The following is a 70,256-nucleotide window of genomic DNA, read 5'->3' on the forward strand; positions in this document are numbered from 1 at the left end:
CTTATGGAACGGCTGAAGGTTAACTTTCAACTGACAGATAAGACCCTAGACTGATGGCACTGCTAGGGGCTCGTATCTCGGTACAAGTCGTCGTAATTTCGATCCGGTTTGAATTAGATTGGGTGAAGGGTGAAGGGACCTCTCAAAGTAAGTTGATGTAATTGAATTCAGATTAAAAATTTATAGCTAACTAGTGGTAACTGCAACTTTGTGTAAATTACTAAATCGCCATATTAATTGTGATCAAAAATATAAATTTTGTTGCTACAAGTAGTAATAATAATAAACCAGAAAAATTCACACAGCATCATATAGTCCCAAGCTGAGCAGAGCTTGTGTTATGGATACTAGACAACTGACATAAATACTAAAGTATTTTTTTTGTAACAATAATACTTATGAATACAAATGTTTTTGTCCAATTTCATTAACCTTCCTCTTGAATCACTCTATTTATTACTGGAAACTGCATTAAACTCCGTTGCGTAATTTAAAAGATATAAGCTATCAGACAGTGGCGGCGACTATATTTTATACTATGTAAAGTGTACCATCACAGCTACTTCGAGAATAAAATAATGGATCTTCTCCATGCGTGCACGTGCGGGGCACGGTGGGGTAGTATTAAATGATGACATGTTTGAGAGGTAGAAAGGTCATAATCGTGTGTCATAGTCGCAGCCACTTCGAGAACAACATAATGGAGCACGCTCGCCAGCACTGGTGTTGTTCTATACGGAGTGTCTAGAGTGCACGTGCACGCGGTGGGGGTAGTGATGAATTAAGACATGTTTGAGAGCCCTGCACCATTTTGGGGGTAATGGTAAAAAAATATTATGTGTTTGAGAGATAGAAAGTTCCTAATCGGGTGATTCGTCGCAGCCATTTCGAGAACAACATAATGGATTTTCTCCAGGCCGTGCGCACGCCGGTGCCGGTGTTGTTCTACACAAATCGGTACATAGAGTGCGTGAGCAGGGCACGGTGGGGGTAGAGACAAACTAAGACATATTTGAGAACCCTTGGGGGTAAGTAATAAAAAATGATGACGTGCTTGTAACGTCGCAGCCACTTCGAGAACAACATAATGGAGAAGAGCGTGCGCACGCCGGCGCTGGTGCTGTTCTACACGGACTGGTGCCTGGAGTGCGTGCGCGGCGCGGCGGCGTGGCGGCGGCTGGTGGCGGCGCTGCGTCCGCTGGGGGCGACGCTGGCCACCGTGCACGCCGCGCACGAGGCGGGGCTGGCGCGCCGCCTGCGGCTGCCGGCCGTGCCGTGCCTCGCGCTCGTGCTCGACCGACACGTCTACCTCTACAGGGACGCGCTCACCTCGCTGCCCAAGATACTAGGTCAGATCTATATGTATTTTAATACTTACTAATGTTGTAAAAGCGAAGTAACTATTATATATGTGTATTTTTTAATTAATTATTTACATATTTTTGTTAATTGCGTATGAATCTATACATCTATACATGTAAATCAAATTGGAGTGTCTGTTTGTAATATTGAAATAACCATTTTTTACAATTTTTGTCTGACTGTTTGTTCCGGCTAATCTCTGAAATATTTGGACCGATTTTGACGGGACTTGAAATTCCACGCGGACAAAGTCGCGGGTACAGCTAGTATTGAAAACCAAACAAGATATTTTTACTAAACTCAAAAACCGGTCACAAGTTTATGCAAGCAACGAATATAATAAATAAATAATAACGTAATTGCTACGTTTTTTTTTATACCACGTAGGTGGCACACAAGCATACGGCCCATCTGATGGTAAACGGTTACCATCAGATGGGCCTGAAACATCAGGGGTGTGCGCCCGTGCGCGTTGCCGACTCTTAAGAAACCTTAATATACCCTAGGAAAATCCCATGCTATACCATCCCACCCATCCCCATGTCTCGTGAGAAAACCTCGGCAGGTAGTTAATTCCACAATCTAAGTGTAATTATAGTATAATAGTAATGTTATAATAATTAATATTCATTGTTACAGAATTCGTGCGATGGAAGTTCCCATACAAACTGGTACAGAATATAAACAATGGTAATGTGGAGTCATTTGTCACTGATTTTGAGGACAACAAGGTGAAGGCGCTGATATTCGAGGATCGGCAGACTATACGACTGCGGTACCTTATCACGGCATTCCACTATAGAGATAGAGTTGCTTTTGGGTAAGAAAATTCTGATGATTTATAGTCCCAAACTAAATAATATATTATAGTCACCAGACAAGTCAGGTATGGCCTATACATTAGAATAGAAAATCATTTATTCAAATAAACTTACATTGAAGCACTTTTGAATAGTCATTACATTTTTTTTTAATCTACCGCTCGTTCGGAAAGCTGTCTCATCACAAGAAGAACGAGCAAGAAACTTGCGTGTAGCCCTTTTACGTGTGTGAATACAAACCACCAATTACATTCTTTTATTTCATTACATTTTTTTATAAAGCTATACTAATATTATAAAGAGGAAATTTTGATTGTTTATGTTTGCATTCTATAGGCTTCCATAATTGGACTGATTTGAAAAATATAGTCATATATTTTTGTATGTCAAAATTTAGCTGACCCGCGTTACTTCGTCTGCTCTGCTCCTGTTAGTAGTAGTGCGAATATAGCTTATATCTATTCTCGATAAATGTGCTATCCAAGACGAAAACTATTTTCAGAAACGGAGTAATAGTACTGGAGATTACCTAGAATATTTAAGCTCATAAATTTTACCTCTTTTTTTCTACAATGGTGACAATCAAGCATAAGGTCCATCTGGTGGTAAATGGTTACCATAGCCTTTTGGCTGGTGGTCTGTTAGACCACTTTATAATATTAGTATACATAAAATTTCCTTGCTTTAAGTTCCATAGATAAGTTAAATTATTAATTCAGATAAAAATTCCTTGTTTTCAGTTTCGTTGATATGACAGCACGTGATACACAGAACGTCACCGCGCGGTATAAGGTGCAGCGGCAGGTGGACACAATGGTACTGCTGAAGGAAGACAGTGAGGAACCTGCAGCCACAGTCAGCACCACAGAAATTCCCACACAGACTCTGCATCAGCTGATCGAGGCAAACCAGATGTTGACGTTGCCTAGACTCTCCTCGCAGGTTTGTTAAAGATGTTTTACATATGTATAGTACTATTTACTTAATATTAATGATACATACTCCCCTCCCTGAATTAAAATCTGAAATATTCATTGATAAATATTTCTTATAACATAGAAAGTTGTCAAAATTATTTTTTGAAACATACATAACATATAGTGTTTAATAAATATATAAGGAATTAGTTATTGATAGAACTAAAATGTGAACACTCCATTCCCTCCTTGTCGCGCTCGTGCTCGTGTGGGTGGGACAACGGTGTCACATGGTGTCTATAGTATATAGTATAGTAGGTCTATAGTAGTAAAGCGGAGTGCTAATCTAGCAGCACACCACTTTACTTCCGATGGTCGCGGGTTCGATTCCTCGCACGGTGCAAACGTTTGTATTCATGAGTATGATTGTTTGAAAAATCTAAGTATTCTATTCTAGTTAAGACCCGGTTAATAATATAAATAATGTATACTAAATAAGTATAAAAAATACCTATGGTCCCTAAGCACAACATCTTTCGTTATATAGATACTGTTTATTGGCAAGGCTGTATTATTGTACACAGAGCATGCTGGACGCGGTGTGCCCTGTTGAATGGCGGGCGCCTCGGCGTCGTCTGTGCTGCGTGCTGGTGTGTACCACTGGTGCCGGTGCGGACGGTGCCGGTGCCTCCCGTGCTGAGCTACGGCGGCTGGCTCGAGCTGCGCCCGAGCGGCTGCACTACGCCTACGTGTACGCTCATAAGCAGCCCGGCTTCGTGCGCGCGCTCGCTAATGGATCCGGTTTGTATAAATTAAAGGATTTATTGTAACGCATAACAATAACAGTAACATTTGTAGGTCATAAACAACTGCATTAGTTTAAAATTTTCTGTATTGTATCTACTTGCGCCCAGCCTCAGACAAAATCATATAGATTTAGAGAAAAATGAATAAGTAATCTTTATAAAAAATAAAATCTACGGTGATAATTACAGTATATGATTATGAATACACTCACTATGAGTACTCACTTGTGTGTGTTTGTGTGCGTCTACATATTTCACACGACAGATTAAAAAAATATTACATTAGCGTAAATGGGCTTACCGTCAACCATTTGTTACGGTTTTGTAAACTATATACTAAATTGGTGACGCCACAGAATGTTCGAGATGTGTGAAAAAGAAAAAAGTAATACTGTTGTTCTATAACATACGATATCAATCCCCCGTTTATGGGGATCGAAATTACGACGGCTTGAGCCGAGGTTCGAGCTTCTATCGGTGCTTCAGACAAAAGTCGTATCCGTCAGGCAGGAGTTGATCTTCAGTCGCTCCTTCTGCGGAGTGCCGTCTGCACTCGCCCCCTATCATCCGGTGAAGCCGTAAAGGGTGAGCCACTCTTAACATTTAGGGGTATAAAAATTAATTGTAAACCTATTCTCAGACCTACTGAATATACATAGTGACACGAGAATTTTATATATCAGATTAGGCTACTTCCAATCGCAAATAGATATCATTTTATAGCTGTACAAGCCAACAAAAAGCAAAGGATATGTGGTTAATTAAAAGTAGTGAATAAATAATTTAATTTGCAGGCAGCGACGTGTCCGAGATGGAACATCGCATCGTGATAATCTGGCGGCGCGAGGCGACCCGCATACAGTACGAGTGGCTGAACGAGACCTGGCCGACCGGCGGCCGCCTCGACTACCAGCAGCGGCTCAACCACACCAAGGAGGCCCTCGACCGGCTCGTCCGGCGGCTGCTCAGGTCCACAGAGGTGCTCGCCTACGAGACTTACGTGCAGGTCAGTTTATTTTATACTTTATGACATATAAAATGCAACAGCGACCATTTTTAGGAATTTGATTTTTTCGAAATTTATGTGTACAGAATTTGCGAATAGAACATCGTTATTTTATGATTTATTTTGCTTGTCCTATAAAATATTCATGTTGAAATTTAGATCTTTGTTTGATTGTATGTAGTAAAAAAAAAGCGATCATTTTAGAAATGTAGAATTTGATTTTTCATTAGGACCAAACTGAATACATTGATAAAATTGTGTATCAATGTCTACTGCAAATAGAGTCGGGCAGGCAGCTCGGCTGATGTTTAAGCTAGGAAGTGTAGTACCGCGACAGAAACTGATGGATAAGAGCATGCTCTAAACACATGTATCAATGCGTCCATACGTGCAAAATAGCATATATCAATGTCGTTTGATTGCAAATAGTGTCAGGAGTAGCTCGACTGATGTATAATCTTGGAAAGTGTGGTAACCATACAGGAGCTGGTGGACGAGAGCGTGCGCGGGCCGGTGTGGGCGGCGCTGGGCCGCGCGGCCGAGTGGGCCGAGCGCGCGCTCGCAGCCCTCCGCGGACACCACGCGCTCTCCGCCATCTCCGCCGCCTCCGTGCTCGCCACCGTCGCGCTCGTGCTCGCCGCCGGCTACCTCATGGCGTACCTCATGTGAGTACTCCGCGGACACCACGCGCTCTCCGCCATCTCCGCCGCCTCCGTGCTCGCCACCGTCGCGCTCGTGCTCGCCGCCGGCTACCTCATGGCGTACCTCATGTGAGTACTCCGCGGACACCACGCGCTCTCCGCCATCTCCGCCGCCTCCGTGCTCGCCACCGTCGCGCTCGTGCTCGCCGCCGGCTACCTCATGGCGTACCTCATGTGAGTACTCCGCGGACACCACGCGCTCTCCGCCATCTCCGCCGCCTCCGTGCTCGCCACCGTCGCGCTCGTGCTCGCCGCCGGCTACCTCATGGCGTACCTCATGTGAGTACTCCGCGGACACCACGCGCTCTCCGCCATCTCCGCCGCCTCCGTGCTCGCCACCGTCGCGCTCGTGCTCGCCGCCGGCTACCTCATGGCGTACCTCATGTGAGTACTCCGCGGACACCACGCGCTCTCCGCCATCTCCGCCGCCTCCGTGCTCGCCACCGTCGCGCTCGTGCTCGCCGCCGGCTACCTCATGGCGTACCTCATGTGAGTACTCCGCGGACACCACGCGCTCTCCGCCATCTCCGCCGCCTCCGTGCTCGCCACCGTCGCGCTCGTGCTCGCCGCCGGCTACCTCATGGCGTACCTCATGTGAGTACTCCGCGGACACCACGCGCTCTCCGCCATCTCCGCCGCCTCCGTGCTCGCCACCGTCGCGCTCGTGCTCGCCGCCGGCTACCTCATGGCGTACCTCATGTGAGTACTCCGCGGACACCACGCGCTCTCCGCCATCTCCGCCGCCTCCGTGCTCGCCACCGTCGCGCTCGTGCTCGCCGCCGGCTACCTCATGGCGTACCTCATGTGAGTACTCCGCGGACACCACGCGCTCTCCGCCATCTCCGCCGCCTCCGTGCTCGCCACCGTCGCGCTCGTGCTCGCCGCCGGCTACCTCATGGCGTACCTCATGTGAGTACTCCGCGGACACCACGCGCTCTCCGCCATCTCCGCCGCCTCCGTGCTCGCCACCGTCGCGCTCGTGCTCGCCGCCGGCTACCTCATGGCGTACCTCATGTGAGTACTCCGCGGACACCACGCGCTCTCCGCCATCTCCGCCGCCTCCGTGCTCGCCACCGTCGCGCTCGTGCTCGCCGCCGGCTACCTCATGGCGTACCTCATGTGAGTACTCCGCGGACACCACGCGCTCTCCGCCATCTCCGCCGCCTCCGTGCTCGCCACCGTCGCGCTCGTGCTCGCCGCCGGCTACCTCATGGCGTACCTCATGTGAGTACTCCGCGGACACCACGCGCTCTCCGCCATCTCCGCCGCCTCCGTGCTCGCCACCGTCGCGCTCGTGCTCGCCGCCGGCTACCTCATGGCGTACCTCATGTGAGTACTCCGCGGACACCACGCGCTCTCCGCCATCTCCGCCGCCTCCGTGCTCGCCACCGTCGCGCTCGTGCTCGCCGCCGGCTACCTCATGGCGTACCTCATGTGAGTACTCCGCGGACACCACGCGCTCTCCGCCATCTCCGCCGCCTCCGTGCTCGCCACCGTCGCGCTCGTGCTCGCCGCCGGCTACCTCATGGCGTACCTCATGTGAGTACTCCGCGGACACCACGCGCTCTCCGCCATCTCCGCCGCCTCCGTGCTCGCCACCGTCGCGCTCGTGCTCGCCGCCGGCTACCTCATGGCGTACCTCATGTGAGTACTCCGCGGACACCACGCGCTCTCCGCCATCTCCGCCGCCTCCGTGCTCGCCACCGTCGCGCTCGTGCTCGCCGCCGGCTACCTCATGGCGTACCTCATGTGAGTACTCCGCGGACACCACGCGCTCTCCGCCATCTCCGCCGCCTCCGTGCTCGCCACCGTCGCGCTCGTGCTCGCCGCCGGCTACCTCATGGCGTACCTCATGTGAGTACTCCGCGGACACCACGCGCTCTCCGCCATCTCCGCCGCCTCCGTGCTCGCCACCGTCGCGCTCGTGCTCGCCGCCGGCTACCTCATGGCGTACCTCATGTGAGTACTCCGCGGACACCACGCGCTCTCCGCCATCTCCGCCGCCTCCGTGCTCGCCACCGTCGCGCTCGTGCTCGCCGCCGGCTACCTCATGGCGTACCTCATGTGAGTACTCCGCGGACACCACGCGCTCTCCGCCATCTCCGCCGCCTCCGTGCTCGCCACCGTCGCGCTCGTGCTCGCCGCCGGCTACCTCATGGCGTACCTCATGTGAGTACTCCGCGGACACCACGCGCTCTCCGCCATCTCCGCCGCCTCCGTGCTCGCCACCGTCGCGCTCGTGCTCGCCGCCGGCTACCTCATGGCGTACCTCATGTGAGTACTCCGCGGACACCACGCGCTCTCCGCCATCTCCGCCGCCTCCGTGCTCGCCACCGTCGCGCTCGTGCTCGCCGCCGGCTACCTCATGGCGTACCTCATGTGAGTACTCCGCGGACACCACGCGCTCTCCGCCATCTCCGCCGCCTCCGTGCTCGCCACCGTCGCGCTCGTGCTCGCCGCCGGCTACCTCATGGCGTACCTCATGTGAGTACTCCGCGGACACCACGCGCTCTCCGCCATCTCCGCCGCCTCCGTGCTCGCCACCGTCGCGCTCGTGCTCGCCGCCGGCTACCTCATGGCGTACCTCATGTGAGTACTCCGCGGACACCACGCGCTCTCCGCCATCTCCGCCGCCTCCGTGCTCGCCACCGTCGCGCTCGTGCTCGCCGCCGGCTACCTCATGGCGTACCTCATGTGAGTACTCCGCGGACACCACGCGCTCTCCGCCATCTCCGCCGCCTCCGTGCTCGCCACCGTCGCGCTCGTGCTCGCCGCCGGCTACCTCATGGCGTACCTCATGTGAGTACTCCGCGGACACCACGCGCTCTCCGCCATCTCCGCCGCCTCCGTGCTCGCCACCGTCGCGCTCGTGCTCGCCGCCGGCTACCTCATGGCGTACCTCATGTGAGTACTCCGCGGACACCACGCGCTCTCCGCCATCTCCGCCGCCTCCGTGCTCGCCACCGTCGCGCTCGTGCTCGCCGCCGGCTACCTCATGGCGTACCTCATGTGAGTACTCCGCGGACACCACGCGCTCTCCGCCATCTCCGCCGCCTCCGTGCTCGCCACCGTCGCGCTCGTGCTCGCCGCCGGCTACCTCATGGCGTACCTCATGTGAGTACTCCGCGGACACCACGCGCTCTCCGCCATCTCCGCCGCCTCCGTGCTCGCCACCGTCGCGCTCGTGCTCGCCGCCGGCTACCTCATGGCGTACCTCATGTGAGTACTCCGCGGACACCACGCGCTCTCCGCCATCTCCGCCGCCTCCGTGCTCGCCACCGTCGCGCTCGTGCTCGCCGCCGGCTACCTCATGGCGTACCTCATGTGAGTACTCCGCGGACACCACGCGCTCTCCGCCATCTCCGCCGCCTCCGTGCTCGCCACCGTCGCGCTCGTGCTCGCCGCCGGCTACCTCATGGCGTACCTCATGTGAGTACTCCGCGGACACCACGCGCTCTCCGCCATCTCCGCCGCCTCCGTGCTCGCCACCGTCGCGCTCGTGCTCGCCGCCGGCTACCTCATGGCGTACCTCATGTGAGTACTCCGCGGACACCACGCGCTCTCCGCCATCTCCGCCACCGTCGCGCTCGTGCTCACCGCCGGCTACCTCATGTGAGTGCGGTGCGAACCTCACATCTCTTACGCTTAGTACATAATATGAACGTCTATAAATCATCCCTTTTAACATCATGTCCTATATAGGTAGGATTTTTTCAGCGGAAGGGTTTTTTTAAAGCCGATTCTATTCCTGCACAATAAGAACATTTATATTTGCGAGTGTGGTCTTCAATAAATTTTATTGGTGTATTTATAAGTGCAGTATAGTAAATGTTGAGTTGTTAATAAAGAAAATCCATAAATTCAAAAACTTATCAGCATTAAGAAAACATGACAATACAACTTTAAGAAAACATGGATACATTGAGAAAATATATTTTTTCTGAATATCTAATATTTTTTAATCAACAGACGAGTAGAAGAAGAGTCTGTGCAACGTCAAAAAGATGAAAGGAAGAAGCAAAACGGAAACGCGAAGAAAAATAACAACGAGCCGCAGTCAGAGCTGCGGCTGCACGAATTGCGCGCTGAGAAATATAACGGACTTGTTAGGTATGTATATGTTGTAGCGATATATCTTAATAAAAATCAAAGTAATTTCTATTCAGATAAACATAATATGTTTTCAGAACTTTTACATAGAAAAAATTACATGATGTATTTGTTTAATTCACCATAGGTTACTGAAGCCCGGTTGCCGTACGATCGTACTCCTCGTGGATATGCAGAGTCGAGTGCAGCTGCTCTCGAAATTCCATAAAATTGTGTGGCCTTATCGCAAGTGAGTTCTTTTATATTAATACATAAATGGTCCTGTACATATATTATCTGTAGACCCTGCTATGATAGTATATATTTAAATATCATTAAAACTGTTAATAAGCGATTCCGACCAAAGACAAAATTTTATATAAATTACTTTTAATTCAAAGTAAATGACGACATTACAGTTCAAAATAATTGTAAAAGCAGCTATGTATGGATTGTAAAGGTTGTTGTTGTATGAGTTGTTGTGTAGGAACAAGACACTGGTGTTCGCGTACCTGGTGGCGGAGCGCAACGTGGGCTGGTTCCAGCGCGTGCTGCAGCTGTCGCTGGGTGGCGGCGAGCTGCGGGTCAACGCGCGCAACGCCGTCGGCACAGTACTAGCGCTCAACCCGCACCGCAAGTACTTCTGTATCTACCACGCCAAGCACCCGGAGTGTGCTAAACCGCACAAGGTATCAATATTCATTCACATTACATATATATGTATGCAATGTTACTAATATAATATCTGGTACAATATCGATTATAAAATAAATATGTTATTAGCGCATGTCGCGCATGCGGCGGTCGCTGGGCGGCGCGGCGGCCGACCCGGAGGCGGGCGCCTTCATCGGGTTCACCACCGACCCCGACTCCTCCTCCGGGGACGACGCGCCCGACCCGCCCGTGCTGCTACAAGGTACGGACCCACCCTCCGACGACAGTGCCGACACCGACCCCGACTCCTCCTCCGGGGACGACGCGCCCGACCCGCCCGTGCTGCTACAAGGTACGGACCCACCCTCCGACGACAGTGCCGACACCGACCCCGACTCCTCCTCCGGGGACGACGCGCCCGACCCGCCCGTGCTGCTACAAGGTACGGACCCACCCTCCGACGACAGTGCCGACACCGACCCCGACTCCTCCTCCGGGGACGACGCGCCCGACCCGCCCGTGCTGCTACAAGGTACGGACCCACCCTCCGACGACAGTGCCGACACCGACCCCGACTCCTCCTCCGGGGACGACGCGCCCGACCCGCCCGTGCTGCTACAAGGTACGGACCCACCCTCCGACGACAGTGCCGACACCGACCCCGACTCCTCCTCCGGGGACGACGCGCCCGACCCGCCTGTACTAATAAGCTATGTGCCCGTAATATTAGTTAAAAAATACACATACTTTCATTATCTTTTATCCCTTTCTCCAGGGGTTAATTTTGTTTAGACCTTACACTTTGCTTTTTTTAATATAAGTAACTCGATTTCCAGAGAATCTGTTGGACGGATTGGAGAACTGGCTGGACAGACTGTTCGAAGGCAGTACGCATAGATACTACATCAACTACTGGCCAGACATGACCACCAAGTGAATCCGACAATTAGCATTTTGGTTCTTCCGCGACCGTCAAGGTGAGAACATTTAGGTTTCCTTTCGAGTTTGCGTTTAATTGATTCCGAGTACGAATATGAACAAATGAAGGATTGTTTACAATTGTACACATTGTATAAACGAGATATGTTCAATGATAATATTGTTTACGAGATCCTGATATTACGATGCTGGTACAAACGACTATTATATCGGGAGCTCTTTAATATTTTCATGGTAAATATCCCGTATTGTATAATGTGTATAAATGAAGGATTGTTTACAATTGTACACATCGTATAAACGAGATATTTAGTATGATAACATCATTTAAGAGGTTCGACACTCAAAAAAAGGCTGTTATATTGGGAGTTCTTATGTAATATTATCATGGTAAATAACCCGTTATATAAGATGTGTATAAAGGAAGGATTATTTACATTTTTATAAACGGAATAGTTGGTATTATCATATTATTTACGAGGTCCCGATATTTCGATGCTGGTACAACCGACTTTTATATCGAAGCTCTTAATTAATATTATGACAGTAAATATTCCGTTTTGTATAATGAGTACAAATGAAGGATTATTTTACTGTAAGGGTAAACGCTAGTGCTCTGAGATGTACCGTGGATAATCCAGGGTTACACGTAAAGGGTGTACCAAGCTGATTTCTGGTGATAACAATGTTACCAAAGAATCAAAGTGGAATATGTATGATGAAGGAATGGAATGTTATTAAATTAAGTTGTTTAACTGCGATTTTTTAATTTACCCTTTAAAATTACGCAGCATATAACGGGCGCGAACTCTTTCACTAAAACATGTCAGTTTGTCACGCCAGGCCGTAATGTTTGTTTTTATTCATATTATTTTAATTATACTTTAAATAAATGAAAGCTCTGTTCAGTTTGTCTGTATATACAGCACAAAAGAAAATACAAAAACATTTTAACTGTACGTCCCATCCGTTCAAGGATGTATTCACGTGTACGAGCGTGTCCCGTTTTGTTTACGTTGGACGTACTTTTACGTACCGCTCAAAACGTTAATAGGTTTACATTAATAGAATATCTGCGGTCTTGTGATTATTTTAATATTTTTAAAAATGAAAGGGTATACCAATTATTTTCCACTTTGTTTCTTGTTGTAAGTGGTACAGTTTATATTTAAATTGAACGATTAATGTGGGGTCGTCTGAACACTACTAGAGGTGCAATTAGGGACCACGGGAACCCCACTACTCCGGCTTCTTCTCTGGGGCGACAATAGTGTCGCTGGTACAGATACCTCGTAGGGTTGGTTCTTTCTTCAGCTTGGTGTAACCTTGACAACTAGCCCTGTAGATGGCGCTAGTGATGCGACATCGTTTTCCAATGTTTCTTTATACTTTCTTAAGACTATATCTTAGCCAATTTTTAACTAGTTAATCACAAAAGTGGATTGTAAAATATTTATTTAGATTAATAATATTTCGATTTTTCTAAGTAGTTTTGAATTTTTAATCGCTTGTTTTTATTACATTATGTGTGTAAGAATGTTAGGTAGCATTTGAATGTGTACATACCGAAACATAACAATTATCGATATCTGTCAATTTTCAAAATCGAATAATTTATTGCAAATTATTATATAAATTTTTCCGTATTTTCAATATTTTGTATATTGCAATTGTTTAATAATATTCTTAAATTTATAAATAAAAAAAGAACTCATATAAATTAATATTCTAGTCGTACAGATTATGTAAACGGTATATTTACCGGGATATTATTGTTTATGGGCTCCCAATCTTACGTTAGTAAACATTTATTTTATTTACCTATAGAGGTTTTAAAACATTATTTTTAAAGAACACTTAGAAGTGATCTTTTATTGCAATATGTTATATTGTTATTGACAATTGATAGATAATACATATATTGTTATACTTTGTTATGTACGCTCTTAAATGTTTTTATTTTTTTATATTATTACTGCTAAAGTACTAGTGTTTAGCCTCAAGCGATTATACTGCCCAGTCGTTCTAAGATTTTCGACCACAGTTTTTGTGTGATAGCCTTATTAGTCTTCATTGTATGTTTATCTACAAGGGATATGTTAGGATAAATTATGGTGAAATGAGAAACCACTTTCAGTATACCAGTGGTTTTCTCAACACAACTGTCAAATTTTGACGTATTTCATTTTTAAAAATGAAAATAAGCAGTTTTAAATTCAGCCAGATTTATTTGAATTTCGACCTCGATTATTCGATTATAACGTCAGAGTTTCTATAGGAAACTTACATATTTAAAACAGGTTCTATATTTTTAAAAACATTTTTGTGTTCAAATGAAGAATGAAAAATAAAAAAAATTAGGTCACACAATTTTTATTCTTTTTTTTTTTTAATATCTGAATTGAAATATACGTTGCTAACTGCTAATATGTGATTTAATAAAACACAATATAAATTTTGTGACTAGAACATTTTTATTTTGGATGTCAGTCTTATTTTAGATTGACACATTTTTTTAATACGTCAAATTTGACAGTTTTATTGTTTTACTTTGTATGCCAATATATTGTAGTGGCTAATTTATGGTTATCTTAGGATCCCCGTAGACTACAGACTTTGCACCGGCCGATAGTTTAATTAAACTATTCAATATATATATATGGAAGTATGTACGTATATTACAACGATTTGTCTGTATATTTATGTGGTCATATAAATGACAGAAAGTCTGTAGTCTGCGTGTACGTGTTATAAGTATATCGGATTCGGTATATCATAATTTATAATTCATAGTGATATAATAAAGTCTAAATAATCCAAATTATAAGTACCTATAGCTAGTCACTAGATTAAAAATGGAGTGTTTTTTAACTATTTCACTAAAAAAATAATTAAATCACAGCTCAATATGATTAAAATGTAACACTGTTATTATATGGTGTAAATTTGTTAACTGTCATATTACAATAAGGGTGACCTCATACGTACTTCAGTGCAAAAAGCGGAATGTTGAGAGCTATGAAACTATTTTAACAATGATAAAATGAACAGTCAACACATTATAAACCAATTCCCGTAATTAAATTAGGATGTATTACAATTGTACAACAATCCGTAGTTAATTCTACGTATTAATTATAATATTAAATATTGCATTAGTCATTAAATTTACGCTTAGTTTAGCCGTATTCACACTTACAAGTTTTTCAACCGATTTAAGTACAAAGAATGTGAACAACTTATGATAAATTTATCGCTTACCGTATCGTAATTTTTACATAATAATTTACCTTAAATTTTACCTATGTAATTAATTTGTAAGTGTGAATACTGGCTAAAAATTAAATAAATTAGAAACAGATAAATTTAAACTAATAAATTAGCTGTATAATAAGTAATTTGTTACCACGAATATCACAATAATAGGTATAATGACTATAGTAAGGCAGTATTACGTCACAGCACCTCATAGATGTAACGATACGGATGCAATTGTGTATTGTGACAGGCGTAAGCAACTGTCGCTTATGCCTCTCTGAAAATTACTGTGACTAAAATTTATAATATAATTAATATGAAACAGAATGCCTGTCACAGTATATCTATTTGTAAAATTGTCAAGTTATAGGGTTTTTTGAAATATATCGCTTATCACTATATCATGTTATGCCGCATTTACACATTCGCATGTATCAAAGACACAAACAATACTTTTGTTAGCCCCAAAACTACAAACAATACCTTTGTTAGACTCAAAATAACGCAAACAATACCTTTGTTAGGCCCAAAATATCACAAACAATACCTTTGTTAGGCCCAAAATATTACAAACAATACCTTTGTTAGACCCAAAGTAACACAAATAATAGCTTTGTTAGACCCAAAATGATTAGTGTCGAATTAAAAGTCAAGCGGACTAATTAACAGACATGGTAAAGATATATTGATACCAATAAACCTAAAAATGAATTCAAATGAATTCAATTTTTTTCTTATTTCTTCAAAAGCCTTTACTGAACTTTGATAGCTAAATTTGACTGGATATGTGTCGAGGGGCTGTCATGTTTTTTATAAATATGAATTTGTTAACCCGCCTGTTCTAATGGTATATGTTTAGAGGGACGCGGACTTGACATTCTTTTGTTTATGGATGATAATGGAATGGTGCACCCGGTTGCTCTAACCGTTCTCGCAGGCGCTACACCAGTGGAGGATAATAAAATGAACATGAAGTCAGGTCACTTTGCTCATATTGGCAAATCGCGATTTACCCTGATGTTTTCCAAGAGAACCACATTACATTACCACACACAACCTACATTGCTAACAATAGGGTTATCTATTTACAGTCCCCTTTCCGCTGTGGTCAGGACATTGGATAATAAAACTAATTAACACACTTGTGTTTGTGAAATTTCATGTGGCTCGCTAATGTGTACATGCGGTTTTAGAAACTAAGAAGGAGTAACACTTTTAGTATTGTCAGTGCCTATAGCCTATAACAATTCCAATAACACCTCTATATCAATATTACTTAATGTAAACTAGTTAAATATATTTAAAGTCGTATTGTGTACTTTTATAATGCGAATTTAATGAAATGCTAATTTTATTAGAGTAATAATACGTTTCATTAAGTAACTCAAGATGTAAAGAAAGATGTGCTTAATGGAATTAAGTTTTACAGCTTTCATAGTAAATTATTGGATTCCTTAGTAAATAAACAGCTCATTTGTACAAAATTGGCTGTTAGTCATAAATTTTAATGATTAGTTCCTATGTATTACTAATCTTTAGTAAAATAATCTAGCACTTGGGTAAAAGTGATTGAATACATTGACCAAAAATTATAGTCTTTTTTATTCAGTTATTTATTGGTTCAGTCGATATACAAATGTTAGGTTCTATTAATCACTGTTTAGTTTAGATAATACTGACGCAAGATATCAGATTATATGCTAAATGCATACCCTATGCTTTACATCTTGTGTACTTATATATATAGGTAAATTAAATTTGATCACTAAATTATTTTAGACTGTGAGTTTAATCCATGACAAAGGATATTTAATAAAGTTTGTAATTAAAATTAAAAACACCTCAATAAATTAGATTTCACATTTGAAAGTAGGTTGGGTTAAGAGTTGAATTTAAGACTGCAGTAAATTCAGTATTAGACCAGCACTCTTTAACAACTGCTACTAAAATTGACAAGCAACACTTATAGCGTGATTGTTAATTAAAATATTTGGGTAATGAACACCAGTTTCCTAATGCAAATCTTAGAATTTTATGTAGAGAAATTTTGTATTGTTATAGAAATTTTTATCGCAGTAAGACACGCATCGTATGGGCTTTTTAATATACACCTATTTTAAGTATTGTAATAATTTAAGAATTTAATATGGAACCACAAAATCTACTGCATTAAGCAAATTAAAAAATACTCTATTCAAACTGGGGCATATTAAATACATAATAACACCGATATACACATAATCAAATAAAGGACAAAACCAAGGAGTTTGTTAATTAAATGAAAAACTATCTTTAAAAAAGTGAACCAAATTTTGAACCTATATTATTATCACTTTTGTATAAAGACTCTTCTAATTTATGTCCACAATAAAGTTACAAAGTGCAACTGTGTCTCTCGAACCATGATTGGTGAAATTTCCGATCAAAATTGGTGGCAGCCATTTAAAATAAAAAAAAAATTGCAAAAGCATATACAAAGAGATGCTAACACCACAATAAGTTTTGGTCTATTATTTTATACTTAGGTATTGTTTCTATGGTGAAAACTTTTAAACTTCATTGCATTCGCGTCTACATATGTGTTTAATCTACCCAAGGTTTAGATACTTCTTGGTTTGCCTCTGAGTTTAAAAATAATAACCAATGCAAGTTCTACTCGCCTATAATGTTACGATCTAAAAGAATTGCGTCCTTATAACAAAAGGCACTTTCAAATTAAATCTCATAAACAAAGCATGTTGGAGATTGCCAATCCATTTGCTAAAAGTGTTTTAAATGGCCAAATTATATTGTAAAAAAACGACGTTAATAGTTATAACAAAATCTAGCGTGTTTCTAATTCTATTATTTAGGGATATAGAACTTTATTATTTAAATGCATACATAGCTGATTGTTTAATTTTTTATTAATTGAATTGATTGATATTGTAATATGATGTAATTATTAGATTCAACTGCCTTTTTTTATCTATTATTTTTTTTACTATTTATAATATTTTAAGATATTTATGCCTTAAGATAATATGTAGTAGCCATGCAATGTGTTTTTAATTCGCGAAATCTCAAAGCACTTCAGAAGTTATATGAATATTTGTATAATAATTACTAAGTCGGGTTTATTATGCTAGTCGATTTGTTTACCAAATATTATTTATAAAGTAACTAATTAAGTAGTTATCTGCGATAGTTAATATTTTCGTTACTGGTTATCCTAATTTGTATTATAGTCACAATTGTTATAATATACTTACCCAAACATTGTTACCAATATATTGCTAGATTATTTCGTTTTTATTGTCTAAAAATTGGAACAAATAATATTTTGTTGTTGGTTGTTTAAGTGCAAGAAGTTTCTCCTAATGATACAGTTACAGTCACTATGGGTGTCTAAGTCGCTCTCTTTCGCCAAACCGATTATTACATGCTAGTTTCAGATTAATAATTAATTACTTAATCCATTAAGTAATTAATCAATCAATCGATTAATAATTAATTAATATCTCTCTCTAAGTTAATTAATAATTTAATTTTGTATTGTTTGTTTTAATATTATGCCAGAGACTAGTGTTTATTTGTTATAGGTAGAAACATTTTGCACTAAACTACTATTTTCTATTTGTATGTATGTGAAAAGTGTAAACTGCATTTCTAAAGAGAATTGTTTAATTATTAAAAGACAAATTTTGTATAAATATTATGTATTATGTACTGTGAATGTGAATATTGTATTGTTTGTTTAATGGAGGAATATTTCAGTATATAGTTTATACGGAAACGGGATTTCAGATGCTTAGAAATGGCTCATATTATTTCTGCAATATGCCATCGTTTCAATATTTAACTACAAAATATATTATCTAACTGACTAGAAACTGGTAGTAAGGGCGGGGATAAGGTAATTAGAAATTATAGTCATCATGGTTTATCTGACTTACAGTCAGATTTATATTGCAGGTTTATATTATGCCTACGAATGGCAACAATGTTGCAGAAAAATATGACTCATTTGTATGAGAGAAGTATGTATATAGTCATATTCAATATCGTGTCACATGAAGGCAGTTATCTGGAGGAGTCCTCCATTTTATTTTATAAATGTGATTTTTAACCTGTGTTGCCATGTTTTATAGTCTAAAAATCGCCATGTGTGGTGTCTATATATGGGTTGTTGGCAAAGCTTTTGACTATTCTATTCAAACTAATTTAATTTATTTAAAATTATTAAGAAACTAAATCTATCCTTTCTCTTAATTCCATTATTAAATATTGTTCTTCAAAGATTATGGATTTTATATTTCAATCCTCTATTCCTAAAAACGGTTTTAATAGAGTCTCCATTTTTTTATCTTGTATGTATAATTTGTAGTGTAAAATAAATGCTTATAAATCTATAAATGATTTCCCAACAATTGAACAAATAAAAGTATTTATTAGATAATCATTAAATAATAATCATTTGTACATGAACAAAATTACAATATTTTTAACTAATTGCCTACTGTATTCAACAGCCGCCAGAAACGCGATTCCAACTGCACATGATTTTTGTAACTTGTGAATTCCCTTATCTGAAACAATAAAATGGAATTATAACATGTTGCAAATATAAAGTATGTTTGCGTCATCTTTATATAAAAAACATCTATTCAAAAGAGCAACACACAAGTTCTTGCTCATTCTTCTTGTGATGAATCTGCGTTTCGAATGAGTGGTGGAATAAAAAATATGACTATTCAAAAGTGTTTGTATTGAGTTTATTTGAATAAAGATTATTTATATTTCTATATATAGGTGTTATAAAACATATTAAGCTGAGAAATCTTCAAATGAAGTTATCTAACCTGAAATATTGTTAAGTAAAATTAAGTAATTTCTCACTCTTCAGTTTTTTATGTTGCCAGTACAAATATTTTTCTATCTGCTATATTGGATTTACTCACTTACATTTGGCCAGTTGTGGATAGATTAAGTAATATGTTCAAATATTGACAGTTGATTATGGCAACAGTCACTATTACTTTTTACAGTCAAGGTAAAATATACCTTATATTTGACTAAGGTAGTTAAAAGTCTTGTGTATAGGTCCTTCAGTCTCACTTATTTCAGCCAGCAAGCAGCTTGCTTCATAAGATGTTTTGGTTGTAGTGTGATTAGGCAGTGAAATTAAAGGATAAGAGGCAGTAATCAGGATCATCCTATTGGCATAAACGGACCTGGGTGCTTTTGCCACCTTTAATTAAGTATTCTTTAAATGTATTTTCTTTTATGTAATATTATTGGCAGCAATAAATTATTCTTATTCTTCGTCCTATGAAATGGTGTTGTGGTATCTTAGGAGTCACATAATAATGCAATGTCCATAACACTTCATGTACATATATAGGCTCACCTGTATTCTAAATAATAACATAGGACTTACCATCAGGTGACCTGTCAAAATGACAAAAAATCCATTCTTTCCAAGTACATAAATAAAAGCAGATTAATAATGTTACAACAATTACCTGATTATAGTAGACCCTTATCGTTGATATCAATACTATGCAGTATTATTTTTCTTTGGATTTAGTTCATATTCACAGTTGGCGTATGCAAGCCCTATACCCACACCCAAGCCAGCTATTATGGGCCATCTCCGCCTGCCAAGGAACAGTACTGATGTCAATGTTCCTAATAACACTCCACCACCTGAAAGTTTATCAAGTAAGTGTGAACTGACTATATTCAAATCGAATTAATGTTATAAAGGGGCATTAAAAAATATTCATTTTAGGGATCTGTGGAACCAATCATGTGGTATGCCTGGCCACCCCGTGGCACATTCTTCATTTTTCTCAATTACTGCATCTGCCACAGAAGAGACGGCTATTTCATTAACATTTTGTAACTTTGTAAACAGAAATAGTAAAGTTTATAATATTATTTTCTTTCGAAACAGATGAATGGAATTAAACAGAATAATGCACATAAACATAGATGAAGATATATTTATAGTAATTATGACTACACATACATGTGCCAAATAATATCTAGCATATAAGGTCAGTAGTCTATGATCAGATTCCTGTGAGATGATGTTTAATAATCATTAAAGAGGAATTATTCCGCCAAACTTCGAATAAACTCAGACATAAGAATGAAAGGAAATGAAATGAACTTTGTTAAAGTAAAATGTTGAGTCCTTACCGGTTTTTACAATTCCATCAGTGAGACACATGTCCAGTTTAGCGGAATACTCGTCTTCAACATCTTTCTTTCCTTTGGTCATTTTAAATTATTTCTTTATAAATAACGAGGTCGTTGAAAATCACACTAGTATAATAATTCGTATTGAAATGCAGTCGCAATCAGTATTTATATTTATTATTAAATGTGTGCAGCAGTTTTGCAGACACTTTTACATAATTCGGTAATGAAAAAAGTGAAAAATTATTTTATCTTGATACTGACAACAATGTCATGTTTGACATTGACATTCTCTTTTTTATCTGCTACCGGCTCTGGAAGAAACAGTTACAAAAAAAATATCAATGAGTCTCATGTATTACAGTTAAATTTTGCTCAATCTCAGACTTGTAAAAAGTTACCTTCTAAACCAGTTAAAAACATTATTTTTTTTGGTTCGTTTTTTCCCTTTTTAGAGAAAGGCAAAAGGACTCAGCCCATACAGCCGTAAAAAACCTTATTTTTAAATTACACTCTTGTGAAAAAATGAATACGTCAATTTGACATTGTCACCGTTATTATATCTGAATATCTGTGCTGTTATTTTTGATTAGGTAATTTTTGTTTTGATATATTATGTACAGAGAATTTATATAAATTCAAAACTGTCTTACATAAAAATGTAATTCTGTTCAACCATAAAAAAATGTTACCTTCTATTCGTATACCGATATGCAATAGGCATAAGTATATTATTTCATTATTAAGCCAATCACGTTCAGTATCCGATTCAAAAGTTGTACAGCCACCAAATCCGACAAATATCTCCAATGACATGGTTGGACCGCCAGACCCTGTCTCGAATTTACGGAGGATTATATTTAAGCAACCTCAGAATGAGAGCGCCTTAGAACAACGATATAGGCAAATGAGGGCAGAAGTGCAAGAATGGAATCAAGACTTTTGGACTCGACACAATACTAGGTTTTTTCAGGTAGTATACACATACCTTCACGACTGTTATCACAGACTGGGTAGCCAGAGGTATTATCAAATGTAATAGTTGTGCTGTATGTAACAATTGACACCTACATTTCATTCAGTATATCACATTAATTTGGTTTGATCATAGTGTTTCCCTCACAGTCTAATGTAAATTAACACATGAAGGTTTTTAGTTTTATTCAGTTTCAAATTTGAAAAAGACAGTATTTCAACAAAAATTGGGGTAGTAATATCTGGGCCAAACTATGTTATTTAATATTTCAGTTACAATTATTACCTACATGCCATGTTCTTTAACATGTTGAAGACTGCATTGAAAAATCTTATTTTTTACATTGGGACCGGCATTTTTATTGTATATTATTTTTTAAATATGTTTTTAGTGTACAATAATTAGAGGTAAACATTATTTAACCCCTACATTTATTTCAATTAAAGTGCCCATGGGTAATCACCTATGTGTAAAATTACCTTCAATGTAGTGTATAACATGTTAAAAGTTCTGTAAAAATATTTTTAATAAAGTGTACAGTATAGTGACAAAGCATAAGTGGTAAAAAATACTTTATATGAATAAATTATTAAAATAAAATAGCTATCAGATGTGAACCGAAATTTACAGAGTGGCTTTGTAGCAACTCTGAAAAAGTTTACAATGAAAGCTTCTATAATTGCTATATCCATTTATATCAACACCTGTTATGTACCATCATTGTTATGGCACTTATTAATTTGCTTAAATAACCATTTATTTCAGGAAAGAGAAGAATATCTTAAGAGAAATCTGCCCGAAGGCAAACAGAATTTGTCAGCAGACGAAATGAGTGTTTTCTACAAAGCATTCCTGGACAAGAATTGGCAATCACATATTACATACAATATAGAATGGTATAAAAAGAATATAAAGTTACTACAGCTAGCTATTCAAGTTAAACTTAGAAGAGTGTTTAGAATAAAAAATATTAAATAAATTGTTATGTCCTATTTGTTGTTTTTCATTCCTATAATTTACAACCAACCAGCGTTACCCGAGTTACATTGTCTTTTTTTCTGTAGATAAAAGCTTACATGATACAATATATTTTGTAGCTAATTAAAAAAAAATCAGCTGTTAAGTATTGATGACACAATAGATAGTTTCAAATTTACAATATTATAAAAACTTACATGAATAAATAAATTTTCAAGTCAAATTAAAAAAAAGTTTATAAAGTCAAGTCTTGAAAAGGTGACACAGCAGGTAGTGTCAAATACGAATATTGCATATATTACCTTGTAAAAAAAAAACAGCGCTCCTAAAATCGTTTTCTGCATCACATGGAGTAGGTGTACGAGAGTGACACATTCATCCTTTTTAATGTTTTCATAGACAGTATTAATTACTAGCAAAGACATAGATATAACATTTAAAAATATATTTTCTTATGCAAATGTCATACTGTACAGTTCTTGTAATTTACAAAATATGATTTGTATTTATTATAAATTAATGGTACATAATCCATGGGGACCTCGCTATAAATGTGTAGAGTTCGATAAACAATATTAGGAAATGTATATTGCTCTCAAATGGCTTATTGGCTTGTGTTCGGCCATGTGGATCATTATGTGTTGTATTGACATATACTTGATTAAGACTAAGGAAATTCAAGGGCCAGGTAAAACGATTCCTTTTATTTACATTATTAAAAAAAAGTGGCTATCATACAGAATAACGTCCGCTATAACTTGACTTTCATGAACGTTCGAAAGAAATACATTACTTGCCTGTGATTACCATTTCCCATTAAACACCCGCAATATTGGGGCAAAGGGATTTAATAGTAATGTGTGTTAAGATCTCTATTGTGTAGCGTTATGTATGATGTAATGTGTCGCTACATAATTTATTTGTTTATTGTAGTATCTAGGTAGTGAGTATACAGGTGTAATGATTGTGCTACTTACTGTACATTAGTAAGTAGCAACACCTCATCACAGCATACGTAACTTCATAACGGATTTGTTGATTGTGTAGATCCAGAGCCGTAAAACATATTAATTAAAAAAAATCATACATAACGCTACACTGGTGAGTTAATGACCAACGCGCTACAGAATAACAATATTATTTATGGTGACATTACATAAGTATTAATTGCGTGCCTGTCTTCTCGTAACTTACTGATATTTTATTGCTTTTAGATGCGAACCCTAAAACATTTGGAGTTGTCTTTAAAAATACCTCTATTCCGGTAGAACCACTAACACGTATTCATGTAGAAAATTTGAAGATTTCTAATGGCTATCGGCATCAAAGCATGGCCGTATTACATTACATAATGTTCTTAGCTGGTGCTTTTGCTGTTTGTTTATATAACAAGAAGAATGAAATCATTTCATACACGAAATATTTCGTCTACAAAATAAATGTGTATGCCCTACTAAAACGTTTAAAAAAGGCCGCCATTAACAGCAGGGTTGCTACTTCAAAATTTATACTTAGTGTAGGGGTAAATATTAAAGAAGTCGTAATAAAGTTAATTAGAGATGTACTGCTATTAAATATTAAAAGACGTGAATACCAGCAAAATATACATAATTTGTTACTACAAAAATTAAAAGAAGTAGGAGAAGAACGAAAGAATTTAGGACAATTATTAATAGCCGCGATTCATGAAAATAAGACCATAAGAGTACAATACCAGCTGGAGTCAATGGCCAAAAATAGACTTTTGCGACATATGGATGACACACAGAAAAAAATTAAGGAGAATAGATCTAGATATGTTAGTTTCCAACATTTATATTTAGTTACACATCAGGAGAATATTTTTTTAAAAGCCCGTTTAAGGAAGCTAACATTGGCAAAGGAAGAAGCAGAGAAAAACCTTTTAGGATTGATAAATGAAGTTTATAAAACAAAAAATACTAAACTTAGAAAATATTGTAGTCGTTTTATTGACCGAACCAACGACAACTTACTGAATTCAGATGTGAATGCAGAAATACAAAAATTTTTAGATAATCCTAAAAGATGTATTGCTGCAAATAACTCATATTGTCAATTGTTGACACAATCTAAATTTTCAATAAATTCTACGAACAGTTTTCCTACAGGCACTAGTCCCCACTTTACCGAAAACACAATACTACAGAAAGACAATAACTTGGATCACTTAGCCTCAGATGCACCAAGACTGAAAGGTCTCCCTGGAGAATATGTTTGGACTGTTAAAGATAAAGATGGTATAATAGAAAAATTATACGAATACGATTACGAGTCGGACTTTGATACTGGTGATACAATTCGAAGAATTAGACAATATTCAGTCTATTTTGACAAAGATTGCCTATTGGATTTTACAAAGTAAGTAGATAGACATAAAATAAGATTTACCGAAGTAGACGTTGTAAAAAGTGGTCTGCATAAGTACTTCAGTCTTACCCATGCTTTAACATCCCTATATATGCTGTAGTTAAAAGTATTTCTTTTAATATAGATAATAATCTTTTAATATAAAAATTATAGGACAAAATAAAATAGGCAGGTCTTAAAAATATATTATAGGCGTCACACTAGAATACGTGATGTCCGTAGTGCTGTTCATGAACGTAGGCGACATTACCACTTGCAGATCGGCATCATGTTCGCTATTTCAATTAGTTACATAAAAAAGATTGCTAATTATTTTTATATATTTTGAAATAGATATATATCTATCATCTTTTATAGTTCCAGAACAATTATTCGAGAAACGGCAGGTCCCGGACTACAAAGTGCACATTCGACTATGAATTACCCAAAGGCAAATGAAAGATTTTTAACTGGTTCTGAAATTTTTAAAACATTTTTACGAGATAATAATAATATTATTCCAACGTGAACATTAACGAAATTTCCATAGTTTTGTGAATACTTTTTTATTCATATTGAATTTGTGAAAAATAAAAAATTATGTATTACATTATTTTAAACCATATTCGTATTATTCTAGTTCAGTGGTAATTTATTAGTAACCTGGCAACATTATTAGAATAAACGAAATTTTCTTTTTATAAATATGTCGGTATCTTATAGGATGTTTACAAATTACTTATTGCAAAGTACTTTTAAAAAATAGCAGCACATCTTAATACGTATGAATTTGGTTGCACCTGATAAACTGATATTTTGTATTTTAAAGATTACATACTATTCACTGCAAACTACCCATATGTAATTTGTATTATTAACCGTACTACCTGCTTACTTGAAGCCGTTGTGTTGATGATAAGGTAAGAAACTGTAATTTTTTTATACCACTATGGTGGCAAACATGCGTTGATGGTAAACAGTTACTGTAGCCTATGAAAACTACTGTATATAATAAACTATTATATCTACTATATTTTTTTCGCTACTTTTTTCATGTGGTAGTTTATGTTCTTCGTTTATAATATTCCGTATGTAGGGTTACATTTAAGTTTCTATTAGCTATTACCATCAATGAACAGACAATTGGAACAATTTGAGTGTATAATTTATGAGTAATAATGGATGGACGTAATAAAATAAAAGAATAATTTCGTGGTATTTGAGATCATATAGCATCGCACCACTCCGTGCCCTATCAGTTCGCTACCACTATTGTGCGGTTACGTTCTAAAAACCCTAAAATAACCATAGAGAATGCGTTTTGGAAAGCGTAAAGGAAAAGGAACGCGTAAAGGAAAACTGTGATCGATATGATAGTGACAGATAAGGTGTTGCTACTATATAATTACCATTTTGCCTTACAGATTATTTTTCCCCATTAATAATACATATTACAATATGAATGAGTTGCAAGGAATAGATACAATAGGTATAAAGTGGAAATCTATAAAACAGAATGATCTTGATTTAGATTATGCTGTAGTGATGAGCAAAACGATCGCAACGACATTATTCAAAGAGTTAGAAGATTCAGTCGAATACTTTACTGGTGATTTGGCGAAGATAAAGTAAGAATATTAATATTATAATTGGTAACGTAAAGGAAATATATCAAGACTAGCTGTGCGACTTCGTCTACAAGGAATAGTGACCTTGATAAAACCAATCAAAATGAAGAAAAAACGATTTAATAATTTTAAAAAAAAAAAGTTTCATTGTAACAGTTTAAACAATAACGAATTTCCGTACGAACTTTCATCCCCTATTTTATTTTACTCCTTTCAGAGTAATTTTTTTACAAACTTTGAATGCTATATATATATTTATGGATATTCAATCGACAAGATAATTATTCAATCGTCTAAGTTTAAAAATGACGATACTTCCATACAACCTTTCATCTCCCATTTCAATCCCTTAAAACCCATTTTCGCATTAAAAATGGTTTTAATGCGAAAAAGGGTCATTATGTCCTTTCTCAGGGTCTTGACTATCTGTGTACCAAATTACATTTAAATCGGTTTAGTAGTTTTAACGTAAAAGCGCGACAGACAGACAGTGCTAATTTCACATTTATTATATTAGTAAGCATTTTCTGAAAAACCAAAAGTCGGTTATAATCTTAGTTATCATAAAATCGGTAGTTATTATATTGATAGCATAGAAAACCAATATAAAATTTTTAATCAAAAAAATATTTTGCGTATATTATGCGTATATTGTTTTTAAACCATTTACTATTTAGTAATCCACAAATTTCATCCAAAATGGTCCAGCCGTTTAGAAGTAATTTGGTGACAAACACACAGAAGAATCATACATATGTATGAGGGTACTGAGAGAAAAACCATTGAGAAAAGGACAGCATTTCGACATTTCTCTTGCCGTATTTTTTCTTTAATATTGGTATAAAGAACAGTGGTAGCATTATTATTTTATTATTTTGATTTAACGTTGAGATATATAATCCTAGTAACTACACAGTTGGATTAAATTAAACTTTTTATATTATAGGGTTTTTGGCAAAATTTATTCACTGCCACGACAACAAGTGGCATACGGTGATGTTGGTATCACTTATACATATTCAGGAGTCACAGTGCCTGCGTTACCCTGGCCCGAACCTGTATTGGCTTTGCGAGAATACATTCTAAAACTAAAGGGTATACGGTATAATTTTGTGCTGGTAAATAGGTATGTATTTACGCTTTTCAGATCATCATGAAATAATGTAATAGTTGCTACCTTTATTCAATTTAGTATTTTTTTTAGATATAAGAACGGTCTTGATCATATAGGAGAACACAGAGACAATGAGCACGAATTAGACGCTAATTGTCCTATTGCTTCTATATCTCTAGGACAAGAAAGAGATTTTGTTCTAAAACATAAAGACGCGAGGAAGACTGGAAAGGACAAGAAAGCAATACCACCAGGTTAGAATCTTTATTTTAAATCCTCATATTTGTTAATTGTGACAGAGTCGTCGATATTACGCAGTTTATAGAACATGTAACGTAGCAAACGTGCTTCATACGTGACGGTTTGTTTTGCTTTCGTATTCACGTTTTCTTCCTGAAATGGACTCTCGATAACAGTGCTCACACGTCTACCGTAAGTTTCACAGCCTTCAAGAAATTGCAGACAATCTTTTATAGTATTGTCTTTAACAACGATCAAGTGTTTGGCTAAATTTTCAAGGAATGATAGAAAACATCGTTTAGCGTAGAACCATGTATCAGTACCCAGACGTTTATTAAAAGGCTCCAAGGATTTAATCACTCTTGAAATACCAAATTCATAGTTCCCTTTAGCACAATATAAAGTGCCAATGACTAGATTTACAATACATAAATGATAGAATTTCTTCTGAGGATCTTCGAATATCTGTTGTTCTTCTTCTTTTTCTATTTTACGCATGATATCTTCAGCTTCTTCATTTTGTGAAGTCATTATGTAAGATACACATAAATTAGCTAACACAACTGCGCTTACATCTAAAATATTGTCATATTGTTTTTTTACAATCGGTTCATAAAAGCTAGCAGCTTCTTTGTATTTGTTTTCTTGCATAAATAAAACGTGTGCGACATTAAGACGCCAAACATCGGATTCGTTGCAAAATTCCACAGACTTACGGAATATCTTTTCTACTTGGCCATAATTTTCCATATCCCAGTATATTTTCGCTTGTGCCATAACCACTGGTATATATCGTTCTAATGCCTCTTCATATTCGACTACCGCTTTCTTAACCTGGTCATTGTCGCCTTGTGATCGACTTTCTTGAACAACTTTTGTAAGTTTTCGTAACTGTTCTGCATGCTTAGAAGCAATGTCCTCATATTTCTGGAATGCTTCTTCGGGCGATGTTTGACTTGTTATAATTGCATCCAAAAAGTCATACAAATACGGTGTCAAATATTTGTAAGTAAATTGAGCATTTTCAGCCAAAACATCTGCTGCTAAATCGAAATATTCAAATTTACAGTACAATAGTAAAAGATTTGCAAAGGTTTCAGGTGGGAATGGGTCTTGCTGTAATAGAAAATGAAGCTTTTCAAACCCATCAGTTGGTTTAATATCAATAGAAGTTAACGCTAAGTTGTGTAATGTAACAGCATCCAGCTCATGCTCGTGTCTTGGAGGCATATCATTTAGTGCTTCTCTTGAAGCCTCCATATTTTTGAGTTGATATTCTATCGCAGCTTTTAAATTAAACACTTCAGTAAGTGCAGTTTCATGCAGAGTTAAAGAGTTGCCAACTGATTTCACTTCTGATGTATCAGCCTGCATGCCTACAGCTAATTCTGGGTGATCTCGTATACCTCTTTCTATAACTAATGTTATATGTTTTAAAGCTTGTGGGTATTCTTTAAGTCTGTAATAACATAGCGCTACGTTATAATGAAGATGTGCGTTAAAACCTAATACATTTAAGCTCCGAGAGAACTTTTGTAAAGCTTCATCATACTGATTTTCTTTGAAAAGTAAACATCCAAGATTTATATCTTTATCTGGATCCTCTGCTGGATAAGAATCTACTAGTGATTTTGCGGAAATGGTGTCTTCTTCACCATATTTAATTGCGGATTGCAATTTAACGACTTTTCTTTCTAATTCTGGAGAGGAAATCTGCATTGTAACTTTATAGGCTTCGTCAAACATAGAAGCCTCATATAGAGCTTGAGCGAAATAAAGTTTATATTCTGACATGTCTGGATGCATTGCCGTCAGTTGTTCGTAGCAGTTGGCTGCTTCGACGAAGGCCTGTGTTCGGAAGTAGCAATACCCGAGAAGAGAGAGTCCAGCGCGATTCGGGGTAAAATTCATAGCGTCATTCAAAGCTTTGATTGCCTCGTCGTATCTCCCATCTTTTATCTGCAAAATATGTGAGTTTCAACATAGGAACCTTTGGGGAAATATTGTTTACTTAAAGTCCGTATGATAAGACGCCTTCAAGTCCTTTTGTTTACCGATTATCAGAATAGATTATTCATAGATATAATTTAATAAAACAAGTGGAACATAAAAGGACAAGTTGTTTCACGTATGCGGCATGTGTATGTTTTTTATGAGCGTTATCAACGTAATGTACGCATTGCGCTATTATAGAATTACTTGGATGTCCTTTCTTTTGTACTTTATATACGTTATCTAAATGTCTTAACGCTTTCAATTCTCTGAGTGTTAACTGTTTGAATCAGACACTGGGAATTCAATGAATTAATAATATAGAAATCCTATACTGACATGACCCGAGTACAAACTTATACATACATAAATAAAAATTGTTTAATTATTTGTTCTATATTAATTTTTATCGCTAATAGAATATTCCTTATATTAAATGAATCCCTTTTTCTAGGTATATTAATGTTCTACTTGTGTATCTGTTTATTGCAATGTCTTCTATGTATATAAAGTGATTCATAAATAGGTAACTTTATTTTACAAAACATATGAAGACCAGGCTCATTTTCTAGTTGAAGGGATTTCACGAATTTTTATGTCAGGAGTTTTTTTTTTATGTAATTATACGTGTTACATAAAGTTGTTAGAACAAAATTATATTAATAATTTTTTTAGACCACATTTTTTATATATTTGTAAAATTTTATACTTTATTATTCTCGATTACATAAAAATGTACTTATGATCTTTGGAACCAGGTATTTATTTATTTTAACTATATCTAGACAAGGAAGTATTAGTATCTCCGATAGAACCTGCATTGTTACATTGTCTTTACATAATCCGAGACAAGAAATATATCATATACAATAATTTTAATCTGTAGTCAACATGATTTCATGTCGTTAATCTTATCGCGTTTTCGTTACACGAATTGTGTCCGTGTCATACTTATTATTCAATATTGTTATTTATCGTACAACGGCGAATAAACGATGTGGATTTCGTTTATCGCTACAATTTTTGCTCTCGTTCTTATTCTGTTACTAGTTTCTACCCGCGACTTTGTCTTTATATCTCAAATTCTATTTACAAAATTTATAGTTCTTGAGTTAATAGAGTATTGTATTAAGAATATTAGTGTAAAATTCAGAATTGTAGTAAAACATTAACTATAATACAAATATGACTAACTGCCAATAAAAAATCAGAGACAAGCTCAGATTTATAATATTAGTACCGACTACTATAATGCACAATACATTACAGTAGTTGGTACTGTGTTTGTTATTATGAAAGTAACAATGATTTTTACATAGTATAAAATGAAATTGCTTCCGCTGTCTGTACGTTTAGATATTTTAAACAACTGAAACAACTCAACGGAATTGAATGTAGTCTTTAGCAAAAGATGGAGAGAATCAAGGTGTATATGTATAATACATGTACATCCGTGCGATACCGGGGTATCTAGTGAATATTAAACTACCCTAGTTTAATATTCACTAGTTACCCGCCCCAACACAGATCCAAGGGCACTAATTAGGTACTTATTCAATGGCATGTAGGGGGCAAGCATTTTGTTTTCTTTCTCTACCGCATTTTTCCGCGTAATGTTATTTGCAATTTTTTTGTATATTTCCGCATTGGACCAGTGATTGATTGATGTTTTTATTAATTGATGGCTTTAGCAAATCGCTTATCTCAGTCTGATTACTCATATATTAAGGAATACTATTTCAATTTAAAACGGTATAATTTAAAAACTAATATTTAAGTATACAAATGCTTAAGGTCTTTAACACTTCAACGTTTATGAGGAACAGTTATACTGATCCACCTGATTCCGATGAATTTCTGAAATACGTTTGGATCTTGTCGTGTTTCGTTATTTCATCTATATGTATTCGTATTCTACATGACTATCTAAGATGAGGGCAATCAATCAATATATCAATCAATCAATGGGGGAATTGTCAATTGTCGACTTCATGATCTTACAAAAAAGTTACCAGATTTTATTTTTACATATACATATGTACAACAGGTCTATCATTTCATCATAAAATTGTAAGTAGTTTCCAGAGAGGTGTGTTATTAATTGTGTACTTTGTGATGTTGGTACGTTTAGTCCCTAGGTCGGTAATAGGTCTTATGCTCATTGTATTTTGGGTATCTTGATAACTCTGGGTAAAACCATAAGAATAGTAAGGATTTTATTATTTTTACGATAAAGCGAAGTTATAATCTATAGATTGTCATAATTATGTGATAAATAATAAGAAATAGAACTAAAGCGGTATACGTCCAAATATTCTTACCATAGTGTAAATAGTTTTAGTATACTGGCCGTCTTTTATTTGTAAATAGTCCATATTGAAGCAGCAATATTAGTTTTGAATATATGGTTATTTCAATGTGTTCCACAACTCGTTGTCATGGCAACTTTGATTTTAAACTATGAAATAGTATGGCTGACTCATTGAATTCGTTTAAAAATAACACGGAAATTAATAACTGAATGTTTGTTTTCTTTGCAGTAAAAATTAGTCTCCAGCATGGCAGTATTTTACTTATGAACCCACCTACAAATGAAATTTGGTATCATTCTTTGCCAATACGAAAAAAATTGTTAGGACCAAGAATTAATCTCACTTTCAGAAAAATACTATTAGGATGACAGCTTTATATACATGTTCTAAATATAACGTTGATTGTTTTACTACTAAAAATGATAAGTATGTTACGCATAATAAAGTAATTAAACTGATTATCTAATTTTATTGTAAACTGCTAGATTCCAAAGCCAAAAGGAGAGCTCTCTTTCTTTAACATCAATCACTGTCAGTCACACATTTACTGCAGTCATTTCACTGTGTCAATCAATAATAATAAGATTGTCAAAATATTTTTTGTTATTGAGTAATTTATCCAATTCAATTTCGTCTAATTATAAAATTTATATTATAAAATACAGACGTATTAAATTAAGAAACTTGTTACGGTGAGTACTGGCGGTCTTAATTCTTTAGTATAATATTAAATGGAGTGTAAGAATGGTTGCATGAAAACTTTTTGTATTGACGTATATTCATAATGTTATCTGGGCCATTTAAGTACATTTTTCTGATAAGAAGCGCCTATATAACGATGAAAATCGTTGAACGACCACCGTTACATTTGTATTGCAATGAATGCTACTCTACAGTCGAAAATCCGTATAAATTGTGGCAACTTCTTGAGGAGATGGGCTGAGGGCAGTAACCTTGTTTTTGGGAGAATATACGAGTGCAGGGCTTTAAAATTAGTATAAACAGTGAGGGTAGTTGCTAGAGTTTAACTGTAATCTGTAACAATGTTGTACGGACCGAATTTGAAGCGATCCTATAAGTATATAATGTTTGCCTCCAAGATGCCTCTGCTGAGGTTCGAGCAGAGCGATTTGAAGTGCAAAAATGGCTGTGACTACTTCGGGAACCCGCAATGGCAGGGATACTGCTCCATGTGTCATAGAGAGCAAATGAGTCGACAACGGAGGGCAGGTATGATGTTTCATTTTATATTTACTATGTTACAGTGAATCTATTATATTGTTTTGGCTGAAGTTCTTTTAATTGCAATAATATATAAAACCTGTATAATTAACAGAATATTGTAAAACTGTAATTTAATTTATACTCTATTATTTTTTTTTAAAGCATTTAGTGAAGTAATACTAATAATAACCCTGGACAATTTACACTGCATTAAACTAAACAGAATATTTGCTAGAAATACTAAATAAATTATAGAAATATTTGAATAAAGAATATATATGTTTAATTTTTGCATTTGGGAAAGTTTGAATATAGAAATAAAAACAATTGTCTTGTGCCTTGATTAAATCTTGAATAAAGTACCTATTTAAAGGCGTAATAAAGTGTATATATTGATATATATATATATATATATATATATATAATTATAAGTATATATACATAATTATGATGGTGATATGTAAATATCATACCTATAATTAATTTTATACAACAGATTAGATAACTTTGATTTTAGAGAAGATCAAATAATGTTGCCATTATTATAACATATTCTGAATACAATATTGATGAACTATTTTATTTTTTGATTGCAATTAATAAACTAAAACAAAATAATAAACAGTTTTATTCTATAGAATGTGACAGATATGTATTTACATATGTGTATAGATATTTTTTAAATATTTAAAGATCTGTTGTGGCATCATCTAAATATTGCTTTAAGTACACTATTCAGATATGTAGTTGATGGCTGATAGAGCTTGGCTTCAAAAGTATCTAAGTATGGAAAAATTACAGATCGATTTTATATCTAAAGTAACAGAATAAGGAAGTGAAGACAAGGAAATAGATAATGTCTTAATATAGACTGTATAGTAATCTCTTATTTGGTGTTTGTCAGCGATGTTAAAATCAATTTTGTATATTTACTGGAATATTATAACAATTTACTTTTTTAGTTAGTAGTATAATAGTATACTAGCTGTCCCGGCAAACATTGTTTTGCCATATAAATTAATAATGCTATAAAAAATAGGGATTGGTGATTGAAGGGTGAAAATTTAGGGTTGTATGTATTTTTTAATGACACATAATAAAAAAATATAAATAATAAATTTTGCCCAAAAAATAATGTTAGGGGTGGACAACCCTTATCACTTTGGGGTATGAAAAATAGATAGTAGCCGATTCTCAGACCTACTGAATATGCATATAAAATTTCATAAAAATCAGTCAAGCCGTTTGGGAGGAGTATGGTAACTAACATTGTGACATGAGAATTATATGATTATATGTATAAGATAATATATGGTTGGTTAAAAATATATGTGCGATCATGGTTATTGATACTGCCCAGAGAACAGTTAAGGCCTGTGGGCCGAGCGCAGCGTGAATCATGGTTCACAGAAAGTGTTTTATTCATCATAACATTATTTTCAGCAAAAATAATAGAATCCATAAGGGTCATATTCAAATAGAACTCTTTTGCTTCCTTGACATTGCTTTACATTCACACACCATAATAATTGCACTCATTTTATTTTTTATTTCTAATATTACTGTTTGAATATTTTTTAATTTCTTTTTCATTGATCATTATGGAATTATGCACTCCCTTGCACTAATGGTATACACTGGCGAGGCATCAGTGAAGGATGGCAAGATGAGCGTGAGGTCAGGTCAATTAGTGTGATATATTCACTAGCATTTTGCCAAATTTAGTTTCCCTGAAACTAATTTTGGCAAAATGCTAGTCACTCTTGCCCGTTTCTAATAACCTATTATTTAATATTGTAGCTCTTATATTCTTGATCATCAGAGAAAGCAACATCAGCCACTCTACCAAAACCTGAGCAGAAAAAACCAGATCAGGGCTTGAAGCTGGCCGCACGCTCGTCATTCTCCAAATTCGAGGAAAAACGGCAGCGGCAGAGCGAGACGTTGAAGAAACACAATCTCCTTAAGTTTACAGTTTTCAAGAAAAGCAGCACAGGTAAACTTTGTGTATGCGATCAGATTAAAGAGTTATACTTTATTTAATTGGAAGAACAAACAAGTCTACTTGCTACAATAGTGGTGCCCTCAGACTAAAGTTATCCCTTAGGCAGGAGTTGGCCTTTAACCGCTGCAAGTCTTGCGGGTATGGAGTACTATCTGCCCTCGCTATCATTCTGTGAAGCTCTAAAGGTGAGCTGCTGCCAACAGCATAGAATAGTTTCAAAAAAACCTGTTAGAATATATTTCTTGATTAATAATAAACTACATTAACTGAAAAAGGAATGTTTCAAAAATTTTCAACATTTCCAGCTAATATGAAATAAATAATATAGGAACTTGAAAGTAGGAGTTACGGATTAGAGTGCCAAAACTTTATAAATACTCAGATAGTATAATTTAATTTCAGATACCACGAGCTTTCATGGTATACCTTAAATAGGATATAATAATAATATTAATAACCCTTGACAATTCCTACAGCGCCATCTAGCTCCAAACTAAGTATATTTTTGATGTTTAAACAGATGATCACGATCATACCCCAGAGAAGAGGCCGCCGGAGTTTAAAATACCGCCTATGGTCAAAGATGGTATGAAACAGGAGTTTCGCACACGTTTCCCCACACTACCCCCACAAGTGGACAGAGACGCGCGGGTGTTTGTCCACACTTTTATTATGGATGTTATCAAGTGCGCCAATGTGATGACTGTCGACGAATTGTCGGAGAGAGTGCAGAGGCAGTACCAGGTAAGCGAAAATTTTTCTTATTTTTTTAAATTTATAACCCTTGCACCAACATAGAAAGGACAAAATTAAAAAAAAAACAAAATATCTTTATTTAGGTCTATTACTCTCATGATATGTCAAATCTACCATCAGCTCGTAATGACTTCGAGAGATGAGAAGAATGACAAGAAACTCAGTTCGTATTCTTTTCAAATAAATGTTGGACGTGTTTACAATAATAGAGATTAATTTAAATTCAAATTTGGGAGAATAGAGTGACCACCAGCATATGCTATTGCAAAAGCAAATAGTCTAATCAGTGTTCGTAACCCGAACAGACCAGTCTCCACAAGCAACACCTATTCACGAGTATGACGTATGAGCCAGCCATCATTGCGCTCAACCATATTAGAGGGAGCATATTGATATTAACAAAAATAATTGTAAAAAATAAAACTATGCAATATCTTCCAGACAACCTTTGTAAAGAGAGTATTTACAAAAATTAGAGTAGGTCGTGCATAAAATTATAAACATTTTTTTTTGAACTCTAATGCTGTTGGCCGCAGCTGACCTTACATCTACACCGGACGATAGTGGGCGAGTGCAGATGGCACTCCAAACCCGCGGAAGGACTTATGGAGCGGCTGAAGGCCAACTCCTGCCTGACGGATACGACTTTAGTCTGAGGGCACCACTAGGGGTTCGAACGGTATAAACACTTATGTAAATAACATATATATCAGTGAACGTACTTAGATGTTTTCTCTTCCTATTTTAATGTCCTCGGTGGTGTAGCGGTTATAGGATTGCCTAAACAAACAGTCGCAGGTTCGATACCTCGCACGGTACAAACATTTGTATTTATGAGTATGATTGTTTGTATTGGTCTGGGTGTTTTTTATGTATATTATGTATGTATTAAAAAAATGTATCTAAGTATTTATATCATTTGTCTAGTTAGTACCTATATTATGTCATAACATAAGCTCTGTTTAGCTTGGAACTAGATGCCCCTGTGTAGATTGTTCATGGTTATAATAATTATTATTTTACTGTATTTTAAATGTATTGTCCGATAGCGTTTTATGAAACATATGGACACGTCGCAACACTTCGCCAGCGTGGATCCAGACATGAAGGAACAGCTTATGGATTTCGTTGAAAAACACGCCATGACTTATTTACACGAGTGAGTACTGAAAGATCTCTACTCATCTTTATTCAAATAAAGTTATTAAAAAAGACTTTCAAGCCTATGATTTTTAATAATAAAACATCAACAATGTTAATGTAACTATTATATATTTCATAACTATAACTGTTACGAAAGGACTGTATTAAACAGGTTTATAATGAGACACGTTCCTAGGTCAGGTAAAATATGTATTCAAAATCAAATTCAAAATATCTTTATTCATGTAGGTCTATTACAGACTCTTATGATATGTCAAATCTACCGTCAGTTCGGAATGATTTCGAGATGAGAAGAACTGACAAGAAACTCAGCTCGTTAGCAAAAACGAAAATAGCAGGAATATGGCATTAGAAAACAATCGGTATTTATATACCTGACGTTCTGTGTTTATACATAGAACGTCAAAATATAAAAATAAAAAATATATAAAAAAAAACTATCAAAAACGTTGCTTTCGGCAACAATATATATAATAGAAACGGTATATAGAAGCTGTACCAGCGGGCACCTACCAGATTTAGCTGGGCAGGGAGAGAAACACGAGCCGTAAAGGTGAGTGTTCTGGTAACGTCGTACGTCGGTAAAGGGCCCCCATAAAACTACACGTCCCGGGAACTGCTCGAAGTTTCCCTCTCTGAAACATGATGTACCCGAATAGTGAATGAACCAAACGTTCGCGGCTATATTGTGACTGACGACATTGGTAGTCTAGCGGTCTCGCACACCGCTTTACGTCCAATGGTCACGGGTTCGCTTCCTCGCACGTCACAAACATTTGTATTCATGAGTATGATTGTTTGTATCGGTCTTTTCTATCTATAATATGTATGTATTTACGAAAAAAAAAATCTATGTATTTATATCAGTTATCTAGTACCCATAACACAAGCTTTAGCTAGCTTAAATGGGACTAGATGGCGCTGTGTGAATTGTCCTCAGATTATTATTATTATTGTTATTTTTTTAATTTTTAGTCTGCCGTCCGTTGTGTTTTCGCCGATTGGCACTGATGACGAACGAGCGGATCGAGCGATGTCCGAACGGATACAGCAGCTGAGCTGGGTCGGGGAGAAGCATCTCGAGTGCAAGCTGGACAGGAACAGCGCCTCCTGTCGACAGCTGCTGTACAAGGCGATAAACGGTAAATTTTACTTGCTTTATTATGTTGTATGATTACAGTTATAATAGCAACGCGACCCGGCTTCGCAAGCGCCTAATATTTGTTAATGTATTTATTTCGATAAGGATAAATATCATGTTTATAGAAACCTTCAAGTAAATAATTTATCTTGCTGTCTAGGTGGTCTTGCCGTTTAGCATACCTTAACTTGCGATGGTCGCGGGTTTGATTCTTCGAACAGTACAATAATTTTATTCATGATTAGCTGTACTCGCGACTTTCTCCGCGTAACCGTTTACCATCAGATGGGCCGTTTGTATTTTTGCCAGCTACGTGGTATAATATAATAGAAAAAAGTAATAGTTTATTCAATTTCAATTTCAAAATATATTTATTCATGACCATGTACCATATACCTACTATTACAGACTTTTCTGATATGTCCGTCAGTTCGGAATGATTTTAAGATGAGAGGTACTGACAAGAAACTCAGGTCGTATTTTCAAATAAATGTTGTACATATTACAATAATACGGATTCATTTTAAATTCATATTTAGGAGAATAGTGATCACCAGCATATGCTATTTGAAAAGCAAAAAATCTAATCATTTATTTGGGACAAATAAATATTATTATTATTATTAAATATTTTATTTATATATGTATTTGGTTGTAGAACTTCTGGGTATGGACAGCGCGCCGTCACCCGGCGGTAAGCTGCGGCAGGTGCGGCGCTGCTGTCGCCACGTGCTCGCACTCTGCGCCCGCGACGGAGCCCCGGCCTCCGCTGACGACCTGCTGCCCGCACTCATATTTACGGTCAGCCCATCATACCTACCGCCGACCGATTTACAATAAATCATCCGCCAAGTTTAATGTAAGGTGGTTCAAGTTTAGAAATGGCTATTTCCAATTTTTTTTTATATATATTTAACTATCGAATCGTCCTGGCTTTTCACTTTTGATTTCTCGGCTTGTTCTATATCATAAAACGCGTGTATTACACATATGAAACTTTTTCTTGAATTACACTATTTATTGCTGAAAACTGCATTGATATCCGTTGCGTAATTTAAAAGATATAAGCGAACAGACAGCACTGACGACTTTGTTTTATACTATGTAATGATGGAAATTTGATAATTAAGAGATGGATTCCATGGGTTACTATATGGTAATTATTTACCATAAGGATATGGTAGTCTATATAGACTTCGACCTAACAAATTATAGGTATATATTTTCTATGTATATATTTTTTAATGGATGCTAATGGAATGTGGCACCTGCCTGCGCTAACGCTTTTCGCTGCCTGGGCACCAGTGTAGGAAGATAACATGAATATAATATTAGGACAGTTAGCCATCATGGCAAATTTACCAAGAATATATCACAATGGGAACCCCATGAAGGAATCTAATTTGGTACATTGCCAATCACGGAGTTAGCAGACCACATTACTAACAATTCCCTTACCCTCCTCTGTATAATTTATACCTTACAAAATATATATTAAGTATATCAGTTATCTAGTACCCATAACTCAAGCTCTACTTAGCATGGGACGAAATGGCGTTGTGTGATTTATTATTATTGTTAACAATTCTATGTCCTAAGGTGTTCTGTATACTAATTTCTTTTTATTTTATTATCCAGGTGCTAAAGGCTAATCCGCCTCGATTAGTAAGCAATATAAACTTCGTGACTCGGTTTTGCAACGCACAACGCCTGATGACTGGAGAGGGCGGTTACTACTTCACAAATTTGGTATGTAGCTGACAACATTATTACTAGTTCAAATAAATAGAATTGTAATATACTTCAATATATACTAATATTCATTCGTACATAATTTAAGAACCACACTCTTGGCGGTGGAGCTCTTGCTACTTTCCATGATCTTCCATCATCCTCTATAAATGTTGATACGACACGACTCCAGTTTTTTGCTACAATGCTAATATTTGTGAATTTGAATGTTCAAGCTAATCTGGTACTATTGATCCGATTTTGAAAATTCTACTAGTGTTATTTTAGTTTAAAGAAAATGCCGTGCGAAGCTTGGTCTTCCTTGTTTTCAACCACGTGCAAGCGGACCCCGTGCTGGCCATATTGGGGGAGGATAATAAATGTTAATTATGTGGACTAATACATTATGTATGCTAATAACACCATTACGTAGCGACGTACTATGTCAGGTCGACATCCACGCGTTGCCCCCTGGAAAATATGAGATCAGGTCGGTTAGCCCATCGTGACAAGTTCACCAGGAATTTATAATCGTCATAAATTCCTGGTGAACTTGTCACGATGGGCTCACTTATTTCTACTGGTGCCTGTACTGTATGCCTGACTGCACTGGTACAGCCAGCATAAACCGGTAGCGCAGATGGGAACACTTTAAAATACATTAAAAAGTGCTTATATTTAAGTTTATTTGAATAATTTTCTATTTGATAGAATTCAAATAAACTTAATTTTAGCAGTTTTTAATAGTGATAACAATTTTTTTAATCCACCGCTTAGTCGGATATCCATCCATTAAAAATGTGAATAAGAAAAATGTTTATTGTTATTATCTTTATAATCAGTGTTGCGCGATATCATTCATCGAGAACCTGACGGCCGAGTCCCTGAACATGGACAAGAAGGAATTCGATTGCTACATGGCGATGCCTGCCTCCATCGGGGGAAGTTCCTGGGTAAGTTCACATCATTTATTTATTTGAAACCAACAGCATACACAATACAAAATGATGTTCTTTTTACTACGGTGTAAGGGAAATGGGATTGTTAATAATGTGGACTGATGAACCCATTGCCAGTAATGTACTATATCAGGTTAACCTCCACGCGGTTCCCTCTGATAGATAGATATATCATTTATTTGAAAATTTCGGCACACATACTACTAAATAATAATACTTATAAAGATAAACCATAAATATTTAAATATAGCTCAGTGAGGTTTTTTCCCCATGGAACTCATGATATTTTCCTGGTGAATATGTCATGATGGGTCAACTGACCTGACCTCATGTTCCATTCCATTTTTTTAATTAATGATAATCGGTGGAAAGTGTTTGTTAGTGATGTGGATTGATGATCCCAGTGCTAGCAAGGTATCATGTCAGGTAGCCTCCACGCGGTTCCCCCTGGAAACCATCGTGACAAATTCGTAATAAATTCATCCTCCACTGGTGCCCCGCCAGCGTAAACCGTTAGCGCAGGCGGGTGCATCATTCCATTATCATCCACTAAAAAAAAAATATTATAATGGAATAATGCCCTCGCTTGCATGAGTTACACTGGCAGGGCACCAGTGGAGGATGATACAATGGGTATGAGGTTAGGTCACTTTACGACGAAATTGTCACGACGGTTTCTAGGTGGAACCGCGTGGTCAATCCGAGTTGGTACATTGCTAGCGAATGTGAATTAATTACTTAATTCACATTACTAGCAATCCCTATGCCCTCGCATCATTCCATTCTCATATATTAAAAAAAAATTATGATTGTGTGGTGGTGTCAGGCTGCGGCGCTGCTGCTGTGTGGGGCGGAGCGCGAGGAGGCGGAGCACCAGGCGGCGCTGCAGGCGGCGCACGAAGACCTTGAAGACATGCAGCGCCGCGCGGAACGCCTCGCAGTCGACTCGATCACGTTCGAGGTACACACCAACTTGCTGATCGTAAATTTAAAATATAAAACAATGCATACTATCTGATTACTTGCTGATCCAAACTATAGTTTAGAATTTTTATTTTAATTTCATACAAAAAGAAAAGCCTACATCAAGTCGCAAAACTGTTTTTACTTATATATACATATACACTCATATACATATGTGTCTATGTATGCGGTTTACTATTTACAGTATAAAAGATCTATACTTTCTGATTACTTGCTGATCCAGACTATAGTTTAGAAAAGCATTTTTAAATTTCACTAAAAAAGAAAAGCATACATCAAACCTCAAAACTGCTTTTACTTATAATTATATACATATACACTCATATACATATGTATCTGTCTATGTGATTTACTATTTACAGTTTACAGCTGGACATCCGATAGAGTTCTCTATGCGAGATAGTTCTTGATATCATAAACTCAACTCAAGATAATAAACCATCGGTTACTATTATAAAAAGATATTACAATGATATAAATGACAGCTTATAAAGTATCAGAAGATTATGCTGTCCTGATTACTTTAATTGGTTTTTATTTATAGAATAAGGCAAATTTTAATATACAGGAAATTCCTGTATGATTATACTCTCCTAGTATTTATTTTCTTTGGTTATTTTAACTTTAGGTTTATCGCGCTTCAATAAATACGTTTTTTTGGGTTATTTATCAATCAGACGATTTTATATGCGCAGGAACAAATATCGAAGAAAGTTCAAGACGTTCTCACCAAAACACCACTGGAAATAAAACCGCGCCGGGAGGTCCCACGCATAGGAAAATTAAAAGAAACGCCACTAACACCGCTCATAGATTTAGATACGAGCACGTTGGAAGACACCAGACCTATTCCAGAAACGGTTTCTGAAAACCGGCCAGTCAGTCAGACAAATGGCGAAAGTTTTCCACAGGACCATCAAATGGAAACACAAACACCCGCAAACTCTGTTCAAGCAACTGAAGATATAGAAAAGCTCAATATTTTAGGATTCGAAGTCATAGACAAATCGTCACCTTCTAAATCCCCACAACACCTAGACCAGCCATGGGATCTCAAGCAGACGAGTTCTCTGGAACTCCTTACACCATCACCACTAGGGTTCTCGCCGTTCGACTCCAGATCTATAGACGAACTGATGACACCAGACGAATTCGGGGCGGACCAGATGGCGCCGGGCTTGAGTAATATAAACTACGATATAGATCTGTCAGACCTGAGTGGCGACAACAGTATAGCCGAAGATGCCCCAAAACCAGAAGCCAAAGACCCTTTTAGTCCTGATGTGCTTAAAAAGCAAATGTTTGATCCTTTCGCCCCACAACCGGCTGCGCCTGAATCTCTAAACACCATATTAGACAAGTTCGACGAATTCAGCTTAACATATAGAGCTAATCAAACGCTAGATCCATTTGAAATAGTTCATAGAGGAGTTGACCCTTTCAGCCCTCCAGGTCCAAGTCTGCCACAGACTAGCAGTAGAGACCCGTTCAGTCCAGTACAAAAAGAATCCACTTCACTGTTAGACGATAATGAGTCCCCCACAGCAGCGTCTTTGTTACCATCTCCTCTACAACCTCAAAGTAGTGAGAAGCCGTCATAATGTGAGCGTGAGTTTAGTTAATTGTTGACATTTGTTATAACCAAAGTTAATTTTGGTCGGTGCTGATAATTTACAAAATGAAATTCTATTTAGAGATGGCACGTTTGACCCATAGCTAGATGGTATACAGCCAGTGTTAAAATGCAAAATACAGTGAATTGAGTGGTATAAGGTGAAGGATTTTTTCCCAGTTACATATAAGGACGATATATTATTTACAAGTGTTAGATTGTCTATTAAAAATCATGTTAATTCAAGTTATTTCCATTTGCCAGTTGCGTATAGAAATCATATATTTGTAACGATGTTGTTTTATAATGTACAGTCTGACATAATGCATGTCGAATTGAAAATACTTTATTATTAGTTTGGAATATAATTGTTTGAAACTCAAATATTACGGAAATGCAATTAAATTGTATATATATGTACTGTTTTAAATTTGACGGTGTCATTATTTTTACATACAATTAGAAAAAATCACGAGATCTTACCACGTTCCCGATATTTCGGCGGTGTTTCAACGGCCATGATTACGGGTAAACTGTGAAGAGCAGCGGGTAGATGGTAAATTAATTATTTTATGGGCAGACATAATGATCCCTTGATTTTTCCTAATTGTATATCTGAAATAAACTTAATTTTATCTGTCTGATGTCACAAACAGATAAAAGCTATGGTATAGAAATGCCAATGGAATTTTGATTTGATTGTATTACCAGTTTCTGTCTGTAGACAGAGTTAAACAGTCATTGCTATGTGTTTTATTACTTTTATCATTATAGAATTCATAATGAATTAATGATATAAGTAATAAAAGAAAATGATAAAATATATAGATAAATGATAAACATGACCTTAGTCAATAGGAAATGTCGAATCAATTCTGTGATAGGTGTCAAGTCATAAGTGCAAAATAGGCGAATTTTAAGGGTAAAGTAAGACCTCATTACAAAAACACATGCTATTTTTTACAGTATAAGAATTCCGTAATGTAACACATCCTAAAGCGTCCTATAATGTATTTTCGGCTTTTAAAAGTTGTACGTATGGGGACAAGAATATATGCATCAATGTATACAAATAATGAGAATGAACACATTACTGTCTGTACATGATAAATAACCATCGGGGACTATCAAAGTAAATATCGATTACAAAATCGTGATCGCCTGAGCGAAACCGGGGCGGATCATTAGTATTTCTCATCATAAGTGGTCATCAAAAAAATTCTAAAGCACTTTGAACATCATGTAATTAAACCAGTGGATACCTTAATTTATTTTTCGAAATTATGTCATTCCCTATATTAATGTCACGCGAATTTCATGAATTTTATCCATCCTCTTTTTGACACAGATGGTCAGATTTGTGTGGCTACTTCTTAGTGTGACGGCATATATTTACAGTTTATTTTAGGAAAACCAGGACTATTCTATATAATGTTGACACTATTTACAAAACAAACTAACACACTAATAAACTTTCACAAATAGCAACATAATACTAGTGTGAAATTCGACATCTTTATATATAAATTCATTAATTATTTGTTACTGTAATTTTGTTATTTTCCTAACAATTTGTAATTTAGATTTGTGTTGCCTTTATATATATATATATTGTTATCTAGAAATTTAATTAACGAACAAGAAGCAATTACCTAATACGTATTATTTTCATTTCTAATAATTTAATGAACCTTTTGAAATGTTTTGTCACGAAATTCACGACTCCTCCCACTGCTTGTCACAATGTCACACTTCATCAATCCTTTGCCAACACTTTATTGTGTGATTAATATGACGATCCCTAATAAGCTTATCAATATCCACAGACTATATGAAAGCAGAACACTGGGTAGTGCCGAATAGTAATATATTATTTATTGAACAATGTAAAAATACCATACATTTATTGTGTAAGGCCAATAAACAATGTAACAATCAAAACAGTTGTTTTAATATTAAAACTACACTGTCGTATAATATAAAAATTTATTTCAACTAGATTCTTATAGAATTTGATACTATTTCGTTTTAAATCTTCCATAAGAGGTAACATGTGTATAAATGTTCTCCACACGACCCTAAAATTAGGGGTAGTATAGCAGTGGTGGGGAGTATCCTGGATCGATTCCTAGATGGACTTGTGCAGCAAATCGTTTTCGACAATTTATGGTCTACGGTGCGTTGTGGCCTCGTGTATACAAGTTTGGCCCCATCTTCACTGCTCCAATTTTGACTCTGACTTTAGGATCATGTGCAGCCCATAATATGTGGCGGACGAAAGAGGAAAGGGAGAGTAACGAAATTGGTGGATAAAGCTACAATTAAGTAACATGTTTTGTATTAATTAAAATAAAAGAAGTAATAAACTAATCTATAGTTACCAAATCCCTGATATATGAGGGTCTATACTGTATATTGGAGCTATAAATTTAACTAATAGTTATATCTATTAATTAGGTGTCGCATAATGCATAGTTAATTTACTACGGTTACACAGATTGGGTTTGATGATGAAACAATGAAAATATATCGGTAGAAAACTACTGTGTCAAAACGGTCCTAAATGTGCAAATAATATATAATTTTCAAAACGTACTAATCAAAGTAACATAGATCATTTTCATTTGTATATTGAGTTACTTTTGGTATATATACATATATAAATTTTATTACATGATACAGAATCTGTGTGACCAGGACAACACGCATCAAGTGACGCCTAATTATTACAAGTAAAACTAATAGTGGAATTTAGACTGGAACTTTGGCAGTCGCGGTATTTTATGAGAAGTGTCTTCATTGTCACAGAATAGACTATTGTATAGAGATGTCTCTATATTTTGGCGGCATTGACGTTCTGCTATATTGACTGGCGAACTATAATGCCTGGTGGATTATAAATTTCATTTTAATGTATTCTTGAGAGTATTTAGTAGTATTTACCATATAATATAGCTGTTTATATATGGAGTATATGTTTTTTTTTTAAGTTCAAGGCACTAAGTTTGAGCCCAATCCTCGGTAATGAGACGCTTATAATCTGGAAACCATCGGTTATATTTGAGACTAAAGTGCCAAGAATAGAGTTAAATAAGGAGGAGTATATCCGTTAGAGAAACCATAGACAATTTGATATTTATACTTTGCTTTTTAATTGGGGGCCATCTATAAATATCGTCACATGTTGAGGGTGAGGTAGGACGAATGAGTTGATGGAGTAAGACATTGTGTGACAAGGAGTGGAGTCTTAAGTTTCGTAACTTCACATATTAAAATCTAATATATCTAAATATTCCAATTGGTAAATTTAACTCCAGTGAAAATCTTAAACATTATTTTTAGTCCAACTTTAAGTTTTTAGTGTATTTCAAAATATTTATGTGACGTCGTATTAGACAGAGCGGATTCCCATAAATGTGGCCAGTTGTGACAAGGACGGAAAAGAGGTCATAAAATCATTACATTCGTGTAAAATAATTTATAGATGACCCATTGTGTGTAATATTATAATAGAAAAAGGCAAAACTCCACCCGTCAAAACATATGGGGTTTACGGTATAGACCCTCTCGACGAAAAATAAATGATACATTGAGCTCAGTACAAATTCGATTTCTGACAGCTTTAGAAATTGTTTCCTATTTAATACAAACATATTCTCATATATTTATTTGCAATGTTTAAACTGGTAATTAAGTACCTAGGTACCTGTACCTCAGTTGTTCATATCAAAATTATAACTATTTACTCTCATATTGAACGGTTTAAATATATCAAAAATATTTTTACGATTACAAAGCAATGAAAAAGATCTTATATAACCGTTTAATTTTTATTCAATGCTTAATTCACTATAGAATATATTCTTATTTAAACGTCGTTAAAGTTCAATTTCGGCAAATGTCAAAATAAGATTTTGTATTTAGAATACGACTACAGTCCAATTCTTACGCAATCGCACGCTTAATAAACAATAACATAAACTTCTAATGTTCGAAACTCGATTTTAATGGTATACTTTTAAAGTCGATTTTAGAAATTTGCAATATGTAAGAATATGTTGTTGGGGATGCTGCTTCTTATTAATACTACAACGAAGCGAAAACCGTAGTTGTTTGTGTTAAGAATTCAAACAAAAATGGTTAGAATTGGTATGAATTTTCACAGATGTCAAATATGGGGCAATATATAGACTAAAGAAAGATGAGAAAAATACTCTCTTAAGCTAATATAATTATTTTGTCAACATATTTTCAATACGCCATCTATTATTTTATTACTAAAATGGTAGATAGCGACGTAAAGATGTTTAATTTATTGTTGTCGTCTGATTATCAATAGACGATAATATGAACCCTCACGAATCGGGTGTATTTTAAAAATGGAATATTTGCTTTTTTAATATGTAGTATTTTTTAACCACAGATGTTTTACATAATCAAATACATAACAAAGCTACATAAATTCAAATTATGATGTTTATATATTTTTGATATTTTTCCATAAATTGCAATATTGTAGGAAGTGAATTTTATTATTTATATCCTGTATTTAAGATATTTTACAGAAAGTTCCGCAGTAGGTAAACCACAATATTATATTTCATTAGATTAGGTATGACATCTAATATACTTGATAACGTAATACTCTCCTGATTTGTAAACTGGGATAAGATCTGTTTTTACTAACATTTCCAACAGGAGCTTTGATAGTTGAGTAATTTTTCTAAACACTGTAAATGCAAAAAAAATACGGCCTGTCTGATGTAAGTCATTGCTTGTAAAGATAAGCAGCACTATGTCATGACAAAATAGGGGTAATACAAGGACCGCGGTGGTATAAAGGGGGTAAAGCCATAATATGGGGGTAATTATGGATGTCTCCTACGCTAACTTTATATGCTGGCGTGGCACCAATGGTAGATAAGAGATGAATGAGAATGAAGTTAGGTCAGTTGGTCCTATAGGTTGGATATTGAGATTAGATCCCAGCTTCAATTGGTAGCAATGGGGATACTTGTTCTTCTAATTAACAGCCGACCTCCCCTCATTATATGGCGGTTAGTTGTCGTACGAATGGGATGTTTGAGTACACGATAAACTATTTCATATACGATTTTTTAATCAAATATTTGTTTGCTGAAAAATATACATAAGTATTATTACATTAATATCACGGCTTCCATCCTCAGATTTCGAATTGTAACATATTATTTTACGCCTTGCATACTATGATGGCGCTCCCACACTAAACACAATGTTTAAAATTTATTATAATATATAAAATGTATACACAATTATATATATTGTATACAAAGATTTTCAGTGTGGGAGCACCAGCATTAAGCATTTTCAAACCTGTTTAATAACTCATCAACATTTTACTTCATGCATCTATATAATATATATAATTATTATCATTACTTTATATATTTGTTCTTTGTTTGGAATTAAATAATCACTAACACTCGTAAGAGGTTAAAATGTTCTCTATATCTATATTCAGAAGGCATTCACTTCGAGTTTCTCAATGTCTACTTAAACCTAATGATGAACACACATGTACAAAAAAAATAATGTCTGACCGAAAATGCAACTCTAAAAATGCGGAGTAAGGTTTTATTTTTAATGATAAATGTTACTGTTAATAACTGGTATAAAATAATTTTATTTATTGATATTATTTTCTAACGATCTATTTCTATTCTAACGTACCTGGTACTTGGTAGATGTCTCGCGAGGGAGGTGCGACTTTTTAGGGACTGGATTGGTAGAGGCAAGAGCATAGCCTGAGTACCATAATTATTTCTTGTTCTTAATATATAAGTGATTGTAAAACAAACTCATTATAAAATCATTTGATATACCGACATCTGGATATCTGCTCAGGTAAACAAAAGTAAATATTTTTATAATTAGTTTCGATACAATGGGTTTGACATTTTTGGTAACATAACTTTCAAAATCAAATATTTTGAAAAGTAATATCCCTTAGGATATATTTAAATACAGGATGACTGCATGTGAAGACAGACTGTTCAAGATATAATGAAACCAAAATTTATATCTATTTATCATAAAGTTTGTTTGGTTGAAAGCGCAAAATTAAAAAACTACTGGTTCAAATTGATATATTCCAGCAGTGATGGTTAGCTCATTTATTAAGGAAGGTCCTAGGCTATTAACATCACGGTACAACTAATAGGTGCTGAGTATGAATGAAAAATGTTGCGAAACAGGTAAAGTGTGACGCAGGAAAAGTTGCTCGAGTCAGCTAGTATAACAAAACTAGTTTACAAAAATTGCTTAATATAAGACGTCAGATATGAAAATGTTCTTATTACCGATTGCGAATTGGTTTTAAAGGAATAATGTGTGAATACTAATATAGCAGAAATATGATGATATTTTGCAATAGGTAATTTATCTAATAGAAGTTACAGTAACTGACAGTAACTTGTAAACAGATCAATTACATTTAGTCTAAATTTTTTAGAGTCATTCTTATTAAATATTCTGTATACTAACCAGTATATAATATATTAATCTATCCATTCCTGGAACAATTTCCTGAAATAGTAATGCTAGTTTATTATTGCTTACTTTTTGAACTCGGTTACTATGATGAAATATTAATATAATTTAGCACCTGTCAATGAAATCCTACTAAACTGTTCATGAATTTTACCCTTATTCCTATTGTTTTTTCTTCTGTCACCTATATAACTCATGACCCCATAAATTACTTATAAAAAATAATAAGGAATCTTATGAAATATTTTTCAAATAATATAGAATGTTTTAAAGTTATGTTTCAGTCAGACATTATGAACAATCAACAGGAATATTTTTGGCTTCATCAGTTGACAATTAATAGTAAAAAAATGTCAATCAAAATTAATTATAATTGGCGATTATTACAAGCTGTAACGAAAATATTCATTACTTATTATATCAAATTTGTAACATAAATTATACACTATCAATACTTTATACACAAAATTGTTGAATTACTTTATTAAAAATATACCAGTCACACAATGTGCAATGGGTTACTGCGGTTTCTATAACATGCGACAGCAGCAGACGGCAGTTGTAGTCGTCATTAGGCAATAGATATTGTGACATTGATTCCGAGGTTCCCATTGTCTGCAAACAGCTGCGCAAGTGACGTATCAAACACAAGACAGTCGGAATTCATAATAGCTGATGATACACCTTCATGGATTGACCGTGGCATCGCTTCCCATGTGAGCCGCCGCCTGTGGCCATTCAGTTCCAGTCTGTACGCAAAGTTCTCAGCCTCCTTACGAGACCCTATGAGTTGGACTATAGCGAAGAACTGTTGATGACCATCAAACTTCTCCTGTTTTTCTAGTACTAACATAAAATGGTGATTAAAGCAGGACTGCATCATCACCCAGTCTACAGCTCCAGGTAGGTTGATGTCAGTGGCAAGGAACACTATATCCTCACCTTGCAGAGTAGTGATGCTCTTGTGGGACATCATTAAGTGTGGCATTACTTGGTCCAGACCACCTTGCCATTTACATGATGCCCCTGGGCATGGACAAGAATAAGGTCTGAACTCACAAGCTTCTTCATGTTCAGCTTTTTCTGTGTGTACTAATGTTACTGTGCAACCAGTGTTGGAGTGTTTACAAGGGAACATCACATTACTAGCTACCTTCTCCATAGCCAGGTTGCGGATGTTGCCGAGAGGGCCGCGACAGGTCGGGCAGCAGGACAGCTTGGGGCGGCAGCTGGAGCAGACGAGGTGCCCGCTCTGGCACTGCAGTATTGGGGGTAAAACATAATCGAAACAGACCGGACATTCAAATAGGGATGCTAGGTCCGCTGACATTGCGGTGGGCACGTTTACTAGAGCGGGTACTCCAGACACAGAACAACTGGAACCGCTAGCTCCACGCCGTTTGTTGTTTGTGCTCATGTCACCGTCACGCGCACATAAAACCTGTCGATCAACGACCAATCAGAGCCCCCTCGTTATCTAGAAAGTCAAGATGCAACCTTTAATTCTAAATATCCTTCATTTGTAACCTTCCACTGCTGTTTTTTTCCGTCTAGTTAGCACACTCGAGATAGTTTCCATTACAGTTCTTCGGGCCAATATTTTCAATAACGTAGATGTCGAAATAGGTCCATCAGATTTGAGGGCAAGTGAAGGTTTTTGTAGTTCTAACTTATGTTACACGTGTCCACCATTAGCCATTTAAGTGTGTTCGAAGTTTAAGTGATTAAGAAAGTTATATTTTATCACAACAGATTAAAATACAGGACAAAATAAAATTAATTCAGTGACGATCAATGGAACGAAAGAAAGAAATAAAACATTACATGGAATGACATTATGACATGACACTTGACTGACAGACAATAAGTACGTAACCATAGATTAGGGAAGTAAGGTTTTGGTTAGCTATGATGTCTGTCAATCATCTACATCACAGAGTAGGTATATATTAAATTAATAATCTACTAAGACAAAAGATAATAGTAGATAAAGTTTGCGATACGAGTATTATTATTCAATACGATTATAATCTAAATACTAGAGATATCTACCAAATCCAATAAATATTAATGTATGAATCGAGTAGTATGTATACGAGCCACGAATTAAAATGGTGTTAATTACATTAAAAAATTAGGGGGGGGGGTACATTATATTTTTTAGTTAATATTTTACAAGTTCCTTTTATTATTGAATAATTTAGGACTTATTATAATAGAAATGACTACATATTTAACTCTTTATAATTATAATGAAAATATAACAATACTCCAGTAATTCCTTTAAAATAAATAAAATTTTATGGCAAGACTAATATGGCGGCGATATACAAATTCAATTTTTACGTATAAGGTACGTATAACTTCCGAGTTTCTTACTTATTTTTCACGGTTAAATCTACTATACATTGTGATTGAGATGGTGTGACAAAGAAAATAACTATTTAAGAGTGTTTATAATTAAGTTTATTTTCATAAATATTACATCTATTTTAAGTCTAAAAGATATCATAAATTTTTAAATTACAAATAAAAATTACCCTTGTAACCTAAATGGTAACGAAATTACATTAAAGAAAATAAAGTTAGTAAAATCACAGATAACATAATATTACATAGTAAAATAGAGCGCCACATCTCGCTGATTAGTGTCTTCTAACATTTGCTACAATTAGTGTGAAAGAGACAAGTTACAAGGGAAGAAAACGTACACTGACTTATATCATTACTGAAAGAGACAAACGTATTTAATTGTGTCTCTTTCTAAAGAGAGGAACCATAACACTTAAATAAAACAGGACGGAATGTAAAATAAATACCGACTATTGTGTATTGTACTCTAAATTTAGAGAAAATATTTTTTAACTATTTTGTTTACACAGATAACATTAGAATACAAATTATTATACAAATATTTTGTATTTCAAATTGTACGACTTTTTTTTTCGGACTACTCTAATGCTATTAGCCGCAGCTGGCCTTTACAGCTTCACTGGACGATAGGTGGCGAGTTCAGATGGCACTTCAAACCCGCGGAAGGACTTATGGAGCGGCTGAGGGCCAACTTCCGTCTGACGGATACGGCTTTAGTCTGAGGGCACCGCTAGGGGTTCGAACCTCGGCTCAGGCCGTCGTAATTTCGATACCCGTTTGAATTGGACGGATTGTACGACTACAGCAACAATATTTTTAACGAATGACCGAATAGACGTACGTAATTATGCACCGACAAAATTAGCTCTGTAAGAATTTCTTTGTTTTGTTTGTGAATCCTGAAAATATTTTTATTACACAATTACCTACATGAATTAAACTAAGTAGATATAATTGTAAAAAATGACTAGATAGATTACAGATATTATAGACATATTAATACATTCTTTTAAAAGGCTCCTTAATAAACATGTTGAAGTATTTGCTAATATTTAATATAATAATAATATTATTTATGCTGATTTGCTTGAGAGCGTCGTGGCAAGATCCAAAAAGCCTGACACTGGTCGTCCGTACTCACCTAGGGCAGTGAAGGTGAATTTGGCTGATATGATAAGAATTCGTTTACGATGTCACCAAATTAATGATAATGCCCCAGGTAATCCCAGTCGTCAACATAAACACTACGCTACCAAGGAACAGGACATTGTCGACTATATCCGGACCAAAAGTAACCTGACATTGAGGGTGACGCAGCTGGAATCGAGTCACAACGCGAGCTCCAAATCGTTCGTGGCCCGGGTCCCTACTAATATGCTGCTCACCTTCATGAAAGAGACTACTGGCAGAAAGGGGTGACCTATCGGCGCTACCGAGGCAGATTGCCTTTGTCAGTGCCGTGACCATAGAAATAATTTTATTTACTTTTTATTATTATTTCTTACGTATGTTAGTCTATAATGTATACACTATATATATCTAATATGGGCCATGTAGCCTGTATTAAATGAATAAATAAATAAAAATAAAATAAACTATATTTACAGTTTATATTTTAGTAGTATTCTATTTCTATTGCAGTAGGTACATTGCATAATTTATATTAAAATGCATTATCTAAAAAAACGGAAACTACAAAAGGTACCAACTTAAAAATTTAACATTCAATTCCAAATTTTTTTTTGTTAATACAATTTATTTCAGGTATAAAACAAGCGATATGTTTTTATAAATAATATGGAAATTTATAGCATTTTTCAATAAAGTCTTATATAGAAAAAGATGCAAATACTAGTACGCAAAAGTAGTCGTAGATCCCGTGTTTCGTTTCGACTCTTTTAAACTGTGACATTCGTATTTATCTTTTGTTTTCCACATCAGTTGACGACGCCAAAAGGTTCTCGTGTCTCTATTGCCACACACAATGAACAAGAACAGAAAGAATCCTTGCGTGGTCACTGTGACTGTGAAGATATAGGCCGCAACTATATTGTGAGAAAAGAGTCCAAACACCCATGGCAGACCGAATAGGAACACCAATACCAAAGCGATGCGCACGCACTTGACTGCCTCCTGAAATTCGTCCACATTCTGTTTGCCCAACTTCTTATTCCTTGTACTCGACGATACCACTCCCATAATATAGAAGAATGATACGAAATTAGCCAGTAATATTATACATATTGGTGTGTATACAGTCAACCATAAACCCATACCTGACGGGTAACAGAAAGTACCACTAGGAGTCATCTCTTCAAAAGTACCTACGTATGAATACGGAGCGGCTAGAAGCAAAATACCAATAATCACAACAGGAGTTCCCCAAGAAATACTCGCAGTTATTAATACTTTATGAGATATATGCTTCGTGTAAGCATATTTAAACCCAACTGTATCTATATAAGCAATTATAGCTACCATCAACATCCAAAAGAATGAGGCGAGTAAAGAATAGTGCAATACGATACCATTGATCAAACATGGTAAGTTGTATACATCATATCTCATGTATATGATTACTAAGAAACAAACGGATAAAAGAAACAGTGCAATGCACAGCTGAAGCCAAATTCTGTTGCGAAAGTTAGAACGCCAAGATTTAAACATAACCGCTGTAAGTGCTATTATAAGTACACCAAAAATGGATAAAAAGCTGCCAATTATAGATAGTATTTCTAATATATGTTCATTGCGTTCGGAAAAGACAGGTCGCGGTATTAAAATCTCTGCAAAATGTGTGAGATGGCTGCATTGGCAGGTGTCTAAAATGGCGGGATTGCTTGACCTTATGAAAGTGCATCCTTCTTGCGACCAATATCCGGCACCATTTTCTAAAAATGCCCAGTAACCGCAGGATCGCCTCATATCTCGTTCTGGTCCAACTTTACGTCTGAAATGTATTCTCACCATCTGGGAAAGGAAGAATAAGAAAATAAATGTAATAATTCATTAACAGGGAGTTTAGTATTTTAGACCAAACAAATGGCATGGTTGGCCGTGTCATTGAGCTCCGTAAAACATGGTCGAGCGCAGTGAATGCTAGCGCATACATCATACTCGTGAACGAGTTCTGCTTGTTGGACTGGTCTGCTCTAATCACATAAATCTTGTTGTGTATTTAATATTTGACTCTAATAAATTAGTGCTAGTTGATATTCACACGTTTCGACTTATGTAAAGTTACAACTATTATTTAAAATAGTTTCTTGCTCATTTTTCTTGTAATGCGACAGCTTTCCGTTGAAGGGTAGATAAAAAAATGTTATTACTATTCAAGAGTGCTTAAATTAAGTTTATTTGCACAAAGGATTTTCTGTTTCTAGTCGACTACATAAATGACATGAGTTTGAATTATGTCGACGAAACAGTTATATCTTTTAACTATATGGTGATAGAAGCAGCGATAAAAAACCAAATGAATACGAGATACAGCGAAACGCTCGCTTTCTGCCACATTGGATTTCAAATACACCCAGTAAAATATGCATATTTCAAATACTGCGATTTCCATGACGGCGATAGTGTCGTCAGAGACACTGTTATATATATTATAGCTGTACCCGCGACATCGTTCGCGTGGAATTATAGTTTAGAAAAATAATATTCTAAAATAAAAGCAGCCTAAATGAAGCCTTATTACATCAGCTACTTGCCAAAAAAGTCCCGTCAAAATCGGTCCAGCCATTTCAGAAATTAGCCGGAACAAACAGACAGACAGACAAAAATGGTATAAAATATTATTTTGGTGTATGTACCGTATTTATATTCATATGCATGTACAGACACTCCAATTTTATTTATATTTTAATTATTATTTAATAAAAACAAAACATTTTATCCACTATCTTATATAGTCTAGTACTTTCTGATTTAGATTAGAATACTATAATATTCGATCATAACAAAGAATATTATAATTTTAAACTAATCTAATTTCAGTATAATAATTATCTAGAGCCAATTATAATAATTACATAAATTAATTAGAGACGGAGACGAGAGATGATTTACAAAAACAATTTATATTTTGACGTTTTTAACGGGAGTTTTAACGAGGAAGACTTTGTATGAGTATCTCTGCCTCACATATCGCATATCTAGTACAATACTGGTGTAATGCAGAACATAAAAATTTTTGAAATTAGACTTTAATTCGACAGTAATAAAGTGGACTTTCCAAAATTTTTGAGTTAAGCCAGTATTATAATAAGTGTGCGATATCGCCTCCAAGTAGCTTAGAACTTGTATTTCGGTTGAAGGGTGAACAAGGCAGTGAATTTACATGGTACGTAGGCATGATATTTTAATGCAACGGAATGGCAAAAATTTTGTATTACCACAGATAAGAAGTCCGTGGTGCTTTCCATGTATATTTTTTTTGCCAGCTACACAGTAGTCATAAGCTAAGCAGAAATTGTATTAAGGGTACTAGACAACTGATAGAAATACTTACATTTTTATGTAAATACCAGTACATGTTTTCCATGTATTATGCATGACAAACACCTAGACAGATACAAACAATTGTTTATGCTCGTGGTTACAAATGTTTGTACTGTTAGACAAATCGAACAAATTGTAGCAAAAAAAAAAAACGACTTCAAAAGTAAAAAAAAAATTGGCCAATTTGAAAATGTTATCTTTCATTAAAAAAAACTTATTAAAGAAGTATCAAATATTGGAGTCGGTTAAAAATTCAATTACCATAATAATTACACTTAAGTCCAGCGACCCGGGGTCTTGCCCCCTCCCACAGAAGGGTGCAGAAGATCTGAGTGAAAAAAGAAATGTCTTTAATAAGAAGAAGGTAGGTACCTCTCCAGCGTCGAAGAGAGTCACATTCTCTACGTTAATGCTGATCACGCGACTGTTGACTGCTGACACCCCTGAGTAGTGGAAAGCTCGGTCATCGTGGAAGACCACAAAGCTTATACGTCTCGGAGAATTCAGTACAGACGGTGGCAGGTCCACCACAGCTTCACTCTCGCTCTCCATGATATGCATTTCATCGATGTCCTCTTAATTACAAAAGTAGATTTTGTTAAAATCATAGTTATACGATTTACCAATAGACTATTACATAGTAAGTCATACCATGATGATGATGATTATAATGATGATGGGAATGATGATAATGATAATAATAATCTAGGACAATTTGCAGCGCCGTCTAGTCCCAAGCTAAACAGAGATTGTGTTATGGGTAATAGACACCTGATAGATCTTTTTTGTAAATGCATACATCATAAAATAGAAAGCACTCAGATCAAATAATCATACTTGAATACAAATTTCTGTACCGAGCGAGGACTCGAACCCGCTACCATCGGAGGCAAGTCGGCGTGCTAAACCGTTAGTTATTATTATATTACAGAATACACACCATTTATAAACTCGAATGCATCATTAATGAAGCCATCGACTTCTCTACGGGCCACCCTCAACCCTCTGATAGGGTTGAGGTCCCCAGCGTCAGCTATCAACATTGCTATATTGTTTTTCACTAGTATAGCATTTGAAGACTCATTGAGATCTATTCTGGAGCCCAGTTCATCCAGCATCTGTAGCATCTCGCCAGGAATAATTACGTCTTCATCTATACTTAGCACATTATTTATCTAGAAGAAACAATAAGGTATAATCCAAACACGTAATAAAATCGTATGCTTTTCCACTCACTACTTTTAAACCATGCAACGTGTTCCGTATTCCGTACCTCCTTAGTCTAAGCAGATTGTATCACCGGCTTACTTACTGAAGCAAAGGGCGCTCGGTAATACTGGCCACAAATAAATACTTAATTAAATTAAAAAATTAAATTTCGAATTTAAAATAAAAAAACAATTGAAAACAAGAACTGGAATAAAAGGGACGCTCCGTATTTTTAACTATATAAAACAAGATAATTAATGATTTATTTAATATAATATATCGGGACGTTCTAGAGCAAAGGTGAGTAAGTTTGGTGTTACATTGCTTACTTTGGGCTGTTCGGAGTGTGGAAGACGTTCTTCCAGGTCGAAATCATATTTCTGCTTCCTTTTTCATTAATTCTATTCTTTTTAGTAAATACAGTCCACTTTCTTTTTTATATATTACTTTAAGGATTCGTAATCCAGCATAACGGATATTGTCACGGTTTTCATTATATGTAATTAAGCAGTACGTAGTAGCAAGAACTTATTTGTTTGTGTGTAGTCTGTGTGAGTTCACGAAGAGAGAAGAGAGAACGAGAAGAGCATTGTATGTTATATGCTATGTTACCGAACATGGGTCACTACTATTGTTATATTGGGCTTATATTGATAGTTGTGTAAGTAAAAATTCGAGAATTTCTTCCGAAAGGCTCATGCGTATGCTATCTCCATCTTATTAAAGTACATCCGTGTAAAATAAAAGTTGGTCGCTAAATTAAATAATTTATTTGTTCAAATTGTAGGCAGCTACTAACTTACGAGTAGTACGAGTAACAAAAAAGTTTGTAGAATTTTAGTCTACTTTTTTTGTATATACTTTTGTGCAAGCCAAGCCAGCTATTCTGAAAGCTGTTGTAGTAATGTTCCCATTATAGGTATTTAGGTTTAAATAAACAGGTTTTTGAAATATTCCTTTAGTACTAATATTTGTAAAAGGATCTTACCTGATCAAATACGTCGGTGACGTCATCCATGTATATGGGGGTAGTATCGCTGTCTAATAGGTTTTTAAGATCGTCTAAAATCTGGTCAACTTGCTCGTCAGGCTGAAAACAAAACGTATTCAAAATTATTATACTAATTTTCTTCATCTCATTTGGTAATTTTCAGTTACTGAAAGTTAGTAAGGGGACAAGTAGAAAGTATTTACGTTAAAATTACGATTGAAACTATTTCTATCGAGCTTGGATGATTGGGAGATTCAGTCTATAAATCTCTATAATAGAACAAATACCTACATCGTAATTTTGTCCCTTGGACACACTCCCCTTAAGTAAACTATGAATTACGATTATTTTTAGAAACACACATTCTTTTTAAGTAAATTGCGAATTAAGATTATATTTATGAAGACAAACAAACTTACTGTTAACACAACGGTTGTTGTCTTTAACGTAGTGCTGCTTGTAGACGTTTCTGCTTCGGTTGATTCCTCACTAGTCGTATAAGGAATTGAGAGGGTTGTATTCGTTGTTGTAGTCGTATTATTAACTACAAAGAATTCATAAATTACTTAATGTATTTATATTGTATAATGGTTAGCTTCGATACCATTAGCATGTGTGAAAACACAAATATTCAGTGCGAAAACCTGACCACCATTACTGGAAGTGATATATATTTTTCCTAATGTAATTTAAATTGGACTCTATTTTCCGCAATTAGCCTCTCATCTGGACCGTTGTACGTGTAGAGTCGAGACTGATAAAGTAGCCAAGCTCCATCCAAAAGAGCAAAAGTCTCCTGGTATCGCTACAGGCTTCACGGAGCGACTTCACTCTTTCGAGGATTTGTGTTCGTGTTGTGGCCATTGCTACGCACGCCAGGATCACCTGAGCGGCCGTTTTATCACCCATTGTGTACAGGTGTTTGTTTAAGGGACAGTGGCCACTTATTGTCCCTATTATTATTTTGAGATCGTTATTGGATCTACATCCTTACTGCGACAAGTGGTTCAACTCTTAACGACACATCATCAGGCAATGAATGAGGTTGGATGCAGTTTGGAAGCCTAGTGTAAATGAACTTCCGTAAAATAACACCTAATTTGGTAAAAATAAATCATAAATTGATAAATATATATATATATATTCGTACATAGTTACATATAATAAAACTGTTCATCACGAATGTAATACTAGAGGGTTAATCAGAGGAACTTAAACTCTTGACATGCTTATATTTCACTGAATAAATTACAAGGCAGCATATCCAAGGGGTGAACATACGTACCACCTCTTTATAGAATTTGTTATTGTAGTTTCTTGAAGACAATGATTATGAATTTTATCTTACATCACATTTGTATAAATCTATATTTTAGACTGCATTTTCAATTTTGGAAACGTTGGTAATAATCTAAAGTTTTTGAAATCATGTACAGACTCATTTGAAAAGAATAAGCGCTGAGTTTCTTATCAGTTCTTTTAAGCTCGAAAGCACTCCGAACTAACAACAAGTAATAGACCTACAGAAATAAATGTATTTTCGTTAATCCGAAACATGACGTTAGGTTCACAAGCTGGTACGTAGAGTTCAAATAGTAATGTGGACATGACATGACAAATGTTGCGCTAATTACGAGAATGAAAGTGGATAATTCCTCTGGTTACCCCATCTGGGACAAAAATCGTAATATTATTATGCTTTCTTCAAGGGGTTTAAAGATAAAGCATTAGCTTTATCTATACAGACCTGTGTCGTTGTTTATGGTTATGTATTGAGCAATGTACGACGTGTCAGAACAGTCACATAAGTGCAGTATTCCTGGTTCAACATCAGCATTCCTGCAAGAGGAAGGCGTCCAAATGCCTTGCTCTTTCTTATCGTTGGATCTTGACCAACTCACGCACATATACTGAGCCGCTTCCAAGGTCGGTTTGAGGTAATATTGTATTCTCTATGAAAGCAATACAATTCATATTAGTTTATTTTTGATTAGGTTCCCCAGATTTTGTACAGTTTCAGGTAACGCTTTAGTATGGAATTATATATAAGAAATAGCTGTTCCCGCGACTTTGATCGCGTGGAATTTTATTTTATTTTTCTTAAATAAAAGTAGCCTAAGTTACTCCTGATTACATCAGCTATCTGCCACAAAAGTCCCGTCAAAATCGGTCCAGCCATTTCAGAGATTAGCCGGAACAAACAGACAAAAATGGTAAAAAATGATATTTTGGTGTATGTACCGTATTTATATTCATATGCATGTAGTAAAAAACGGTTATTTCAATTTTACAAACAGACACTCCAATTTTATTTATATGTATAGATGATAGTAACAAAGTATCTCACTTACGTCATGATGTGACATGTCGACGTTAATATTGATGATTGGGCTGTTGATATATGGGTGACCATAAGGAATTTTAAATCTGCCCAGATTGTAGTCTTGTCGGAATATTACAAAACCGACGCGAGATCTAGAAAGCAAGGAGTCTGGAATATAAATCACTGCGTCGCTTACGTTCGTCCAGAGTAATGTTTTATTATGTTTATCTGTGTGGAAGAATAAAATAAATTATTATCCGTATGGTAACCTGGCTTCCAAAAAATGTCTGCAGCCAGCCATTATTTTTTGAAGCCAGGGTTTTCCAGTGAAAACCTTAATAAGTAAAAATAACCCTGGACAACTAACACAGCGCCATATAGTCACATGGTAAGCAGAGCTTGCGTTGTAGGTACTAGATAACTGATATAAGTACTTAGCTATTTTTTTTGTAAATACATAGAAAACACCCAGACTGATACAAACAAACACAATACAAACAATCATACTTATGAATACAAATGTTTGTAACGTGCGAGGAAACGAACCCGCGACTATCGGAAGCAAAGCGGTATAGTAAATAGCTAGACCACCGAGGACGTCAATAAATTAAGATAATGTTATAAATAATCAATACAATAAACTAACTACATTTTCGAGCATAATAAAACATGAATCAACACGTGGTTGAAATTACATAACCCAAGTTACACCGATTTAGATTCGCAACAGATAAGAATCATAACTTTAGATATGACGAACGACCGATATTAATGATAATTCTTGTTAGTATGTAGAATTTACAGCAAAAAGTGAGGCAGTTGAGTATTTATCAGTAGTCTCGCAAATTCTATTACAATATGAAATCTGGAATATTAAAATCAAATGAATTTGGTCTCATATATAGTCCAAAGTGGGTGCTGCAAAGAATCTAGAAGAAGAAAATCTTAATTCAATAAGCATAATGAATAATAGCACTGAATGCATTTATTTCAATGGATGTTGTTTAAAAGAAAGTATAATGAAATAATTTGATATGATTTTATTCTTCGTATGAATGAGTTTTTAGAATGATGCTAACAATGTCAGATTAAGATAATGGTTATGATAATGATGATGATCAATATATATACAATAAAATGTTAGCGAAAATATTTGCTAATGGAGTTAATATTTTTTTTATAATTACAGAATTGTTGTTGAAAGTCATTAAATATATGGAGGAGGTATAAAATGAAAAAGTATATATGATAAGAGCCAAAAAAAAATGAATACTTAAAGTTGGATAATACACACTCACAATCAATGAGATAAGGGGAAGAAGATGTATGTAATACCCACGCACGGTTTCGAAATATATGTAATTATCTTTTTTGGGATCTATCGCCAAACTAACGTTTCAGGTGAATAGGCTTGCGTCAAGGCCAAGTTTTCAGCGCATAGGACTTCCAGGAGCCGCGATCCTTCAAGGTTACACTGTGGGGGAAGCTCTCAGCGACGTAACAAAAACAGCCCTGACTGGCTATGTTTTTATAACTTTCGTTATAAGGAAAATGCATTAAACCTTGTAACTGGAGGGATAACAGTAACCAGGAAAACTAAATGCCACACAGGCTGCGGCTGGCGACTGTACGGCAAATTTCAGTACTAACCGCCTTTGTGCAGCAGACAGACAAAGTGGACTAATATTTTTAGTGGACATAGGAGCTAATACATCAGTGTTACCGATAAGTAAACATTATTCTAAGTGCTCAAATAATTGTGATAAATATAAGTTATAATTCTGCAGCTAACGGTTCAGTAATAAAGACATATGATATGCATATTCTAATATTAAATCTATACCTAAGAAGATCATGTAGATGGACATTTGTAATTGCCGACGTTAAACAGCCCATTTTAGGTGCTGATTTTCTTTTATCATAAATTAGTGGTAGATTCAAGTACAAAAAATTGACAGATAGTGTAAATTTAAATATTATTGGTAGTATGACTAATTATTGCGAGTCATCTATTAAGACTATAGACGAGAATCATGTATATAGCGACATATTATGTAAATATCCTAATATAATTAAACCAGTAAATTTTAAAGAAGTTAACTCTAAGAGTGTTGTATTTCATCACATAGAGACCTCGGGTACTGCAGTGTTCGCGCGTGCCAGATACTTGCTGCCGGATAGATACGCGAAGGTAAGAAATGAATTTAGGATTATACAAGAATTTGGAATCTACAGGCCAGCAAAGCCCCGACATGTAGTGGACTTGCCCAAGTCCCCTACATGTCGTGGCAAAGTAAAACGGCAGCTTGAGACCTTGTGGCGACTACAGAGGTCTTAATGCTATCACGAAGCCTGACAGTTATCCGTTACCCCGGCTGCAGGACTTTACATACCTTTTGGCAGGTAAGAAATGGTACAGTCGTTTAGATATTTCTAGAGTCTACCACAATATGTCGGTAGCCGGGGAGGATATCGAAAAACTACCATCATAACACCTTTTAGTCTTTTCGAGTTTCCACTTATGAGTTTTGGTGATTGATGACGTCATTATCACAAGTGAAGATGAAACACAGCATCGCAAGCATTTATAATTAGTTCTTCAACGTTTTAACGAGTACAGAATTACTATTAATCTTTCGAAATGCGAGTTTGGTAAACAAGAAGTAGAATTTTTAGGGTACAAGGTACGTAAACAGTAGATATACAGTGGAGAATATTACAGACGAACACTCCAATTTTATTTATATGTATAGATGAATGTAGAGTTCATTTTCTAGAAAAAAATAGTTTTTGATTCTATTCACAACATTATCCACCAAGGTCTTCGTATGTCATTCATATAATAGCAGGATTAGGTAGTTTTGACTTTTGCAATGGATTTGTACGTATGTATTCTTGTAGACCTTATAGATTCTTTGCAGATATCAAATAAAGGTAGACATGATTTTATTTATACTGGTAATACACATTTTTGTTGTTTCAATCAAACAGTGTAATATATATGTATACTATAAATTTATTTACGTATTTCAGACAGCTATTAGTTGGTTAGGTTAATTTCATTATTTTTCTTATAAATGTTAATTGTGTAATTAGAGTTCTTGAGCCTTCGGTTAACATTTGTAGAAAATGCTTATTGAAAACTATGCGTAATTGAAACTCAGTATCATCAGCATACAATGTGTTTTGTAAACGTTCGTTAGTAACGAGTAAGTGTACAACTTACTCGTTAGTAACGAACGTTTTTACTAAGATTACGATTTGTAGTAAGATTAGTAATGTGTTCGATTTACATTTTTTTTTTTGTTAATTTAGTTTTGAAATATTGAGGTGCTGTATAGCTCAGGGATGCTAGAGAGCTCCGTAACCGTAACCGAAACTATCGGATATCCGATATAAAAAATATTCGTAACCGTAACCGAATCCGAAATAAAAGCTTCGGATAATACCGGATAGGGACGGAGCCTAATTGAGACACGATATGTAACCATTTTATTAGCTATTTGTATTTTACTTTTGACATTCCTTAAAAATTAACCCGTAACCGAAATTATCCGAAACTAACGGATAATCCGAAATAATTTCATATCCGCATCCGTATCCGTATCCGGTATTTTGTCGAAATTTCATATCCATAACATCCTTGCTGTGCTATGCACGCATATACAGTATAAGTACGAGTATGATCATATTACATCGCGTTGCATAGCGCACCTACTGCATGTCCCTGCCCAGTCTTGTACTAAATGTTATGTATAAAATAACGTATTACATCCGTGATAAAGACTGGGTTTTCATTTTGTCAACTCACCTAAACCACACCCGAACACGCTACATTGTTTACAATCTGTACTGCTCATATATAATACATAACATAAAACCGCGAAATAGGTATAAACAGTAATATATATTGATCAGGAAAATATACTCACCACAGAAATATTGAAATGATGTGTTAGTAAAACTATTTCCACCCGTATTAACTATATTTAATCCTGCTATATGTATTTGTGGATCTAATATTAGTAATGCAACATTGTTTTCTATTATATGTTCAATCAGGGATTCATTGAGATTTATAATGTTTATTAGATTGTCCAATCCAAGTAGTATAGAACTGTTTAATGTCACATTTGTTGCTAGTAGCATATTTGTAATATTGTTAACCTAAAAATATTAGCGTATTAATAAAACAAAATGACATTTCTTCATGTTTCGTGCTCTCAGTCCGTCATACTAGTGAACGATTGCTGCTCGACTGGGAGAAGTCTGTTCTATTCACTATGACTGCTTATCTAGTTACTTAAGGAGTTGATTGTGAATACAATATTATGACTCTAATGAATTAGTGCTAGTTGGTAGTATGTATTCATAGTATACGAATGTAAAGTTACAACAATTATTTAAAAGATCAACACGCAAGTTTCTTGCTCGTTCTTCTTGTAATGAAACAGCTTTCCGAATAAGAGATAAATTAAAAACAATATAAGTATGTTTATTCAAAAGTGCTTAAATTTAAGGTTATTTGAATAAAGAATTTTCAAGTTTAACAAGTTATTTTGAGTTACTTACTCGTTCTATGACTGGCTGAACATCATTTACGTAGACAGGATTAGTATCCTTTGTTAAGATTTCAATATCTTTTAGAATTGAGTCCATAACCTGTACAAGAAAATTAAAATTTATATATCCAAGTTGAATATCATTGAAAATTATATAAAGAGGGTTTTACGTTATCTCTAATATATAAAATTTTCGTGTCACAATGTTTGTAACAAAACTCCTCCGAAAATGTTTGACCGATTCTTATGAAATGTTGCGTGTATATAATAACTAATTCCCAGACCTGTTGAGATCCGGGAATTTGACGTAAACTATTTATAACCTTAAGTAATAAGTCGGCGTTTAAAAATATTTGATTGTTTTTGTGATTTACGATTTTGATGGTAAAATAACGTTGACCGTGTCAGCTAGTAGGGTAAAACCCGGATAGATGCGCCACTTTTTGAAATTGCCTCCTAATTCTATAAATATAACTGTTATACGAACAATTTCTATGTATGTAACTAGTTTAATTATTTATATTGAATAATTCTGTTTTTTGACCTATCAATTTACAGATTTTGCAGAATTTAGCTTTTTGTGGAACCCTTATGGATGGATGCTTATGTGTATGGATAGTTGCCCCATCATGAAAATGCTAAGAAGGATGATGCCCTTTATACTGGTGTAAACGAAAAACGCAACCAAAGATCAAGAACCTCACTCAAACAGCAATTTTGCTTTTTTAAAAATATTTTTATTGTTATCGTTTTAAATAATATTATATAAAAAAAAAAACATTTTGAAAGCAATTGTTCAACAAAAATATGGCTTCTTAATTGCTATTATAAAATTTTAAAGTGATATAGTTATGCTTATTATTTAAATTAAAATAGACCGGATTTAGTTCAACAAAACCGTCGACGTAAAAGGTGCCCCTAATGGCACTTATACCTAGAAAATTTAGGGCAACTATCCTTTGTGATAGGGACAGGTGTCCAAGTATTTTTTAAATAAATTAAAATGAAAACAGCTACCATTTACATCTAGATATACACTTAATGAGCCAATATATTGACGTAATAGAAAATATAACAGAATTTAGTACTATTTATAAAGATACACAATGGCACATACTAACCTTAAAATCTTTTATGTATTTCTGAAGTTCGTTGCGAATATGATTACATGCACAAGCGAAATACATTCTCACTGAACAACAGTCTGCAGATAATTAAGATGCAGGGTGAGATCCGCTCCTACATGTAGGTACTATTAATTCTTAGTCACGAGTTTCGGAAGTATGTTTTTTTGAAAATGAGGCCTATCCCAATGCGGCATCTATACTGGTTTTACCCTAATTATATTTAAATATATAATGTAGTATTTCAGAAAACTGTCATAAACTATGCATCTCACCTGCCGTACGTCGCGTGTTTGATGTACTATGTGTACGTCATCAGTTTTTAGTACTTTTTGTTCTCTTTTCCCTGGCTGGGAGTAAATAGTTTTTCATGAAAAGAATAATTGAAGTTACTTCTCTATAAGAAAATTAAAGTCATTTGTCACGAGATCAATACGAGAGTAAATCAAAGATTAGCAATCAAAAATAACAACTCAAACTTTTTAGAATTACCGTAGATACGCTGAGAAATAGACACAATCAGTGGAATAAAAATTTTATAAGTACAGATTAAGTAATTCTAAAATTTAACCAGTTCCTTTCCATGATCCCGTCCTGTTTTCTGTTTGTTAGTGGCATATTTGGCAATAGTAACTTACTTACTTACTTACCAAAAGAAAAAAATGTATAACCCAATGTGATTTAAAAAAGAAAAACCTTCAAATAAAATCAGTGCAAATAATTGGTAGGTATCTATGCTTCTAGTAACAACGGCATCTGACATTTAAACTCGATATTGGGCTTGATTGTCTCGAATTAGGAGTCGTGAAAAAACATCACTACTTCAACCTTTCTTTAAAAATGGAACAGCCACAGTTGTTTGAACGACCAGCCTATTGTAACTAATCGGCATAAAAGTATTTTATTAAAAAATAAATGATTATTATTTGTGGTTAATGATAAATACCTTTTTGGTTGTTCCATTAGTAGATTTAAATTTGGAATGTTGTAGTTCCTTCGCAGAGGTCTCTGTTATATTTTTAGTTGAGTTTACGATTAATACATTCGATAATGTTTTTTCATTAACGATACCTGTTAAAAATATTAATAAAATATCGGTTAGGCTGCTGTCATAGATTATACAGGGATCGGGGAATAAAGATAATTTGAATTTGAATTTGGATCTCAATTAATTTGAACTTTGTGATAAAATACGTAACAATTAATTCATTCGAGACGTATGTAGCATATATTTCTACTAAGTTTTATTTATTTATTTATATGTTTGTGAGTTTGAATATTCAGAGTGTTCTCAGGTATCACTGATCCGCTTTTGAAATATCCTTTAATGTTGGATAGCCCATTTCTGGAGGAATGATGAGGAAATGGAGAAAATGTGACGCGGACTGAGTTGCGTTAGCTAGTCATTTATTATTTGATCAAGAATTACCTGTATTACTTGTAATTGGTATTATATCCTCCATACTTGCAGAATCACTTATATCTGAGTCAATATTTAACAAAGTATTGTTATTATGCAGTCCGGTGTCGGGGCTGACATGTTCGCAATCCTCATTTCTATGACTATGTGATTTATCTGCCTTTATTTGAGACCGTGAGAGTATGAGAACATATATTATAAAAGTCTGACGTAATAGACTCATCTGAAATTAATATGGTGATGAAATTGATATGATAATATAATAATATATAATTTTTAATAGTTTTGGACTAGCTGAAGCTATGTGAATCTAACATAAATAACATTTTAACATTGTAATAAATTTTAACATTTAACATATTATGATATACACATACAGTGTTATACTTTGATGTTACAAATGACTTACAACAAATTTAAATACATTTATTTATCGAAACAGTTCCAATTATAGAAATATCGAGTACAATAAAAAAATGTTCAAAATTAGTTTATAAATAAACTAAAAAGCAAAAACGATATCGAATTACAGCGAAATTTGTAATCGTGTGAGGAAATTGGCTGTAATTTTTCAACTACTTTTAGTAAATTGTGATGTGATAATTGTATTTAGATTTCATAAATTTAAATAAATAATAATTAAAAAAGGAAAGTATAAATTCTAATTTTAAAAGAGTTCATGCTATAAGATAATAATAAAGTTAAATAGTTTGTTAACATATGGCACTCGCTTACCTTTGTTAATTACTATTAAGTAATCTATGCATAAGTATTATATAACTATATATATAACTACACATTTGATCGTAGTAAATAAAAAAAAATCACTGCACTTCATTATCTTTATCACAGCATTCTTCTTAGCACAGTAAATTCTGAAGGCAACAGAAATGTAACGATTTAAAATTGTTTCTTCAATTAAATTTGTTTTATTAAATATAATATTAAGAGATATTTGTTCTGGCACATAAACCACTACAAATTAATCCACAATCATTGTAACATAACAAGGCAATACTATCATTAGTAAATTGACGTCAACACTGAACTTAATCAAGATTTTTATTGACAGATATGGGAAATGTTGATAAAGCCATGTCATAGCTAAAATAATGCAAATAACGATAATGATATGATTAGAAAATTATCATGTTACAATTAGACATGGTTTACTATAATATATATAACAAAAATATCTTTATTTATGTACATCAATAACAGATGCTTACGAGTATTGTTAATCTACCCTCAGCTTGAGATACAATTTCAATTCATAAAAAAACAATGATCTTAATCTT

At 35.7% G+C, this 70,256-nt stretch overlaps 9 protein-coding genes across 10 annotated transcripts in view; 5 read left to right on the forward strand and 4 right to left on the reverse strand.

Annotated features, from left to right (window-relative positions):
• LOC131854661 (uncharacterized) overlaps window positions 1-11,502 on the forward strand; it is a 17,739-nt gene extending 6,237 nt beyond the window's left edge. Inside the window, 26 exon segments of the mRNA XM_059205793.1 lie at window positions 1,069-1,349; window positions 2,002-2,182; window positions 2,924-3,125; window positions 3,685-3,901; window positions 4,701-4,912; window positions 5,396-5,606; window positions 5,644-5,809; window positions 5,898-6,052; window positions 6,108-6,236; window positions 6,274-6,439; window positions 6,528-6,682; window positions 6,738-6,866; window positions 6,904-7,069; window positions 7,158-7,312; window positions 7,368-7,496; window positions 7,534-7,699; window positions 7,788-7,942; window positions 7,998-8,126; window positions 8,164-8,329; window positions 8,418-8,572; window positions 8,628-8,727; window positions 9,583-9,723; window positions 9,851-9,952; window positions 10,190-10,391; window positions 10,486-10,618; window positions 11,193-11,502. Of these exon segments, the coding sequence (XP_059061776.1) occupies window positions 1,069-1,349; window positions 2,002-2,182; window positions 2,924-3,125; window positions 3,685-3,901; window positions 4,701-4,912; window positions 5,396-5,606; window positions 5,644-5,809; window positions 5,898-6,052; window positions 6,108-6,236; window positions 6,274-6,439; window positions 6,528-6,682; window positions 6,738-6,866; window positions 6,904-7,069; window positions 7,158-7,312; window positions 7,368-7,496; window positions 7,534-7,699; window positions 7,788-7,942; window positions 7,998-8,126; window positions 8,164-8,329; window positions 8,418-8,572; window positions 8,628-8,727; window positions 9,583-9,723; window positions 9,851-9,952; window positions 10,190-10,391; window positions 10,486-10,618; window positions 11,193-11,293 (4,204 nt within the window). The 3' untranslated portion in view covers window positions 11,294-11,502.
• Window positions 11,503-18,962: 7,460 nt separating this feature from the next.
• On the reverse strand, window positions 18,963-20,990 carry LOC131854667 (MICOS complex subunit Mic10-like). The gene is made up of 3 exons (XM_059205799.1): window positions 20,740-20,990; window positions 20,058-20,241; window positions 18,963-19,121 (listed from the first exon to the last, which is right to left on the reverse strand). Exons 1-2 carry the CDS (start codon window positions 20,819-20,821, stop codon window positions 20,093-20,095), a joined length of 231 nt encoding a protein of 76 aa, XP_059061782.1. The 5' UTR covers window positions 20,822-20,990; the 3' UTR covers window positions 18,963-19,121; window positions 20,058-20,092.
• A 307-nt stretch (window positions 20,991-21,297) lies between these two features.
• LOC131854679 (COA8 family protein CG14806, mitochondrial) lies at window positions 21,298-22,700 on the forward strand. The gene is made up of 2 exons (XM_059205813.1): window positions 21,298-21,712; window positions 22,481-22,700. Exons 1-2 carry the CDS (start codon window positions 21,425-21,427, stop codon window positions 22,691-22,693), a joined length of 501 nt encoding a protein of 166 aa, XP_059061796.1. The 5' UTR covers window positions 21,298-21,424; the 3' UTR covers window positions 22,694-22,700.
• A 446-nt stretch (window positions 22,701-23,146) lies between these two features.
• LOC131854676 (uncharacterized) lies at window positions 23,147-25,620 on the forward strand. The gene is made up of 3 exons (XM_059205811.1): window positions 23,147-23,381; window positions 23,908-25,072; window positions 25,439-25,620. Exons 1-3 carry the CDS (start codon window positions 23,276-23,278, stop codon window positions 25,587-25,589), a joined length of 1,422 nt encoding a protein of 473 aa, XP_059061794.1. The 5' UTR covers window positions 23,147-23,275; the 3' UTR covers window positions 25,590-25,620.
• Window positions 25,621-25,757: 137 nt separating this feature from the next.
• LOC131854635 (DNA oxidative demethylase ALKBH2-like) lies at window positions 25,758-32,778 on the forward strand. Its single transcript, XM_059205762.1, has 5 exons — window positions 25,758-25,980; window positions 26,485-26,688; window positions 27,635-27,814; window positions 27,893-28,056; window positions 32,575-32,778. Exons 1-5 carry the CDS (start codon window positions 25,973-25,975, stop codon window positions 32,712-32,714), a joined length of 696 nt encoding a protein of 231 aa, XP_059061745.1. The 5' UTR covers window positions 25,758-25,972; the 3' UTR covers window positions 32,715-32,778.
• LOC131854634 (intraflagellar transport protein 70A) lies at window positions 28,063-32,478 on the reverse strand. The gene is made up of 2 exons (XM_059205761.1): window positions 32,356-32,478; window positions 28,063-30,001 (listed from the first exon to the last, which is right to left on the reverse strand). The coding sequence occupies exons 1-2, from the start codon at window positions 32,407-32,409 to the stop codon at window positions 28,067-28,069; spliced, it is 1,989 nt and encodes a 662-aa protein (XP_059061744.1). The 5' UTR covers window positions 32,410-32,478; the 3' UTR covers window positions 28,063-28,066.
• A 141-nt stretch (window positions 32,779-32,919) lies between the features above and the next one.
• Window positions 32,920-44,636, forward strand: LOC131854632 (rab5 GDP/GTP exchange factor). 2 transcript variants are annotated; one of them, XM_059205760.1, is made up of 11 exons: window positions 32,920-33,038; window positions 33,447-33,576; window positions 35,393-35,566; window positions 36,096-36,319; window positions 37,381-37,490; window positions 38,471-38,637; window positions 39,295-39,437; window positions 40,275-40,385; window positions 41,210-41,320; window positions 42,153-42,287; window positions 43,006-44,636. In XM_059205760.1, exons 2-11 carry the CDS (start codon window positions 33,447-33,449, stop codon window positions 43,909-43,911), a joined length of 2,211 nt encoding a protein of 736 aa, XP_059061743.1. In that variant the 5' UTR covers window positions 32,920-33,038; the 3' UTR covers window positions 43,912-44,636. The 2 variants fall into 2 exon arrangements, with proteins under 2 accessions (XP_059061743.1, XP_059061742.1); XM_059205759.1 differs by lacking the exon at window positions 32,920-33,038 and having other exon boundaries at window positions 33,070-33,576.
• Window positions 44,637-50,806: 6,170 nt separating this feature from the next.
• LOC131854638 (E3 ubiquitin-protein ligase SIAH1A-like) lies at window positions 50,807-52,265 on the reverse strand. Its single transcript, XM_059205768.1, has one exon. It carries the CDS (start codon window positions 51,868-51,870, stop codon window positions 51,025-51,027), a length of 846 nt encoding a protein of 281 aa, XP_059061751.1. The 5' UTR covers window positions 51,871-52,265; the 3' UTR covers window positions 50,807-51,024.
• A 2,326-nt stretch (window positions 52,266-54,591) lies between these two features.
• LOC131854662 (adhesion G-protein coupled receptor G2-like) lies at window positions 54,592-69,181 on the reverse strand. Its single transcript, XM_059205794.1, has 12 exons — window positions 68,968-69,181; window positions 68,485-68,609; window positions 67,814-67,888; window positions 66,425-66,514; window positions 65,785-66,019; window positions 61,881-62,080; window positions 61,277-61,481; window positions 59,949-60,073; window positions 59,527-59,628; window positions 58,270-58,504; window positions 57,702-57,904; window positions 54,592-55,796 (listed from the first exon to the last, which is right to left on the reverse strand). Exons 1-12 carry the CDS (start codon window positions 69,179-69,181, stop codon window positions 54,678-54,680), a joined length of 2,928 nt encoding a protein of 975 aa, XP_059061777.1. The 3' UTR covers window positions 54,592-54,677.
• Window positions 69,182-70,256: the final 1,075 nt, after the last annotated feature.

The sequence above is a fragment of the Achroia grisella genome, unplaced genomic scaffold, assembly GCF_030625045.1.
Source record: "Achroia grisella isolate CSIRO2021 unplaced genomic scaffold, CSIRO_AGI_Agris_v1 utg1241, whole genome shotgun sequence".
Lineage (NCBI taxonomy): Eukaryota > Metazoa > Arthropoda > Insecta > Lepidoptera > Pyralidae > Achroia > Achroia grisella.

Excerpts from the sequence above, each read along its gene's own strand:
- LOC131854679 (XM_059205813.1), top strand. The coding sequence starts at position 21,425 with ATGTTACCTTCTATTCGTATACCGATATGCAATAGGCATAAGTATATT. Across the intron at positions 21,713-22,480 it reads ACAATACTAGGTTTTTTCAG|GAAAGAGAAGAATATCTTAA; the intron begins GTAGTATACACA and ends CATTTATTTCAG.
- LOC131854638 (XM_059205768.1), bottom strand. The coding sequence starts at position 51,870 with ATGAGCACAAACAACAAACGGCGTGGAGCTAGCGGTTCCAGTTGTTCT.
- LOC131854676 (XM_059205811.1), top strand. The coding sequence starts at position 23,276 with ATGTATATTGCTCTCAAATGGCTTATTGGCTTGTGTTCGGCCATGTGG. Across the intron at positions 23,382-23,907 it reads TAAGGAAATTCAAGGGCCAG|ATGCGAACCCTAAAACATTT; the intron begins GTAAAACGATTC and ends TATTGCTTTTAG. Across the intron at positions 25,073-25,438 it reads TGCCTATTGGATTTTACAAA|TTCCAGAACAATTATTCGAG; the intron begins GTAAGTAGATAG and ends CATCTTTTATAG.
- LOC131854662 (XM_059205794.1), bottom strand. The coding sequence starts at position 69,181 with ATGAGTCTATTACGTCAGACTTTTATAATATATGTTCTCATACTCTCA. Across the intron at positions 58,505-59,526 it reads TCACCGACGTATTTGATCAG|ATAAATAATGTGCTAAGTAT; the intron begins GTAAGATCCTTT and ends TGTTTCTTCTAG. Across the intron at positions 55,797-57,701 it reads CTCTCTTCGACGCTGGAGAG|ATGGTGAGAATACATTTCAG; the intron begins GTACCTACCTTC and ends TTCCTTTCCCAG.
- LOC131854632 (XM_059205759.1), top strand. The coding sequence starts at position 33,390 with ATGTTGTACGGACCGAATTTGAAGCGATCCTATAAGTATATAATGTTT. Across the intron at positions 36,320-37,380 it reads GAGTGCAGAGGCAGTACCAG|CGTTTTATGAAACATATGGA; the intron begins GTAAGCGAAAAT and ends ATTGTCCGATAG. Across the intron at positions 37,491-38,470 it reads GCCATGACTTATTTACACGA|TCTGCCGTCCGTTGTGTTTT; the intron begins GTGAGTACTGAA and ends TTTAATTTTTAG.
- LOC131854635 (XM_059205762.1), top strand. Across the intron at positions 27,815-27,892 it reads AATTTTGTGCTGGTAAATAG|ATATAAGAACGGTCTTGATC; the intron begins GTATGTATTTAC and ends TATTTTTTTTAG. Across the intron at positions 28,057-32,574 it reads CAAGAAAGCAATACCACCAG|TAAAAATTAGTCTCCAGCAT; the intron begins GTTAGAATCTTT and ends TTTTCTTTGCAG.
- LOC131854634 (XM_059205761.1), bottom strand. The coding sequence starts at position 32,409 with ATGGACTATTTACAAATAAAAGACGGCCAGTATACTAAAACTATTTAC. Across the intron at positions 30,002-32,355 it reads CTAAAACTATTTACACTATG|ATAAAAGATGGGAGATACGA; the intron begins GTAAGAATATTT and ends CATATTTTGCAG.
- LOC131854667 (XM_059205799.1), bottom strand. The coding sequence starts at position 20,821 with ATGACCAAAGGAAAGAAAGATGTTGAAGACGAGTATTCCGCTAAACTG. Across the intron at positions 20,242-20,739 it reads TGATGGAATTGTAAAAACCG|GTGGTGGAGTGTTATTAGGA; the intron begins GTAAGGACTCAA and ends ATAAACTTTCAG.